The following is a 72,089-nucleotide window of genomic DNA, read 5'->3' on the forward strand; positions in this document are numbered from 1 at the left end:
AAGGGTTGAGGGTGAGATCTCCTCTTGTAAAATTTTTTTTTTATAGTGAAGTTTGCATGCCTCGTGGAGGCGAGCCCTTTTGTGGCTGATCCACGTATTTTGATTGTTTTTCTTTTGTTTTGTTTCTTCTTTCTTCCTGCTGCATCGCGTGGTACTGGAAAGATCTTGGGAGGTGGTGTCCTGGCCAGACATCCACCCAACAAGTGGTATCAGAGCAAGACGGTACAAGGACGCAGATTGCAGTGGTGGTGAGCAAGACTGAAGATGGAGAAAATAGGAACAATCAAGATGGAGATCAACAAGTTTGATGGTAAGAGTAATTTCTCTTTGTGGCAGGCAAGGGTGAAGGACGTGCTCATCCAACAGGGGTTAATCGATGCTCTCTTGTGCGATGAGAAGCCGACCACCATGGAGGTGCGGGATTGGAAACGGCTATAGATGCAGACGGTGAGTACCATCCGCATGTACCTGACGGATGAGGTGGTGATCCATGTGCTGAGCGAGACTTCCCCGACGGTACTGTGGTCGAAGCTCGAGGAGTTGTACATGGCGAAGTCTCTCACCAACACTCTTTTCCTCTGGAGGCAGTTTTACCAACTGCGGATGACTGAGGGACAGAGCGTGTTGGAGCATCTGAGCCACTTCCAGAAGATCCTCACCGACCTTCTCAGCGTTGGCGAGAACGTTGAGGAGAAGACCAGGGTGTTGATTTTGCTGGCGTCGCTTCCCCCTTCGTACGAGTCCTTGGTGACTGCTCTTCTAGTGGGGAAGAGCACTATCAAGATGGATGAGGTCACCGCAGCGATACTCCAGAATAAAGTTCTCAGGAGAGAGAACCCAGCTTCGAGCTCAGGTGGCGGTAGCTCAGCTTTGGTGGCTTCTGGAGGAGCAGGAGGCGGTAGACGGAGCGACAAGAGATCGCAACGAGGGCGGTCTAAGTCCAGGACGGACTTGAGCAAAATCAGGTGTTACCGGTGTGAGGAGTTGGGGCATCTAGCCAGAGATTGCCCTCAACTGAAAAATCGGATGGTGGCTGCTGTAGCGACGGCCGGCAGTGATTTAGATGGAGATATCTTTGAGATATCTGACGAGGTATCTACTTCTTTCCAGCAGTGGATATTAGATTCTGCATGCCCCTATCATGTGTGTTGCGGAGAGGAGCAGTTTGACTCCCTGGAGAACAGTGAGAGCACTGTATATCTGCCAAATGGATCGAGCTGTGCGATCAGAGACATTGGAACGGTCAGTTGGAGGACACATGACGGTGCAGTGAGGAGATTGGGGGAGGTCCGATACATACCCGATTTCAGGCGGAATCTTATCTCACTTAGCAGACTGGATTCGAGAGGCTACAGGATGGTAGCTGGTAGAGGAATCCTGAGGGTACTACGCGGCGATAGGATTGTGCTGGAGGGGAAGAAGGGGAGCAGAGGATATTATTACCTGGCAGGGAGCCCAGTGCGAGGTGGAGCTTCGGGAGCCAGGCGGAGCCCAGAGCAAGGTGGAGCTCCAGGAGGCGGATCGGGCACGAGACAGGAGACTCGGGAGGACGAGAGGCGACGTCGCAAGGTAAAATTCCTATTGCCGCAGGATGATGCCCCGAGCAGGTCTCAGGTCAGGAGGAGCACAGCATACGACGGAGATGGGATCGAGCAGCCTGGCTCGACTCCCATGTTTGCCCATCCATGATCAGCAGGCGATTGCCCCAGGGCATGGGGGCGCGGAGATCCAGAAGCTCTCGGAGTTATGGAGGAGGTCGAATATCGAGTCGAGATAGAGATTATTAGGATTTGACATCTCGAGATTCAGCCCACAGCGAGGTTCGCGGCGAAAAATGGAGTCCAACGAGACCAAGATCATCCGAAACGGAGCTCGGATGGAGGAGATACGAGCTTTTGAAGTCGGTACGAGAATCGAGGTGGCGGAGGACCGCCGGCGACCGGCGGCGGGCGGCAGCGGCGCGGCCGCAAGCGGCGACGCGCGGGACGCGCGACCCAGGCCCGCGCGGGACGCGCGACCTAGGCCCGCACGGGCGGGGGCCCGCGGCCCAGGAGGGCGCGCGGCCCAGTGGGGCGCGCGGCCCAGCCGGGCACGCGGCCCAGGCGCGGCCCAGGCCCGCGCGCGCGGGCCGGCCCAGGCCAGCGGCCTGCTGGCCCCCTTGCCCCGGTCCACCGTGGACCGGGTGGTCCACGGCGCGGCCTGTGGACCGCGTGGGCGTTTCCCACGCGTTTCTCGCGGTCCACGGCACTATTCTATGGACCGGAGCGCGATCTAAGGGCCCAGAGGGCTCCCGGTCTTGATCCGATGGTCCAAGGGATTTTTTGGCTTTGTTTAGGACTCCTAATCCCTCTCTAATCAAGTTTAAACCTACGTTTAAGCCTTTAAAAAGGCCTGAGACGAACAGAGAAGGTGAGGTGCTCGGGTTTCTCGCCGTACGAAGGCCGTACGAACCAGAGGAGAGAGAGAGGCGTGAGGCTGCTGTGAGAGAAGGAGCAGGAGGCTCCTGGACAGCGGTCGCCAGGCTCTTCAAGGGTTCAAGGGGGTCTCCAAGAGAGAGAGAGCTTTTGTGAGGGGAACTTTAGATGAGAGAGAATTGGGTGTACAAGGGTTGAGGGTGAGGTCTCCTCTTGTAAAATTTTCTTTTCATAGTGAAGTTTGCATGCCCCGTGGAGGCGAGCCCTTTTGTGGCTGATCCACGTATTTTGATTGTTTTTCTTTTGTTTTGTTTCTTCTTTCTTCCTGCTGCATCGCGTAGTACTGAAAAGATCTTGGGAGGTGGTGTCCTGGCCAGACATCTACCTAACAGAATTTATGGGATTGAAATGTTTACAGAACTTCCCTCATTTTGTAGCTGATCGCTAGAAAGCTTCTTTTTAAAACAATAAAAAAAAATTAAAAACTAGAAAATCTTGTTATCTAATTTTATAACCATTTTATAATTCATCTTGTGATGTAAAATCAGTTCTGCAAATTCTCAAATCCCTAATCACTAACAATTATCAGTTTAGATGGAGACTATCGAGAAACTTAAAAGTCCAATCGGTAGATTACAAACTTACGATATCAATTTCTTAACTTTACCTTATGCATACAGATACCTATCCTTCTGGGCTCCATCATATTTGGAAAGATTTTAAATCAAGAGGGATGAAAATAAGATGTGAGAAATTACATAATATTTCTAAAGTATGCATCATTTGTCGACTTCTCAATTGAAATGCATGCTTATGTTAATTAAGTTAATGTTCTTTTTTTTTTTTGCTTTTTTTATTGGAAGATCTATGAAGTTGTTAATATACTTCACAAAGATAACATTAAGATGGACATGGCGCATGAATAGGACCGGTCGGCATATCAGAGAACCAAGCAACATCCTATTAATAAAATGCCATAGATTCATATGTGGTCATCTTGGTCTTCTAACTACTACAACTTTTATGAAGTTAATGAAGACAGCTTGTTAGTTGTATTCAATGCAGCAGCTTGAAGATCATTCCATCCCCATATGTTCATTGTCCTCGGTTCATGGTGAGAGTAACAGGGTGTAAATTCGGGAAAATTTTTCAATCTTGCAAAGTTAGAGTGGATTTTGTACGGAATCAAACTGTGTTGCAGACAATAGAAATAAAATTGACTGTGGAGGTCAAAATGGTGCCTTGTCGCTAGCTCCAATATAAGAGTCCGGTCTCTTTGTCCAAATTTTGATAAAATTAGACCTCAGCCCTTGGTCATAGTACAACGTTCATGTCTTTCGTGCACGGCCGTAACCAATCCAGCTTTTCCAAAATAACTGGTTGCAGTTGTGCCGCATGTACCCCTAGAAGAAAGAGAGCTGGCATCGGAATAGTGGCGTATATAAAGTTTTCCTTGGTCCTTCGATGGTCAGTGTCCCCGGTGATTGTAGACCACCTGATAAATGACTTGGACTATTCGACTTGGAACATTAATTATAACTGTATATTATGGATTATAAGATCACCAAAGCTGCATCAAATATCTTATGCAATTTAAGCCGCAAAAAGACTCATGTCAAGTCTAAGATCACCAAACTTCAATCAAGCACTTACCCTAGGTACACCCCAACTCCCTCAATATTAAAAAAAAAAAAAAAAAAGAAACAAAGAAAGAGAAAAAAACTGTACAAAGTCTGCGATAATGAATAATATCCGAGACAAAGGAGGCCATCACATGGTATCGGTCCCCACCTCATATGGTCCACTGAATTTTCTGAGAAGATCAGGGATTAGACGTGCATTTATGTGATGAATAATATTATAACATCACAGGACTTCCTTTCCAAAGACTTTATTTAAGGTTAAAATGCAAGTGAGATTTGACGTTTACATTTGGCACCCACTGTTTGCCGTCTTTTCATATTATCTGGGAGTTGTTACGACAAAATATAAGAAGAACAGAAGAAGGAAAATATAAAGTGGACATAAATGTTATAGAAGAGCGGCGGACCACAGGATACTCCTCCTGGAAACAGGAAGAGATGGAAGGATGGGACGTGGCGGTGGAGAGCTATAAACGAGAGTATGCCATATAAAGGGAAGAGTTGGGGCAGGGTTTGCTGCCCTTCTCTTTTCACTTTTCTCATTCTTCCATTTTTATCTTGATTAATTGTCTGTATGCATGGATCTCAGCTAAGAAGGAGAGAAGCCCAGGTTTCTCCATGTTTGTTGGACCTTGAAGAGTCGCACTCTCTGTAAACTGAAAAAAGGAATAGTAAAAAAGGTATAAATTCATGTACACGTCACGGACTCGGAAGTTCCGGTTGTTGCCGCGTCCATTTCTGCGCGTCTGGTCTCCTTCTAGATGGGAAAAGATATGAATGAAGGCGTGTTAACGTGCCACATCGGATGGCTTATGTCAACGTGTAGCATGGGTGACACGTGGCAGCTGTTGGACCAAATTAATTTGATCTCCAAGTGGGGTTTCTTCATGATTTCACCAGTAGGGCCAGGAGAATATTGGGAGGAAGAAAATAAAGATGGAAGGAAGAGGTGAATGAGGAGCGTATTGGATCTCTTATGATTCGCATGTGGCCGCAAGATGTAGTGCATCCATGGATGTCGTCCATCATAGCTATCAAAATAATACATGTGATATACGTATATCGCACTGTCCGTACTCATGCACGGCTACGCTAGATAACATCCATGGGTGCACCGTACCCAGTGGTGCCGTGAGCACCATAGAGAATCTGTGGAGACCTTTACCTCCTCTATCGTTTCAAGGACAACCATTCGAAGATAAAAGTTTAGGGTTTTACACAGTCTCATATAAGTCCACAGGTATAGGTCCCATCTGAGATAGGAGACAAGGCAGTCCTGGGCTTCCAGCCTAAGTACTACTGCATGTTTGTTTACGGTAAGGTGGTGGTGATAATTCTTGAAGATTTTAATTCTTTATTTTTATGAAATTATTTCAAAGTTATCATAAAGATTAGAAAAAAAATATATATTTAAGATTGTCCAGAAAGTTGAATTTTATCTAAAAAATTAAGATAAAAAATAATAAAATAAAATATGAAAACAGATAAATAAGAAAGTTGACGACGCTTCTGCTTTACATTCGTTGCATGAATAGCTCAAAATAGTTACCCTAACCGGTTTCCAGTCCTACCACATCCATGAATGGCATAACTGTCCGTCACTCGTGCCTAACCCCAACAAATTTAAATCACAGCAATACCTTGTTGGAACCCCATACCAATATTTCTTTTGACTTTCATGCATGACATGAACTCCTGAGACGAAAGTGATCTGAATGCTAGAAAGTCAGCTCAAACCCACATACAATTAGAGGTAAAATTTAATAAACCTACAAAAACCGCCTACAATTAGTGGGAACTGAAGATGCCTCCTTCTAGGATTCAACCACGTCATCACAAATGAAGAAAGTAAGGTTGTGACTGACAACATGGGTAGATGCTCTATCATCTTTCAACAAAATGAACCCATGCAACTAAAGAATAAAAGACTTTTGCAATATAAAGAATAAAAGCGTTTCTTTCCTTTGCATGCATCGCAGTTGCTTAATTAATTCTACATCATAGACATACTAGTTAATACCTTTAGTCACCAAAACACCATGCACTTATTACACTTGCTCAATTCTACAGTAAAAATTCATGACATGAATTGTTCTTTCTTCTTTTTTTTTTTTTAAAATGTAAATAGTGGTTCACAACCATCTAGAATATTTATTAATGGCAAAAAAAAATGAAGAACGTACATACAGGAAAAAGGCTCAAGGAGCAGGTCTAGTTTTCCTGTTAAAAGTCTCCCGCAACATATAGAAAAAGACAGCAAACCACCATATAAAAGGACCAAAATCGAAGATGTTAGATAAGGATTGATACTTTTCAGCCTCAATCATGTAATCTTTATTAATTCTTTCATTTTATCTTCAACATGTTTCTTAAAACTAAATGCCACAATATTTGTCATTATCAGTTATCACCGATGGGATGGGGAGGCCCGGGGGCTAGCATCATCCTAACGTCACCTTCATTGTTTTACTGATTCAGTCCCCAGAGTTTACCACCATGCCTCTTGAATACGAAAAAAATTTCCAAACATGTGTCTGATCACCTTCTTACGTCTTAGGTCTACTTTGTCTTCGATCATGCTTTCCCATAAGATAACTCCACCGGCTTAGATTCCTTTCCCTCATATTGACGTTACTTTTGCCTTTCATAATGCCTCAGCCCATGTCATGCCAAGCTCATGAAAGCTATTGTTTGATAAGGTCACGTACAGCAACGACAAGACCACCGTCCAAATCTTGTGATGCAACAAGCTAGATGTAACAAATCACAGTTCGATTGCGACTGTTTTGTAAAGCATGGCCCAGCATCAACTGTGAGACATCTTCAAGGGCACATCGCTGGTTTTGTAAAGATATGGTTTATTTTGTCATTGAGAGCTTGGAAGATTTTGGATTGGTCGGCATTAAAAAAAAAAAAAAAAAAAAAAAGAGGGACAACCACTTATGTTATCCAATATTTTTGCTATTAAAAGATTGTACACTCATTCAAGTTTAATTCGTGTAATCTCCGCCATCAAGAGGGGAACCAAATTTCCAGTAAATGTCCTCAAATTACTAACAGAAATCGAAAAACCAACAATGAACAGAAAAATTTATCTTTATGGGGATATCATAGATCACGGTTCAAGTACATGAGATGTAGTCTTTTATGAAGACACTAAAGCCCATATAATAGGTTGGTTCAAAATATGAGGATTCAGGTTAAATACTCAACTAATTCATAGGCCAACATTCACGAATAGCAGAATCTGCGAAGCCAATATTTGCATAAAGAATGAGAACAAATAAGAGGCTTGCTGCAGCACAAAAAGCTATAATGGAAGGAGAGTGGACCTGGCAGTAAGGAACATGAGTTGGTTCAGTTGGTGCAATCCACAAGACCAATAAATTAAAAATATATTAAACAACATCTAGGGTCAATCTCTCAAAAGCATCCTATTGATTGCAAGGATCAAAAGTATGATATGTAATGGTAGGCAGTATTGCAAAACCATCAGCACACTGTTGTATCATCTCATTTACTAAAAATAAGAATAATTTGATTTAATATAAAAGCAGAGTTACAAGGTAGTGTTTCATATCCAATTCCAGCAGGCAACAATCAAAATGCATGTAGGACATACCCATATAGCATGCTTCATTAATAGATTAACTAATTCATTGTTATGCGCTTATGCTTAATCAGTGGTAAAACATATTTCATGGGCTGTATGTGATCTGTCACTACTATTTCTGTAGTATTAGTGGTAAGTCCGCTCATAACCAGCCCGGTCCAGGTCACTGTTCAGTTCCTAATATGGGCTTTGTACACCCATCTATATGGGCCTGAGACGCCGGGAGTGATCCATCTTACGCAAGCATTTAATTGCCCTGTGAGACAGCCCAGAGCCCAGGTCCGGGTCGCAAAACATGGGCCTCCGACCTTCGACAGCCACGTGAATTAAATGGTTTGCTTTAGCATGCGACGTAGGAAACTTTGCAACTATGTTTTTTTTTTTTTTTTTCCGGTAACAGAAGTTCGTAATGGCTTTAAGGGGGAAATAAAACATGTGAACCTTACATCATACAAGATGAACTCTCTACATGGCATTAATAGTTCACATCCCAACTAATCATTAAGAAAGTGCTCAAATTATTCTCCAATTATGTTGTTTGATCACATATACTGACCGGATATCTGTTGATAAAAATTGTGCCACCTTTCTCATAAGATGATAGTGGCAAATATGATTAAGGAACATGTGTAAATGATTGAATCTATGGTATTCAATCGGATCTCTAATATTTATACCACTTTGCTTAGCAATCAAAGATTTTGGATCAGGTCATTTCTCAAACAATAAAGTAAGAATTCCATCCTTTTCTCAAACATAACAGAGGATGCTAATAGCTAAAAGCATCGAGCCCGTGGCTTGCAAAACCACGCCGATGCCCTTCATCAGGTGTCACACCTCCGATCCGAGATTGTGAATCGAGGGTCATGGCAACCGCCGTATACTCATAGAAAATTCTTTCCATAAGCATGCAAGGCATCTTATCATACTATCCTAAAACAATAGCGGAATAATTAGTCAATAATTTAAATCCAAAATATAACGACCTAAATTTTTTTCTTTAATTTCTCAATAAATTCAACAATGATTCATAGTCCTTACATCAAATTCAATAAGACTTTCAACCGAAAATAAAAGTATAGAGATTCTGCTTCTGATCACTCTTCCATTCATATCTTGTATCATCTTAATTCCTCAACATCTGTAAAAATAATAAAATAGGAGGTAATGAGCTAGACAGCCCAGTAAGCAATGATCACTTCTCAATAGATTTTATCAAGTATTTAAGTAAATAATCATTTATAGAAAATAAGCATATAAAGTTCATCAATTCGAAATCAATTTCAATTATTCAATATAATTCATGCCAAATTCATTTCTTTTTCAAAAATTCAAGTTTCTTTCCAGTTTTCAATTTCTTTCGTTCTTCAATTCTTTTCGTCAACCATGAGCTATGACCATATTTTTCCTGTGGCAGGGTCATAACACCGCGTATCTTCTTGCGGTGAGCTGCGAATCATCTGGCAGCAAAGTCCTTCGAAACCGCTGGTCTCTTTGGCGGTTTGTCGCTGGTCTCTCTGGCGACGTAAACCCTCAGGACAAATCAATTGCCAACGTATATGCTCCCATTGGCAGGGTCCTTTACATAGTCAGGTTGTCAATTCATAATGTTTCTTATATCATAATTCTTCATAAATCATATTTCATATTTTAATTTCGATAATAAAACATAAAATCATGTAGTATCGAAATCAATCAATATAATGCATCATGAAATCAATATGTTCAATCATGCTTCATCATAACATTTCAAATAAGATATTTTCATAACAAAATACCATTCATCCAATTCATGCATCGTTTCACAAATCATGTCAGAAAAACACATTATAATTTATCGATAAATCTAGAAAAAGTGAAATATTACTTACCTCGAACGCATTCCAATAAATCTACAGAATTCTATAAATTTTCTTCCAAAAATTCTGTTCGTAGATCATATCGCGATATCCAATGATCAAACATCCACAATCCTATACAGAATCAATTTCAATAATTAGAAAGAATACGAATACCATATTTCAACGGTTTAGATTGGATCCGATCATCTAATTTTATCTAATCAAAATCTAATTAGGACCTAAATGATTCAAAGTTTGACTATCAGACCAAATCAGATTCGAAGTGATAGGATCGAGGTTTCTTCATCGATTTCATAAAATCAAGTAGAGAGAGAAAATCAGAGGAGAGAGAATTTATGAGGTACAATTCGAATTGATCAGATGACACAATCCAACATTACGATTGGTCCAATATCTCGATTGGTGAAAATTAACATGATCAAATCATATGATTAAATCGGGATCAAGGATAATTAAATTGATAAATATCGGATCTGATCAAGGTAAGTACCAGTACACTACCCGACAATCATGGATCAGAGTTCTTCATTAGAATCAGATCAAGACTATTAAAAAAAATTTCTTCATTCACTAACCTTTATAGAGAGAGAATCAATCAAGAGAGAGAATATTTTAGAGAGAGAAAATTTTAGAGAGAGAAAACTCATCTTGAATTCTTCAGACAATATGATTCAACAAATTCGATCGATCAGATCAAATCATGTTAAGATTATCATGTGGATAATTCAATAAAATCATGAGAAATAAAATCTAAAAATACCTGATTTAATCAAAGTGGATGTCGGTGTACCGTCCGATGATCACAGATCAAAAATCCATCACGAGGATCATTTAAATTTATCATCATTCTTCTCAAAATTTTAAAAATCTTAGGAGAGAGAAATAATCTAGAGAGAGAATTTTAGAGAGAGAAAATTTAATTCTAGAGAGAGAAAATTCAATTCTAGTTCAGACTGAAGAAAGAGAGGGAAGAGAGAGAAACTCTCTTTCTCATATTTTATTATTTATATCATTATTTATTAATTAATTTATTTTATTTTTCTTTCTTCTTTTCTTTCTTCTTTTTTTTTCTTTTTTTCTTCACGAAAGAGAGAGGAGAAAATCCTATTTATTATTATTATATTTTTTTTCTTCTTCTTTTTTCTTTTTCTTTTTTTTTTCTTTTTTTTTCCTTCTTTTTCTTTTCTTTTCCTTCTTTTTCTTTTCTTTTTCTTTTCTTTTCCTTCTTCTTCTTCTTTCTTCTTCGGGCTCTTCCTTGGCCGAAACAGGGGACCGACAAGTCCCCTGCTTGGAGTTCCGACCGACGGTGCAGCCGGCGTGGGGCAGCCATCGACAAGAGGGGGGCCGACTCGTCGCTCGAATGAGCCCAAATCGGTGGCCGGCGACGACCACCGGCACCCAAAAAAAATCAAAAGAAGACCGAACCCCTTTTTCATGAAAATCCGACGACTCTGGTCGCCGATGAACATGCATACTGACACGGGAAGGAATGGGGAGAAGAGAGGAAGGGGAGGGGGCTTACCTCCAACGCCGGCAAGGCTTTTTCGGCGAGCAATTTGACGGGCACAGGGGTGGGTCTCCGTGAGGATTTTCTGACGATCGCCGCCAACTGGACCCAGGTCTTTGGTGGAAGGGAGAGAGGAGGGATCTCCTCCTTAAATAGAGCCGGAGGAAGCTCTTTTCCGACTCCGATTGGGAGCCGACGAGAGGAGGAAGAAGACCCCCTTTAGGGGTCTTCTCCCCTATTTTTTTATATTTTGGGCTTTGGTGGGCTGGGATTTTTTATTCGGGCCGGGCCATCACATTCTTCCCCTCTAAAAGAAATTTCGTCCTCGAAATTTTTCTTGCTTGAGTCTTCATAGTTTCTTACTTGAATCTCATCCACAAATATTTCAATATTCTAATTCTTGGTATGAATTCATTCTTAAATCATTTCATAAGAAAAAAGTCGGTACATCAAATATCGATCTGAAATGGAACCATTCATTTTCTTATTTATCAGGATCAACATCTCAAAGATTTTTAATATTTCAAGATTTTGAATTTATGATCTCATTTTCTGTAAAAATTAATGTTCAATATCTCATGACTCTAATTAAAATCAAATCTATCTCCTGTGAATAGAAGAAGGTCAATGTTTCTATTCTTGCATAAGAACTTCATTCATCATCATCATTCATTTTTTTTAAAAATATTATCCACTCTTAATTTCAACCCATCATAAGATAGGAAAAACATACTTATGTGAATCATATGATGACATCCCAATCAATCAAAATTCAAAAATATTTTTTCTTATTCGTACTTTCAAAGGTTGAAGATTTATCATTTCAATCTCATTCCCGAACTTTTGATATTTTAATTCTCGATACAACTTCATCATTAAGTCATTTCATAAAGATCAATATCACCATTGTTGATTGAATCAATATCACTATTTCTAGTCATCGAAGTTTTCTTACTCAAACCTTCAAACTCTTAAATATTCTAATTCTTGAAGTAAATTTTATCATTAAGTCATAACTCAAAAATTGATCTAAATCAAAACTACATTTTTCTTATAACCAAAATCAATGTCTCTATTCTAAATAAGTATATCAATTTTCTTTATCTAAACATTAACAACTCTTAATTAATCGATTCATTATCAAATTAAATTATAAATAACTCTAATCCATCTTTTGTAGAATAATCGTCAATATCAATAGATAACCTCAATCTTTTCTATTCAGTCAGAGAAATAATAATGATCAAAAAAGTTCAAACTTCAAATTTTATTATACCCTGGAGATAAATATTTGAGTATAATAATCTAAGATCGAAATCATTATTCGATAAATAATCTCAAATTTTTTTCAATAAATAAAGAATTATAAAATTTAATTCTAGGATAGAAAAAATTTATCTCTAAATATTCTAAATCTAAAAATCAAAAATCAAGGGTCCACTTATCCTAGAATAAGATGCTAATTATTTTTTGTAGCATAGTAGGTGGAAGTACTACTTTTAAAAATTACATTAGGATATCTAAAATAATTTAAAATTTTAAAATATTATTCTTTCTAATATCAATAAATTTTTTGTATCAAACCATATCATCTATCATAATTTTTTAACTCAAAAGGTCAACATTCCTAACTTACTCAAAGTAATCCAGATTACCATGCTTCCGCTGCGCACTCTGATCTAACAATCAAAATTTCTTAGCTTCACCTAAAAAAATTTTGATCAAATTATTTTTTTATCTTATCAATAGAAAAGATCTAAAATTTTAAATTTCAATTGAAGTCAAAGATTAACTTTCGATTCTCATTCATACTTTTACTGGTGTACAATAATCTTGATTAACCCTTGAGTCCAATATCATATTTAAAACCATCATATAGATTTACTATAATCAATATGAGTCAAATCTTAATTGTCATATCAATTCAATTCGATAATTTTCAAATCAAAAATCTTTATACGTCATATTAATGAAGAAAAAAAATTCTTCGATGCTCCACCAAATTTGGACATAATCAGAATATATAAAAATTTTAAATTATTATTATTTTTTTTAAATTTCTATCATCAGGATCTTCAATATCTATCAAATATCTTTTCATAACAATCATACAAGCTTCAAAAATCAAATCTCCATTTAATAGCAGATTCAATTAGGGACCTCGTTAACAAAAGCAAAGGAACTCCTATCAATTCCTAAATCTAAAATTTCTAAATTGTAAATTCACATGGATCCTTTAATCTGAAATAAATATAAATCAGATCTTTTATCTTAATCTAAAGATATCAATTTTTCATTAACAACCTCAACAATAATATCAGAAAATCTCTTGATCAACTTAGATACGAAATCTTTAAATTGAAATTTTATACACATCATGTAGTCTCCAAGAGACATAATAAGATCCATTATCTAGATCTGAGGATGATGATTAAAGATTTCAGTATGATGAATATTCTACAACCTCATAATCGATTTCATCAATAAGAAATAGGCTTCTTTACAATATTCTTAAATATGCATTCATCCTAACATGCCACTTTATATATAATCCACATACCAAATTCAATTTCGATAAATATTCCAATCAAGTATCATAAAAAATTTTTCTTAGTCCATCTTAGAATAATATTTTATCATCAAATCTTTATCTTACCAATAATAGTCAACTTCTCAACTAGAAGTAATATCATAGTATTAGTCTCACATCAAATTTGAACTTACGATTCACTTGAATAATCAATGATCAAATTAATAACCATAATGTACAATAAAATTTTATGTCAATCCTTTTGTGATTACTTTCGATCAAGATCAAACTAATCATATCATGATCAATAGATCATCCATCATATTTCAAATTCTATATGTCATAATCTCTTGTGATCCTTTTATACATAATCCCAATATTTAATCAAAATTTATAAATATTTTTTCCACTACAATCATCAAAGATCTACACTATAATGTCCCTGGTGTCTATCCACTTACACCCATTCTATATCTGATTCTATGTTTTATAATTTATCCACTTATGCTCTGATACCACTTTAATTATCACACCCCCGATCCGAGATTGTGAATCGAGGGTCATGGCAACCGCCGCATACTCATAGAAAACTCTTCCCATAAGCATGTAAGGCATCTTATCATACTATCCTAAAACAACAGCGAAATAATTAGTCAATAATTTAAATCCAAAATATAACGACCTAAATTTTTTTCTTTAATATCTCAATAAATTCAACAATGATTCATAGTCCTTACATCAAATTCAATAAGACTTTCAACCGAAAATAAAAGTATAGAGATTCTGCTTCTGATCACTCTTCCATTCATATCTTGCATCATCTTAATTCTTCAACATCTGTAAAAACAGTAAAATAGGAGGTAATGAGCTAGACAGTCCAGTAAGCAATGATCGCTTTTCAACAGATTTCATCAAGCATTTAAGTAAATAATCATTTATAGAAAATAAGCATATAAAGTTCATCAATTCGAAATCAATTTCAATTATGCAATATAATTCATGCCAAATTCATTTCTTTTTCGAAAATTTAAATTTCTTTCCAGTTTTAAATTTCTTTCATTTTTCAATTCTTTTCGTCAACCATGAGCTATGACCATATTTTTTCTGTGGCTGAGCTATGACCATATTTTTTCTGTGGCAGGGTCATAACACCGCATATCTTCTTGCGGTGAGCTGCGAATCATCTGGCAGCAAAGTCCTTCGGAACCGCTGGTCTCTCTGACGGTTTGTCACTGGTCTCTCTGGCGACGTAAATCCTGAGGATAAATCAATTACCAACGTATATGCCTCCATTGGCAGGGTCCTTTACATAGTCAGATTGTCAATTCATAATGTTTCTTATATCATAATTCTTCATAAATCATATTTCATATTCTAATTTCGATAATAAAACATAAAATCATGTAGTATCGAAATCAATCAATATAATATATCATGGAATCAATATGTTCAATCATGCTTCATCATAACATTTCAAATAAGATATTTTCATAACAAAATATCATTCATCCAATTCATGCATCGTTTCACAAATCATGTCAGAAAAATACATTATAATTTATCGATAAATATAGAAAAAGTGAAACATTACTTACCTCGAACGTATTCCAATAAATCTATATAATTCTGTAAATTTTCTTTCAAAAATTCTGTTCATAGATCATATCGCGATATCCCATGATCAAACATCCACAATCCTATACAGAATCAATTTCAATAATTAGAAAGAATACGAATACCATATTTCAACGGTTTAGATTGGGTCCGATCATCTAATTTTATCTAATCAAAATCTAATTAGGACCTAAACGATCCAAAGTTTGACTATCAGACCAAATCAGATTCGAAGTGATAGGACCGAGGTTTCTTCATCGATTTCATAAAATCAAGTAGAGAGAGAAAATCAGAGGAGAGAGAATTCATGAGATACAATTCGAATTGATCAGATGACACAATCCAACATTACGATTGGTCTAATATCTCGATTGGTGAAATCAACATGATCAAATCATATGATTAAATTGGGATCATGGATAATTAAATTGATAAATATCGGATCTGATCAAGGTAAGTACCAGTACACTACCCGACAATCATGGATCAGGGTTCTTCATTAGAATCAGTTCAAGACTATTAAAAGAAATTTCTTCATTCACTAACCTTTTTAGAGAGAGAATCAATCAAGAGAGAGAATATTTTAGAGAGAGAAAATTCTAGAGAGAGAAAATTCATCTTGAATTCTTCAGACAATATGATTCAACAAATTCGATCGATCAGATTAAATCATGTTAAGATTATCATGTGGACAATTCAATAAAATCATGAGAAATAAAATCTAAAAATACTTAATCTGATCAAAGTGGATGTCGGTGTATCGTCCGACGATCACATATCAAAAATCCATCACGAGGATCATTTAAATTCATCATCATTCTTCTCAAAATTCTAAAAATCTTAGGAGAGAGAAATAATCTAGAGAGAGAATTTTAGAGAGAGAAAGTAGAGAGAGAAAATTTAATTCTAGAAAGACAAAATACTAGTTCAGGCTGAAGAAAGAAAGGGAAGAGAGAGAAACTCTCTTTCTCATATTTTATTATTTATATCATTATTTATTAATTAATTTATTTTATTTTTCTTTCTTCTTTTCTTTCTTTTTTTTTTTCTTCACGAAAGAGAGAGGAGAAAATCCTATTTATTATTATTATATTATTATTATATTATTTTTCTTCTTCTTTTTCTTTTTTTTTTCTTTTTTTTCTTTTCTTTTCCTTCTTTTTCTTTTCTTTTTCTTTTCTTTTCCTTCTTCTTCTTCTTTCTTCTTCGGGCTCTTCCCTGGCCGAAACAGGGGACCGGCAAGTCCCCTCCTTGGAGTTCCGACCGGCGGCGCAGCCGGCGTGGGACGGCCGTCGGCAGGAGGGGGGCGACTCGTCGCCCGAATGAGCCCAAACCGGTGGCCGGCGACGACCACCGGCATCCAAAAAAAATCAAAAGAAGACCAAACCCCTTTTTCATGAAAATCCGATGACTCTGGTCGCCGGTGAACATGCATACTGACACGGGAAGGAAGGGGGAGAAGAGAGGAAGGGGAGGGGCTTACCTCCGACGCCGGCGAGGCTTTTTCGGTAAGCAATTTGACGGGCACAGGGACGGATCTCCGTGAGGATTTTCCGACGATTGCCGCCGACTGGATCCCAGGTTTTTGGTGGAAGAGAGAGAGGAGGGATCTCCTCCTTAAATAGAGCCGGAGGAAGCTCTTTTCCGACTTCGATTGGGAGCCGGCGAGAGGAAGAAGACTCTCTTCGAGAGGTTTCTCCTCTGTTTTTTTTTTTTTTTTGCGTTTTGGGCTTTGGTGGGTTGGAATTTTTTTTTCGGGTCGGGCCATCACATCAGGTATGCTACTGGCTCGATAATGATACACATGATGGATGTCATCATGCTGTTGATTGTCATCTTACAGATGATAGCTATGTACAAGTTTGTAAAAGTTTTGGTGTGGTCCATCCCTTTCTTCGTAAGAGTTTTTTTTTTAATTTATGTATTAAACTTACCTATATAAATAGTAGAGATAAAAATATATGGTCAGATTTTCTTAATTAAACTAATTATATTTTCTGAACACAGCTAGTGCATCTTGTTGAACCCTTAAAGAGCGAGGGGCTGATGACCGTTCATCATGGTTGTCTTGCTCCCCTTGTTAGATCAGGATAGGTTGATTGATGGCCGTCCCCTTTGATGAAACGGTTCCCTGCTCGCTTTATAGACTTCTAAATGGACTGATCCCATACTAAGTTCCGCGAAACACAAACAGTAGAGAGATTAGGCTTGCTCGATTAACTGGTTCCATACCCCATAGTCTATCACCCATTCATGTATGGGTACGGTTTAGGTCCGGTGAAATCTGATATTATCGTCAAAGGTCCAAGCAACTTGTTTTCTACCTGTCTGTAACTAGGTCCATAATGGTCCTTAGTTGGGTTGGCCTTAAGCCTGCGTGAATTGAAGCTCCAGTCAAGGCCTAAACTTGAAGAGTGAGGCCCAAGTGGGCAATAAGGACTTCTTCAATTCCAAGACCAACCCAAAACTCAAACTTGGATAATTGATTGATTGATCTAATCTTCCACCATCCTTCTTGCTGTGTCTTCAGGCTGTGCCAATTATTGAAGCCCAAGCCTGTAAAATAAGGGCTGGGGCCACGACCAGAAATCACACGTACAGTACAAAGTCATGCCCTGCAATTGGCGTGACTTAACCTGAACCCAGCCATGGGCGTGTCTCCAATATTTTTCACCGTCATCAACATTAAAAAAACAGAGATCCATATATTTATACCTCAGCTGTGACATTCTACGTAATATCATGGTTTTTCTCAAAAAAAAAAAAAGAAAGAAAGAAAGAAAGAAAGAAAGAAAAAAAAAGAAGAAAGAAGTGGGATAAAATTTCTATAGTCAGATAGATCATGAAAGAAATTATGGTCGGACATGCTTCAAAAATGTCCATCAAAAGATGGATAGCCTTGCGCGCTTACGTGTACACGTTAAAATACTAAGAAAAAAAGAATAGATAAATCGTAGAGACATTTGAACAGTTTACATTACATAACCATCTCTTTTTTTATGAATGTCTCAATATATGCATGTGACAGACGATAATGGTCCGACCATAATTTTTTTTGTAGTCGGTCTGATTATAAAATTTTTTTTCGAGAACATGTATAGTCCGACCTTCCTCAGGGCATAAACCCAAGAACATGGTATATCATGCTTCATTTACGAGATGACTTCCACTATCCTGATTTTTCTTGCTTTTATTATCTTAAATCTTATGGTAGCAAGGTTAATTTCTTCCCTTCCACCATTTAAGTTACTCTCAGCAATCACCATATATAGAAATACTGCAAAATAATTTATATGGATATCCAAGCTATATACAGTGAAAGCTCAATTATTTAACTGGTATGGAACTAGGCTTCGCAATAAGGATCAAATCCTATACGTTAATAGGATGCGCTATCCAGCGCTTGCTCGGATAGCATTACCTCCTTGCTGCGCGGACAAAGAGTAGGGGTTTGATGGTTGGAGTTTGCCTTCAAAGAATAAGGTGGGGTATAAAGTAGAATGTAAGGATTAGCTTCTCCTAATCGGGGAAAAAAAGAAAAAGTTTAATGGGATGCAAGCTATACCGAAACGGGCTCGGTCTGAACACTGTAGATAAATGGCCCGGTCCAATGCAATGATTTAAACTATATGACTGAGGTCATCAAATAGTTCTCCCACAATTGAATGACTCCATATTCCACTTAGGACTCAGGCTGTATCTTTTGCGTGAAAGAATGGTTGGTCTTCGTTCTTGATGCCGACCACTAGGTCACATCCTGGGCCGCATAGCAAAGCACTCCTAATACTCTTTCATTTATTGGCACGTAAGTAACCATTATCCAATGATGGATTTGTGCGAAGCAAGGGGAATCCTTCTTTCACGGGAACGATACAACCGCTGTTCTTCCGCCCAACGCAAGCTCCACAACTTGCAGTGCGGGAAAAGTTGCATTCCAGATCTTAGCGCCGGTTCCTTTCAGTAACCTGTGGTTCTGAAAGTAAAATAATAATTCATGATGGATGGCATCACATAGACTAAGGCTTGCTTGTGAACAGGGTAGTCGACTGTTTGAGGTAAGGTTATTTTAAGGACAAGCAAAATTCTATGGGCGAGTTCGAGCCATGAAACATGACCTTTTTGGAAGATGGGACCAAAAATATGAGTTAGAAGAATATTATTTACAAAGGTAAAAATATAGTGGTTCCAATTAACAGTAATCCAAAGGGCTACAATGGACTTGGGCAGAAATTTATCCAACTCATTTGCAACAGAAATTAGCAGTGTAGTCCCACGATCCGAGCTAGCAGACAGACTCAATGTTGTCAAACTGTTTAATTAAGTGGACCAGGGGGTAGCAAACGAACCAAACCATTTCTTATTGAAAAAGCCTGACTCGTCACATTATTGTTTAAAAATTTTGCTTATGAGTAGGCCAAGCTCAAAAAATTTTGGTGCTAATTGAGTTTTTGCATGTTATGGTACGTAGGTCTGCATTCCATTGTGAAATGCAGTCTTATTAATTATTGAATATTGTAGCCACCGTACGATGCCATGAGGCCAATAAAATTTATAATAGATATATGCAAAAACTTTTCAATAATATATCTTATTTTTTGAGATTACTTAATTTGCATGGATTATTTAATTTGTAAATATATTTTAGGGTGCTATTTGGTATATCGATGTAATTACTGGAGTGATGTGATCACTGGGATGATATGAACAATGGGGTGATATGCAAATACTGAGGTGATATATGATCAATATATTTAGTATATCATAGAAATATTATTGAAAATAAAATTTTACTGTGTTTGATATATTATCAAATAGTGATAATGATAATATATAAAATACCATAAATAGCCTTATACATTAGTTCATAATAATTACTGTACAATTTGATTAAACATTCTTCATTTATAACTCCTCACAAAAATATGTAGCAGTAGTAATAATAATACTATTTATTTATTTATTATTATAGATATTTATTTTGATGAAGCTATTAAAATGATATTATGATAATATTATATATAATCATACTTGATTAGGCTCAGCCAATTTTGACCATCAATATTAGGACTGTCCATTAGGAATGATTTAATCTATCAAAATAAATTGAGAAAAAAAAAGCATGAAGGATTTAGCATGATTCATCCTTACCAATTAACCATATCTATCTATAGAAATAAAATAAATATCTAATAAATAAATAAAAAGTATCCATATCATTTAATTAAATCTGTCAATAAAAATAAAAAATACGTCTAGTAGATAGGCATGTACAGAAAAAGACGAGAAAGATTTTTATTTTTTTATCAATTTACTGACTAAGGATATTTTTATCCCAAAATAATTTCAGTACATCATTAGTACTGATGATGTGGTATCACCTGGGATATGTGTGGTGATAGCATCACTGCACAGTATCACTGTATTGTGCAGTGATGCTATCACTGAATCTTTCATCACTGGATGAAATTTTATAATATCAAACAAGATGATCACATTACTTAACTTACATCACTGGGGTGATGTGAAATATCACCCCTTACCAAACAGCACCTAGATGTTGTCAGAAATAAATGAATAATCTTGCTTCATACCTACTAGCTCAGCTGGTAGAGTACGAGGTTTTTAACCGCAAGCCTCTCTCTTTCTTCCTTGAAGAAGCTCGTTCATTCTATCTACATATAAGAGTAGGGCTGTTCATTCGGTTTTAACCAACTCGATTTGAATCTATCTGATCCAAAAATTGAATAACAAAAAAATAAAAATCGAAAACCGATCTGAATAAGCGAGGAACCGAATCGAAACTGAATCGAGAATTTCAATTCGATTTCATTCAATTATTTATTTTTTTATATTTTTTTATATTTTTAATTATTCATTTTTGATACAACATATTCAAATAATTATTATCGATTCATTATTAGTTTTTTATATTATATTTAATTAAATTTAAAATTTATTGAATTTATTATTTAATAATTTTTAATATTAAAAATTAATAATTGATAAATAATGATATATTGATAATTGATAAATCGATAATAAATAAAATATAATATATTGAAAATCACATTATCTACAATACAAACAAGCAATCAAACATCACAGTAAATTATAACTATACACCAGATTTAACATCCAATCATCCATTTATCCAATCAACAAATTTTTAAAATAGTAAACAATATAAATTTAAATTATGGTTTTGATTTTCGATTTAGTTTTCAAATCTTTTGATTTTTCATCGAACCGAATCAAAAATCAAAATTTTTAAAAATAAAAATAAAAAATCGAACCCGAATTATATTCGATTCAATTTTGATTTGATTTTTCAGTTTGATCCGGATCGTTTTTTGATTTGAAATCGAATTATGGACAAGGAGGTGCTGGGAACGCTAAACGAAGGACGTATTCATCTCGCCTCCTATTCTCCTCTGGCATCTCTTGCGTGCGCGAAGGGTCCTGCCCCGTTTGTCCCTCTCCCTTGCATTTTCTTGTCTGGGGCATCTGACTGGCAATTTATCGCCATGCCGTCGGCCACCTCCCCCCTCTTCTTTCACCATCTACTCTCCAAATCCAGACCCCAACCATATAACTCATCCCTCAAGCTTAGCGATCAAGACCTCGCTGTCCATCTAATTCGAGGGTTCCAAAAGCCACCGATGGTCGTCGTCGCCCACGTTCCGATCCTTCAAGTCTCATTTTGGACACTCGAGGTGGTAATGAGAGTAAATACGTCAGCCGTGGGCCATCCAAATTAAACAAGCCTGCATCCTGCATTACTTTTAAGGCCACCATCTCTTGTTCTCAACAAAAGTTAGAGGTGCAACCATGAGTGCGAATGCCTTTTCTAAGGACGTCACATATGGATCCCAAAGCTTAGCTGACTGAGGTCTATGTTGATTGCTTCCACAGAGTGGCCTGTTGGAATTTATTCCATTAAATTCATACAGATATGGCCCATACTAACATATAACAAGATTTATTTTATATGTTTTAGATTGACGTTGATTTTAACTAAAGATAAACCATCGATAAAATAATGGAGATATATTTGATGATTATTATAATAAAATCAAGTTTTACATAACCATCGTGGATAATATCCATATTTCAGCTTTTGTGACTGATTCAGTATTGCCTCTGATGGATAAAATATATTATAAAAGAATACATACTATGAATTTGGTCTTGAACACATCTGAGAGTTTGTGAGGTCCTTTCCATCGAAAATACGTGAAGTTAGGATTGAGAAGCTGAGGTTCTTCTTGACAATACTGAGGAGTACATTCGGATTGGTTCTCCATTGTCGAGTATGTTCAGATCGATTTTCTTATGATTTTTCTCTATTGTTGAGCACATTCAGATCAATTTTTTTGTGGTCATAACCAAACTAATTTTCTTCTGCATATAAGTTCTATTGTCCATAAAATTCTAATGTGACCAATAGTGCCTCTCAATAATGGAGGGAAAGAGCCTCATGATGGTGTGATGCAAGTCGCAACCATGATGTCCATGTCTGGGCATGGTCAAGCACGAGGTGTGGCCCGTCATTTTTTGAGAGTCGTGGTCCTTGCTTTTGTGTCTCTGGTATGTCAATCCAATTACATTCAACTACTAGATTCTATGTGAAGATTTTCAATCTTAGCCTAACCATCAATTAGATTTAGAACATGTTCGGTTGGAGAGAGTTGGACTCTGAGGTGGGAATGAGAATAAGTGGTGTCCATTTTAACCATTTGATTAGTAGAAGTTTCATTCCCTAATTGATTCTAGGAAGGATGAGAATGCCCTCAAAAGATTTTTTAAAATCCAATTGTTATTTTTTTCTACTATTTAAATCTTATTTTGATTTTGATTCCGGTCATGAACTAAACATATTGAAAGATATAGCCATTTTAATTCCTATTTCAATCAATTTCAATTTCGATTTTAATTTTAGTTATGAATAAAATGCACCATTAGTCATAATTGTTATTTTAACAAAACCACCTATATAAGCTCTGCTAAACAGATGACTTGAACTTCAATACAGTGTAAAGATATTGAGGAACAACTAAGAGGATATCTTGTGATATATAAATATACAATCGAACTTGAAAAAAGAAAAAGTTGTATAATAAGCCTACTAGTAGAATTCATTTAATTAGCTGCTACAATATAACGATACTTATATAATTCATGACCATTTTGAAATTGTTAAATTGCCCCAAAATACGTTGTTTTAAAGATACAATTAACAAGGTTACTTGTAGCCAAAAACATAATATATGAAATATTTTACTGATCTAGCACAAATCATGCTAGCTCTATGAGACCATGAAAGAGGATGATATCAAAGTTTAACCCAAAAGTAGCATAGATATGCTGAGGTCATTGCGAATCATACTTAGCCATTCTTATATTAACTCTTGTTAAAGTTGTGGCATATAGTTACAAGCATTAGACTCCTCACAGAAGAATAGTGAACACCAGTTCTCGAATGAATTGTAGGCACAATACATAGTACTGTGGAAGCCGAAAATGACATGTCCTCATGCGCCCAATTATGCAGATGTGGCGATGCATGCTTGTTGTGCACCACCAACAATGCATGGCCATAACAGCATGTAATACATTCTTGACCACAATAATGCTCTTTTTTATTATAATTTGGAACGACTCAGTCTCTCTTCACCTTGCCCTTTAGTTAACGCAAGATGATGACAAGAATAAGACTAATGCTATAGAATTATCTTTTTCATGCTGAAAGGTACTCTTTACCACATACTGAAAAGAGATTGGTGCAGCTCGCAAGAATTGGTGGATATACTGAAATTAGCTGAATATTAATTGCCAAACTAGCATTATGGACTTGTGTGGTTCGTGGGAGGGTGGAAGAACCAATTCCTAAGAAGTAGAGGAAAAGCTCTTCCCATGAACCAAAGAGTCCTTTATGGCTCCTAAGAACTTGCCATATATCCAAAAGTATACGCTAAAGCATTTTCCTAGGCATAATGAGTGGTTGGTACCTTTAGAGCCGGTTGAAATAGATCAAAATATTTGTGGCAAAGAGCAAAAGAAAAATGAACCAAAGTGGAGATTGGTCATCCCAAGGCTTGTGATGTGTCTGGAGCATCTCGAATGGATGCATCCCTAATCATAGTCCTCTGGCCTCTTAACACGTATGTATCCACGTCACTGTCATGAAATCTTGAGTTGACCTTTTCAAACGGCCCATACAATTTTGCTTGAACATTTAGAAATGGCCCTAGAATCATTGCACGTGCTTGCTTCTTCCCTGTGCTTAAGGTCACAGGCGTGCTTGAAAGCTGTACTCCTGTAAATTAGGCAAAAAAAAAAAAAGAAAACAGTGTCTACTAGCTAGTACGTTACTGTAAATTGTTTTATAGAGCTCATGGGGCTTTCACTATGTAATAACTCAGATAAATAAATAAAAAAAAGAGCGGAGGAGGACTCCCGAAAGGAGTCTTCTTCTCCGATGAATCCCGATCGGAGAAGAACTCTAGGCCTTTTAGAACTCTAGGATCCCCTATAAATAAGTCTCTCCCTCTCTCAAGACCCTCCACCGGTGATCTTCGAGCCCGATTTCTCTCCTTTTCTCCGAAGAAGTCGCGGCAGCCTCTTCTCGTGTTCGCCAGAAATTGAAGGTCAAAGAAGCCCCCGGAGTTCAGGTAAGGGTTCAATCTTTCTTCCTCTCTCTCTTCTCTTTCTTCCCATGTTTTTAAACTCCTCGCCGGCCGTCAGGATCGTCGGAAAATCCTTGAAAATAGTGAATCCTGTTTTGCTCTGTTTCGGCCGGACCTTTTCCTCTCTTTTCCGGCCACCGGCGCCGCCGGTTGCGGCGTCCCATCCCCGAGACCGGACTCCCATATATCTTTCTTCCTTCCCTGAAAGCCTTGGCCGCCGGCGACCGGCCAATGGTCGGAGTTCATGAAAAAAGGGGACGGATCCCCTGTTTTTCAAAAAAAAAAAAGAAAAAAAAAGAGAGCCGCCGGCCGAACCCCATCGCCGGTCGTTGTCGGATCTCCGGCCAGGTCGCCACCCCGTCGGAGCTCGAGTCACCGGGGGGGGGGGACCTCACGGTCCTCCCCTGTTTCAGCCAAGGGAAGGCCGCGGGAAGAAAAGAAGAAAGGAAGAAGAAGAAGAAAAGAAAAAGAAAAGAAAAAGAAAAAGGAAAAAGAAAAAGAAAAGAAAAAGGAAAAAAAAAGAAAAGAAAAAAAAAAGAAAAAGAGAAAGAGAAAAATAAAAATAAAAATAAAATAAAATAAAATAAAAAAGAAGAAGAAGGAGAGAATTTTTCTCTCTCTCCTTTCTCTCTTCTTTCTCTCTCTTTTCTCTCTCCTCTCTCTACCTTCTCTCTCTATATTTTCTCTCTCTAGATTCTCTCTCTAGACTTTTCTCTCTCTTTACGGATTTTGTCTCTCTAGGATCTTTTCTTCCTCTCTGATTGCATAATGAACCCTAGAATAAACTTGAAGATGAAAATAAGATGATTTGAGATTGCTCCGAAATTCGTGCGGTAGATCTGATTCCAGTCCGATTCTATTCAAAATTTGTAACACTTGATTCATATTGAGACACCCTGATAGGACCTCTGATGATCTCGACCATGATTGTCTCATCGAAAGGATACAAAGATTCTCTCTCCACTTTCTCTCTCTACTTTCTCTCTCTAGAATTTTCTCTCTCTTCATGGATTTTCTCTCTCTAAAAGTCTTATAGATTAGTGGAGGATCCAGATACTTAGGTAAATCCTAATTTTGATTAATCCTAAGATAGGTCCTCGATCTGTGTTATTAGGATCAATTATCGATAATTTTCTCCATATATGATCTTTATATTTGATCAGGGTTATGAAGAGATGATTGTCTGCACATGATATCGAGTGAAATATTTTGTTAAAGAAATTCATAAATCAAAGAAGAACATGGATTTCTGTGCTTGGATCAGTCACCAGTAAAGGTAAGAATCCCTGTACATGATCACTATTATGTATATGCTATTTTGCTGATGGTCTTGCATCGTTGGTTTTGTGTCGTCGGATTTGAGATCGATGAATTTATTATACCTGAGATACTGTTATTTGATTTTGAGCATGAGTATGTTATGTCAATATATATGTATCAGAGATTGATGGCATGATTATATGGATATGACATATCTGAATTGATCATAATGCAAGACAGAATTGATTGATGAAATCAACACATAATGATTAAATGAAAAGAAAGAAATATATGGTATGGACTAGTCTTGTCATGTGGAACAGCCGGCCAGGAGCTTATGCCTGGGACAGCCCGCCAGGAGCTTATGCCTGGGACAGCCCCCACTGGCTTACAGGTGGATCAGCCGGCCAGGAGCTTATGCCTGGGACAGCCCGCCAGGAGCTTATGCCTGGGACAACCTCTCACGGGCTTTGGTACGTGGGACAGCCGGCCAGGAGCTCATCTTGGGACAGTCTTGAAAGACTTTTTAAAGTGGATTCTATTCGGATGATGACTGAGGTATAGACTTGGATAGTCCAGAGCCAGAAAGAAAATGTTAAAATCATATGATTATGAAAGGAGAAATGAAAGATAAGATATGAAACAATTGTTGAACAATGTTTCACCGGTTAACATATGATGATGCATCTATTTTGACAAGACAGAAAATTTATGAATGTTTGCATTATTCTGGACATTGAACATGAGATTTTATATTTTATTGCTTATCCTTATTTTCAGACTATATTACTATATCAGTGTGATATGGGAATTCTTACTGGGCTGTAAAGCTCACACCCCTTCATCTTTCTTTTTCTTCTCAGAGTTGCAGGATGACTTAGATTGGCTATGGCTTGGATTTACGGGTGAGCAGAAGGATAAATAGAATGTCATAGTATCTGATCAGAGAATTGAAGGAATGTTAATTGTTATTATGCAAGTTTTATGAATTACTGTTGAAATTAAATATTATGGTTGATAAGATTGTAATGATTTAATTTGGCCTTGCATATTCTTTAGGGCTTGCTCTAAGGAGTGTGCGGCCATCACGTATCCGACCCGGGTGTTGGGTTCGGGGCGTGACAGAATGGTATCAGAGCTTAGGTTTAAGATCACTAAGATTATGAAGTGATATCAAAACTTTATGTAAGATCAGTAGGATGTGACAGAGTGGCATTTGAGCTTAGGACTTAGGTTACGTTTATTCGGAGACAATGATACAAGTGATTAGGATATGACAGAACAGTACTAGAGCCCAAGTTTAAGGTCACTAGGGATTGTCATATAAGTGATATCAAAACTTGAGATTATAATCAATAGAGTATGATTGATAAAATCAGAGTTTAAGATTATGATTATTAAAGGTATGATAGAATGATATTACAATTTAGGTTATGATCATTAGAGAATATGATTTAAGCGGTATTTAAGCTTAAGATTATAATTATTTAAAATTATGACTTTAGTGATATTTAAACCTAGGTTATGATCATAAGGAACATGATTGACATAAAAGAAATGAATCAATATTTAGAATTTAAATCAATAAATACTATGATGAAACTTTATGTATAAGTGGATATGATGTCTATAATAAAATTGACAAGTTATATCTTAGATTTCAATTAGTAAGGTTGACCTAAGTATGAAAGAGTTGATCTTGAAATGAAGTAGGAGGTATTGATAAGTTATGTTGAGTATACTAGATGATTTTGGAATATAAAACTTATATGATCGAAGATAATGATACTTTTTCTAATTTCGATGATAATTGACTGAGCATTATGAATTTTGGATTTATCAAAAGAAAGTTAAATAGGGTATGGTCTAAGAAGAAATTACATCATATGAGAGAGAAATATTTTTGAACATTGAATCTATAAGAGGTCATATATGAAACTCAATTTTAAATGAAAAATATACTTGAATTTTATTATGAGAATATGAGATACACATCTTGGTGAAATCTTTGGTTACTCAAAATATCATATTCTGAATATGATTCTTTGATCTTTCAAGTTGCATTGAATTTTAAGTCAAAAGCTTACCTTTCTAAGTGGTTCACAAGTATTTTGATATTATTGTTAAATTAAAAAAAAAAAAATTATTTTGTCAGAGAATGATATACAGGTTATGATGAAATTTATGCTATAATTTCAAACATAGAAAGTGGATCAAGATTTAATTTTTATATGCTATACCAGAAGGTAGTAAAGATAAAGAAACTTAAAATTTTGCCGTAAGTTTTATATGAAATTTGAAGGTTGGATCTATCCTGGATTGATCTAACATATAAGAATATTTTTATCTTTGATATAATTATATAATTTGATAAATTAAGGTCAGAGTGCGCAGCAAAAGCATGGTGGTTTAAATCGATTAGAAATATTAATTCTTTGATTCCGAAGATATTATGGAATACATTAGTTGTAAATAAAGAATGATTTTAATCTGATCATAGTCGGAAAATTTTGTTAGTAGGTTGCTTCATTGTAGATAATGCCAAGAAATTCTAGATATCTCAAGTTTATTAACAGCTTGATAGTTCTGATATTAGCTCAAACTTAGAATGTCCTGACATAGATCTCATATTTTTTTATCTAATATTGTTACTCATACTGATATAGAAGATTGAGATTTTTCTTAAGATGAGAGATTACATATAAAATTTGTTGGAAGGTCAAGAGAAGAAAGAAATCGATGATTGTGAAGAATGCCCGATGTTTGACATATATTTATTTTTCTATCAAGGATAGTCTGAGATAATTATGAATTTCGAGTGAAATGTATTAGACAAATAATGGTGGTATATTAATACAAGTCCAAAATATTACAGTTCTTCAAAAAAGTTGAGAAATCAATAAGAAGGGATGAGTTTGAGATTTCAAATAATTTTTGTTATAACAAGATCATGAGAAATAAATAATATATAAGATATTATTGTAAGCTTGAGAATGATATGAAGAATGTATACTTTGAAATATATCTCAACAACATAACTTAATTTCGAGGACGAAATTATTTTAAGGAGGGGAGAATGTAATAATCCAGATAAATAAAAAAAAAAAGGGCGGAGGAGGACTCCCGAAAGGAGTCTTCTTCTCCGATGAATCCCGATCGAAGAAGAACTCTAGGATCCCCTATAAATAAGCCTCTCCCTCTCTCAAGACCCTCCACCGGTGATCTTCGAGCCCGATTTCTCTCCTTTTCTCCGAAGAAGTCGCGGCAGCCTCTTCTCGTGTTCGCCGGAAATTGAAGGTCAAAGAAGCCCCCGGAGTTCAGGTAAGGGTTCAATCTTTCTTCCTCTCTCTCTTCTCTTTCTTCCCATGTTTTTAAACTCCTCGTCGGCCGTCAGGATCGTCGGAAAATCCTTGAAAATAGTGAATCATGTTTTGCTCTGTTTCGGCCGGACCTTTTCCTCTCTTTTCCGGCCACCGGCGCCGCCGGTTGCGGCGTCCCATCCCCGAGACCGGACTCCCATATATCTCTCTTCCTTCCCTGAAAGCCTTGGCCGCCGGCGACCGGCCAATAGTCGGAGTTCATGAAGAAAGGGGACGAATCCCCTGTTTTTCAAAAAAAAAAAAAAAAAGAGAGAGCCGCCGGCCGAACCCCATCGCCGGCCGTTGTCGGATCTCCGACCAGGCCGCCACCCCATCGGAGCCCGAGTCACCGGGGGGGGACCTCACGGTCCTCCTCTGTTTCAGCCAAGGGAAGGCCGCGGGAAGAAAAGAAGAAAGGAAGAAGAAGAAGAAGAAAAAGAAAAGAAGAAGGAAAAAGAAAAAGAGAAGAAAAAAGGAAAAAGAGAAAGAGAAAAATAAAAATAAAAATAAAACAAAATAAAATAAAAAAGAAGAAGAAGGAGAGAATTTTTCTCTCTCTCCTTTCTCTCTTCTTTCTCTCTCTTTTCTCTCTCCTCTCTCTACCTTCTCTCTCTATATTTTCTCTCTCTAGATTCTCTCTCTAGACTTTTCTCTCTCTTTACGGATTTTGTCTCTCTAGGATCTTTTCTTCCTCTCTGATTGCATCATGAACCCTAGAATAAACTTGAAGATGAAAATAAGATGATTTGAGATTGCTCCGAAATTCGTACGGTAGATCTGATTCCAGTCCGATTCTATTCAAAATTTGTAACACTTGATTCATATTGAGACACCCTGATAGGACCTCTGATGATCTCGATCATGATTGCCTCATCGAAAGGATACAAAGATTCTCTCTCCACTTTCTCTCTCTACTTTCTCTCTCTAGAATTTTCTCTCTCTTCATGGATTTTCTCTCTCTAAAAGTCTTATGGATCAGTGGAGGATCCAGATACTTAGGTAAATCCTAATTTTGATTAATCCTAAGATAGGTCCTCGATCTGTGTTATTAGGATCAATTATCGATAATTTTCTCCATATATGATCTTTATATTTGATCAGGGTTATGAAGAGATGATTGTCTGCACATGATATCGAGTGAAATATTTTGTTAAAGAAATTCATAAATCAAAGAAGAACATGGATTTCTGTGCTTGGATCGGTCACCAGTAAAGGTAAGAATCCTTGTACATGATCACTATTATGTATATGCTATTTTGCTGATGGTCTTGCATCGTTGGTTTTGTATCGTCGGATTTGAGATCGATGAATTTATTATACCTGAGATACTGTTATTTGATTTTGAGCATGAGTATGTTATGTCAATATATATGTATCAGAGATTGATGGCATGATTATATGGATATGACATATCTGAATTGATCATAATGCAAGACAGAATTGATTGATGAAATCAACACATAATGATTAAATGAAAAGAAAGAGATATATGGTATGGACTAGCCTTGTCATGTGGAACAGCCGGCCAGGAGCTTATGCTTGGGACAGCCCGCCAGGAGCTTATGCCTGGGACAGCCCCCACTGGCTTACAGGTGGATCAGTCGGCCAGGAGCTTATGCCTGGGACAGCCCGCCAGGAGCTTATGCCTGGGATAGCCTCTCACGGGCTTTGGTACGTGGGACAGCCGGCCAGGAGCTCATCCTGGGACAGTCTTGAAAGACTTTTTAAAGTGGATTCGATCCGGATGATGATTGAGGTATAGACTTGGATAGTCCAGAGCCAGAAAGAAAATGTTAAAATCATATGATTATGAAAGGAGAAATGAAAGATAAGATATGAAACAATTGTTGAACAAAAGTGTTTCACCGGTTAACATATGATGATGCATCTATTTTGACAAGACAGAAAATTTATGAATGTTTGCATTATTCTGAACATTGAACATGAGATTTTATATTTTATTGCTTATCCTTATTTTCAGACTATATTACTATATCAGTGTGATATGGGAATTCTTACTGGGCTGTAAAGCTCACACCTCTTCATCTTTCTTTTTCTTCTCAGAGTTGCAGGATGACTTAGATTGGCTATGGCTTGGATTTACGAGTGAGCAGAAGGATAAATAGAATGTCATAGTATCTGATCAGAGAATTGAAGGAATGTTAATTGTTATTATGCAAGTTTTATGAATTACTGTTGAAATTAAATATTATGGTTGATAAGATTGTAATGATTTAATTTGGCCTTGCATATTTTTTAGGGCTTGCTCTAAGGAGTGTGCGGCCATCACATATCCGACCCGAGTGTTGGGTTCGGGGCGTGACACACTAGCTTTGAAAACTTCTCATGTTTGAACCTCTGAAGGCAAAAAACCAGCATTCTTCGGAACCAAGCTTAAAAAGGAGACTTTCCACACAAATATGCCAGAGGTCGTTCTTTCCAAAGGTTCCAACAGCTTGCCAGCACCAACAGATCCAAGGCAGGTTTCAGGGCTCGTTTAATCGTTCTTTCCAAAGGTTCCAATTATCAGAGTGCTCTTTGATATGTAGCACAGGTTTCAGAGGACTAAATGCCCTTAGAAGATGGGCAATGAAGAAAGAGGGTTGAAGCAGTTTTGCTGCGCTCCGATTGCAAAACGCACAACCGTTTCTAACAGGTCATCCTTTCTTGAAGCACCTCGCTCGCCAGTGTGAAGTCTGTTCTCATGGCAAGCTACATGAAAACACGTACTTTCTCTGGCGCTATCCACTTCCAAAGAGAAGGGAATAAAGGACAATGTAGACCTCTCAAATTCGAAAAATAAAAGGTGGTAACAGCGTAGGAATTGTTGGAGCTAAGCTTCAAAGGAGGTGAATCAGGACTAGGAAAAGGTTGGATATATCAGGTGAAGTAAGCCTTCCAAATCCTGGATTTCAACATGCTCCATGGATGATAGAGGTCGATGGAGATGCAGGGCCCATGTGTTGCATGCTCTACACCACTAAGAGAGCCTCGGATACGTTCTCTCTAAGAGCCAAAGCACACAGAGCTGGAAACAAGAAGGATAAAGGTATCAATTATCCTCCCAAAAACGGATGGTATTGCCAGCACTCAAAGAGTGAGAAATATTTACCACATCAAGAAGGATCCAAAACAGAGCAAAATATCCTTCCAAACAGAGACATGGTTTCCATTGCATTCTTGGTCCAAACCTATTAACTTATTCCTTGTGTAATAGTGATTATTGATCGGGCGCCACTTGACTACAAGAGATTTCTTAACATCCTTTTGATCTTAACACGAATCCCTCCCTCTTCCTTTGTTCCGCACACCTCTTCACAATTTACTAGTTAGCAAATGATTCTAACCTTTAACACACGCCTCCGACAGCTTCTGACCTTTCATTCTCATGATAGGTTGCGGTCTGGTCATTGGGTGTTTATGCAAGTCGACGAATGCAACATAATTCTTGACAACATTGAGTCTTTCTCTGTCGTTAGATAGTAAAAGATAATAGTTTTGTTTCAGTACATTACAGTATATTATAACTCATGCTAAAAAAATGCAAAGAGAATTGCAAAATCCAATGGCTGCCAGAGCTCAACAAGTTATTCGATGAGAGGTATTCTTGGACCACCGTGTGACCGTAGCATTGCTCTAAGATGCATTTATTGCAAATAATTTGGGGCCGTTTTTGATAATCGGTGGAATAATAACAAGGGATTGAGAAAGTAATTAAGCACAAAGCATATTTCGGAGATCCCGAAAAAGATTCCTTGTCGGTCTTTCTAAGATTCTGTTGTTCATGACTTCTTTAATGTACCAAAAAAAAAAAAAAAAGAAAAAAAGACTCCAACCTTCCGGCCCCAACGGACCACGCGTGCTCACCCGGCTCCGTCTACAGAACAGTGGGAATTTATAGAAAGCACACGCTTGGACTATTACGCCGTTACGGAGCCACCCGCACTCGACTCGCCGCGTCTCCCAGGCCAACCCGCCAGGCTACCCTCCCATATGCCCTTTCCATCCATCCGTCTTAATCAAAACATGCCACGTATTCCAACTACCGCCTCGGCCAGCCCACCACCCTGTAAGTGCGACCCAAAGCCCAAAACCCAGGAGAACAGGAAATATTCCCATCTCTCCAAAAAGCTGCACCTCCTCCACCACTCTCCTCTTTCAGTTTTCTTACCCAATATTCTGAAGTAATGTTTATTGTAAAATAAATTCAGGAGAGAGGAAATTTGAATAAATTCACAGTTTTTTATGCGACAAACTCCCTTCCATTCAACTCTTCAAAAAAAAATTTACACTTCCCGCAAAAAAAGTTCATCAGAAAAAGGAAAAAGAGCCAAAAAAAAGGGGAGGGGGAGGGGGAGGGGGAGATGGAGGGAGAGAGAGAGAGGGAGAGATCACTGCTCTGGTTCTGCGTTCTGGTCGTCGCTCTGGCTTTGGTTCTGGATCTCGTTGAGGGTCTTGTTTTGGGTCTCCACAGAATCCCCACTCCTCTTCTCCTCCTCATCCTTGGTCTTCTCGCTGCCATTATTATCCCCGAAAGAAGAAGCCCGACTCGACATGGGCGTCGCGAGGAACGTCGGCTTATCTTCGCCGGCCATGATGACTACGATCTTCTCCTCGTAGAAGGTGGCGGCAGGAGCGGCGGTGGTGGCCGCGGCCTTGCCGTCGGGCCCGCCGTCGCCGCCATCCCCTCCGCCGGCGCTCCCGCTGTCAAGGTAGCCGGACAGCTTCCAATAGGAGCAGGCGAGGATGAGAAGGGCGAAGGCGATGAGGCCCAACATCGCCGCCAGCCCCCCGAAGAGGTACGGCACCGGCGAGTGCCACCCCGAGTGCCCCCCTCCGCCGCTCGCCGGCGCCGTCTCGTTGAACCCAGCTCCAGGCCTCATTCTTTTTCCCGTAAACTAGGAAATATAATAAAGAAGAAGAAGTAGAAGAGAGATACAAGGTGGTTCAGTGTCTAGGAGATGCTGCAAAGTGGAGGAGGGGGAGGGAGTATTTATAAACGGAGGAAACTCAGGAAAGGAGCGGGTTGGATATAGTTGTAATAAATTAACAAATCACTTGGGAGGTTTCTTTTTTAGTTTTTTCGCTTTTACATTTGTTCAATTATTTACCCTTGGGATGCTTTTATTATTTTTTGCTTCGTAAATTACATATATACTGGTGTGGTGAGTTGTCGTTGGATGATTGGACAATGGGGTGTGCACTTATCCACATAATTTGTTCATAGGGCTACATATATTACGTTTGCAAAGAAAAGCGAGGTCTGGTGAGAGGCGCACTAGGCGGTCCTACGCTGGCTGTGGAGAGGGAGGTGGGGAGGTGAAGGTGACAGCGCGCAAAATTTCTCAGGGAATAGGAATAGGAATAGGTGAAGGTGGTGGGCCTCTCCCTTCTTCTCTTTTCTTCCAATATATCTGTGGCTTGGTGCGAGGTGAATGAAGGGAAGTGGGTAAGATTTGCACAAGATGACAACATTATTACCTGATTGCTATTTGGTGATATGAAAGGGCACTGGTGATTATATTAATTTCATGGTATATGATCTAATTCCATGTGAAGATCCCGTTTGGATGATGATGCTATTGCCACCCGCAGTTATTAACTCAATGTTGTCATGCATATGAATGGGTTTTGAATTTAATTAGTCCCACTTTACTAACCTAGCAATGCTATTGCAGCTGCTATATTATCACATAAGGGGGTGCGTGTAGATGAACGTTAGTGGGAGCTGATCATGAATACACATTTCTCTTGTCATTATAACCATTCAGATGATAAGCATATTTATATGCTTAGACAAAACAAACCTTAATTAATTGACGATTATCATCATCTGAGAATTGTGATCATGTATCTAAACTTCACAACTCATACACAAAAGAAAATCATCATCCACATTTGCAGCCCCTTTTCTTATGGAAACAGAGAGGAAGCGGAAAGCTTCCCCCTGGATTTATTGCTGGTTATGAAAATTAATTACAAGAGTTAAGTAATACATAAAATAAGCATTTTGAGAAGATGAACAAAAACTTCAAAACAACAAAATAGGGGTAATTAGACTTGTTTACTTGCACTCGGGAATGAATGTGCTGTGACATATTCACAGGTTTGTCAAGACAGCACTCATTTTGGCAGTGTTATTACAAGAAAATTAATTTTGAAGTTAAATTTGCTTCTCTCTTTTATTTCTTCCTCGTTGTGGAAGAACAACCTTTTATACGATACAAACAAGATGACCGACTCCTTTCCTAGTACTTGTTTTGCAAGGGGCTCCTTGGAGTAGTTAAGGGCATTACTAGCAGATAGTTGTACATCCAGCAGAGCATGTATTGAAGAAGCCAGAAGCGGAAATTCTAATTAATCGTTTAACTTAGCATGAGTCATCGCTTGCCCTTGGGAAAATAAACAAGGAATTGCATGCAATTTTAACTACCAGAGATTCGCTGTCTTCAACTTGCTGGCTTTTACGATGTATGTAGGTTTAAAAAACATCAGGAGCTCAAAATTTTGACTAGAGGATCATCCAAAACATCTGGTAGAAAGGAGACAACAGAAGAAGCAAGCCAACAAATTGCTATTGATTCTCAAATGTGGTCCTTGGAGATCCATGAACATTATTTTCTATTTCGAAAAATACAGACCTCATCTTTCTCGGGCGAATAATTTTGTCACCCTGCCACATCGTTCACTTCTGTCGCATGATACAAGTGAACATGACGTGGAAATGGACTACAAACTTAATTAGTTATCTTAGTCTCAACGGGAAGACAAAGGATAGCATTGATGCCTTGTGAATTCTGGGAGCACCAGATGACTTTGGGTTGGTAAACATCTTATGTCGCCATCGCTGGTGTAGTTGGCTCCATCTGCACCACATACGATAATCCTCTTCTTTGATAGAGCGGCAATGAGCTCATGTACATGTGACACTGATGGCAATTGTCAATTATTAGATATGCCAAGATTTGTTTCTGAGTCAGAAGGATTCTCCAGGGATCCAATGCTGGCCATATATATCCGGCATGCTGGCGAGGATTGAAGGGGATAGGTTGTATATTTCGCAAAAAGAATGATTTATTTTCTCTCACAACATCAACCATCGGATCAGGCAATAGCCTGTATGATATTTATACAGATAGATGAGAGAAAGCATTTGAATTGCTTTGATTTCTGTATATGATGTGATCAAATGGTTAATATTGTGAAAAAAGATCGATCATTCTTTTGCACAAAAAATGCAACCCGCACCTATATAAACCAGAAAGTAAAGAGTTAAAGTGTTGTGATAGTATGGTGAACAAAACATCTGCCACCTTTATCATAGCACAATGGAGGTTTCTTGAGACCATTATAATATTTTTCTTCAAATCTGTGCCTTCAATATCTGTACGATGATGTAGTCTAAAATTAGAAGAGACTGTAGCAAGAGGTTACCATGTCATAAGGTAAACCTAGTAGTAATTATTTGCACTAAAATTGCTTTTAATGAACAGATAATTTCCACCCAACCTAAGCTAAGAACCTACAAATTACTAGACAGGTTTAGCAATAAATGAGTTGTTACATTGAAACAATGGACCCGGCTAATTGACATTTCTGATTTTAACTATACCTCAACATCATGAGATTCAAGTGAGTTAGGCTTCCTTTCAACGATCATCATTTAAGCTAGAAGCTACGATAAAGGCCGTGTGTTTGGCCTGCATGAAGATCTCCCCACAAATGCATTGGTGATGCTATGCAAACTATACCAAGGAAGCAACGAAGAGAAATTATTGTCTGGACCACGCCCAGATAGATCAGAGCAAATCTCGGAGCACGCGCACAGTGGGTAACACGTAATCAGGAATTCGTGAAATACAAGGGTTAATGTGGCATGTTATCCACCATAGGATTTGGGTGGTTTGCTTGAGCGTGGTCCAGACAATATTTCTCAGCAATAAATCTATATAACTTGGCTTAACTAGTGTTGGTGTCAGTGGCGAAATTTATAATGACTCTTTTTTGTTAGGGTAATATGGTGGTTACCATCAAGATCTCAAGTTGAACCTTTTTCAAGGATGAGCTTTCAGACGAGGAATGGCAACCAGCTGACCTAATAATTATTCATAAAATTAAATTTACCACAAGTCATGCATGCCAAATATCATATCATATGGAGGCGATCAAGTTGCAGCTTTCTTTACGAGAGTTGCCCCTTGCCATAGACTAAACTTTACAATGTGGACTCACAATGTTTCATGGAGAAAAGGGATTTTGTAGCAAGAACCCAAAGTATTTACGTGTCCGTCATGCGGCTTTTTTCATTTTAAATAAGATTCCTGTGTTGCCTAGAACTATATTGTTGCGCGCGTATGTTCTATCATTATCCTGTGAGTTAATTTGAATCCTTCATGGTGAGCTTGTTGCATCAAAAAGTACCATACCATCCTGGATAACAATTATATCATCCATCTCAGCGATAAGTGACCGCTGCTCAATACCAGACTTGATACATGTCTTAACCAAGTATTAGTCATTATAGAATGATGTAGTGGCTATCAAGGGCGATATAGTCCTGCGGTGCAAGAGACATATCTATAAGGATCTTGATTTGCTAATGTTGTTATGGGCATATGAAAAAAATAAGTTCTGCATCATATAAATGCACCATACCGATCATATATCTCTTATTTTATGGGCTCTATACATCATGCGTGCTTCCACGATTCTGCGCACCTCATTGCGGTTTGCTCTGATGGTGCACGGCTAATGCGGTGCGGCAGCGGGCCCAATCTTGACGCGCTGCCTGCCGTTGCATCTCCATCCGCGGGAAAGGCTTCGCACCCGGTGTAGGTGCTGGGCCCCACAGCCTCAGATCTGTCACTTTGCTTGGAGGTGGGCCCGAGACATGTCAGTATCCACCGTACGCTCTTGTCACAATTCAATTCATAGAAATGGACAAAATACAATCATTTCAACCCAGGTTTATTTAAATATATTTTTTTTTGATTAGCTAAGGAGCAGGAAGAGCGTGGATGGACGACCGCAGCGCAAACCCTATTGGAGGCGCAGAAGTGATTCCCTTTTGCCACTGTATCTCCAATGCATCTTTAGAATGTTCTCTTGCTCGGAGCGGTTCGTTAAGTAAGATTACTCGGATACTTTTACCTACTAAGCTTACCTGTCCAAATTCAGAACCAGCTCGTCTGACAATCTAATCTACCCGAAAAATGCATCATATTTAGCACGATGGCTTCATCAAATTGTACGCAGCTTTATTTATAGGACATCGTCAAAAATTTATGACCTATCAAACTACATTGAACTCAGACGTTGATTATTCATGCCTCGATATAATTTTCTCAGACCACTTTCAATCTTGGAGTTTTTCAATACAATCTGTTACAGCAAGCATAAAAATAAGACACACACAGATTCATACAATCACACAAAACAGAGAAGAGAAGAAAAATAAACATAGGATTTACATGATTCGGCTGAAAAACCTACGTCCACGGACAAAATACGAGATAAAAATTTCATTATAATGAAAAGAGAGATACAATCATTCAAAACTCTCCAAACCCTAACCGCAATTTGATTTCCCAAATCTCTCTCACAAAACTACCGAAATTAGCAGAAAGTACAATATTTATATTGGTCCGTATCAGCCCATGCCCTCCGCTACCACCACAGACCTCTCCAAAAATTTCATTCAGATCGCAACGCGGGCTTTTCGGATCGGATCATAGTTCTGTCACGCCCCGAACCCAACACCCGGGTCGGATACGTGATGGCCGCACACTCCTTAGAGCAAACCCTAAAGAATATGCAAGGCCAAATTAAATCATTACAATCTTATCAACCATAATATTTAATTTCAACAATAATTCATAAAACTTGCATAATTACAATTAACATTCCTTCAATCCTCTGATCAAGTATCAACGGTACTCTATCTATGCATCCGCTCACTCACAAATCCATACCATAGCCAACCATGGACATCTTGTAACTCTGAGAAGAAAAGAAAGATGAAGGGGTGTGAGCTTTACAGCCCAGTAAGAATTCCCATATCACACTGATATAGTAATATAGTCTGAAAATAAGGATAAGCAATAAAATATAAAATCTCATGTTCAATGTCCAGAATAATGCAAACATTCATAAATTTTCTGTCTTGTCAAAATAGATGCATCATCATATGGCTCTGGACTATCCAAGTCTATACCTCAATCATCATCCGGATCGAATTCACTTTAAAAAGTCTTTCAAGACTGTCCCAGGATGAGCTCCTGGCCGGCTGTCCCACGTACCAAAGCCCGTGAGAGGCTGTCCCAGGCATAAGCTCCTGGCGGGCTGTCCCAGGCATGAGCTCCTGGCCGGCTGATCCACCTGTAAGCCAGTGGGGGCTGTCCCACGCATAAGCTCCTGGCGGGCTGTCCCAGGCATAAGCTCCTGGCCGGCTGTTCCACATGACAAGGCTAGTCCATACCATATATCTTTTTCTTTTCATTTAATCATTATGTGTTGATTTCATCAATCAATTCTGTCTTGCATTATGATCAATTCAGATATGTCATATCCATATAATCATGCCATCAATCTCTGATACATATATATTGACATAACATACTCATGCTCAAAATCAAATAACAGTATCTCAGATATAATAAATTCATCGATCTCAAATCCGATAATGCAAAACCAACGATGCAAGACCAATAGTAAAATAGCATATATAATAGTGATCATGTACAGGGATTCTTACCTTTACCGGTGACTGATCCAAACACAGAAATCAATGTTCTTCTTTGATTTATGAATTTCTCTAACAAGATATTCCACTCGATATCATATGCAGACAATCATCTCTTCATAACCCTGATCAATATAAAAATCACATATATGGAGAAAATTACCGATAATCGATCTGATAACACAAATCTAGGATCTCTCTTAGGATTAACCAAAATTAGGATTTACCTAAGTATCTGGATCCTCCACTGATCCATAAGACTTCTAGAGAGAGAAAATCCATGAAGAGAGAGAAAATTCTAGAGAGAGAAAGTAGAGAGAGAAAATTCTAGAGAGAGAAAGTAGAGAGAGAAAGTGGAGAGAGAAATCTTCATATCCTTCCGATGAGGCACTCATGATCGAGATCATCAGAGGTCCTATCAGGGTGACTCAATATGAATTAAGTGTTACAAATTTCGAATAGGATCAGACTGGAATCAGACCTACTGCACGAATTTCGAAGCAACCTCGGATCATCTTATTTTCATCTTCAAGTTTATTCTAGGGTTCATGATGAAATCAGAGAGGAAGACAAGATCCTAGAGAGACAATCCGTAAAGAGAGAGAAAAGTCTAGAGAGAGAATCTAGAGAGAGAAAATATAGAGAGAGAAGGTAGAGAGAGGAGAGAGAAAAGAGAGAGAAAGAAGAGAGAAAGGAGAGAGAGAAAAATTCTCTCCTTCTTCTTCTTTTTTATTTTATTTTATTTTTATTTTTTTTCTCTTTCTCTTTTTCTTTTTTTTTCTTTTTCCTTTTTCTTTTCTTTTTCTTTTTCCTTTTTCTTTTCTTTTTCTTTTCTTCTTCTTCTTCCTTTCTTCTTTTCTTCCCGCGGCCTCCCTTGGCTGAAACAGGGGAGGACCGTGAGGTCCCCCCCTCGATGGCTCGGGCTCCGACGGCTTGGCCGGAGATCCGACAACAGGTGGAGGCGGCGGTGAGCAATGGACGGCCGGCGGCAAGGTTCGGCCGGCAAAAATCAAAAAGAGATCGGAAAAACAGGGGATTTCTTGTTCATGGATTTTCTGGCGAAAACGGTGGCCGACGGCGAGGCTTTGGGCCAGGGGAGAAAGGGAAGAGGGAGAGGAAGAAGGGGAGGGGCTTACCTCGAGCTCCGGCAGCCGAGAAGAACTCCGGCAATCTTTTTCTTTTCCATCTAAGAACCCGCGGATCCTTTTGAAAAAAAATTCCTCAATCTCTCAAAATCCCGTGATAAAAACCTAAAGGAAGGGGAAAGGGAATTTTATAGAGGAAGAATCCGGTTTTTACTCGGATTCCCCACTCCTTTTCACGGTGGGAAGAAGACTCTCAACGGGAGTCTTCTTCCTCCCGATTCCTCTGTTTTTTTTTTTTTTCTGGGTCGTTACATTCTCCCCTCCTTAAAATAATTTCGTCCTCGAAATTAGGTTATGTCGTTTGAGATATCTATTTCAAAGTATACATTCTTCATGTCATTCTCAAGCTTACAATAATGTCTTTTATTTCTCATGATCTTGTTATAACAAAAATTATTTGAAATCTCAAACTCATCCCTTCTTATTGATTTCTCAACTTTTTGAAGAACTGTAACATTTTGGACTTGTATTAATATACCACCATTACATTTCACTCGAAATTCATAATTATCTCAGACTACCCTTGATAGAAAATAAATAAAGAAAGGTCGAACATTGGACAATCTTCACGATTATCGATTTCTTTCTTCTCTTGACCTTCCAATAAATTTTATATGTAGACTCTCATCTTAAGAAAAATCTTAATCTTCTATATCAGTTCGAATAACAATATTAGATTTTAAAAAAAATATGAGATCTATGTCAGAACATTCTAAGTTTGAACTAATATCAGAACTATCAAGCTGTTAATAAACTTGAGATATCTAAGATTTCTTGGCATTATCTACAATGAAGCAACCTACTAACAAAAATTATCTGATTATGATCAGATTAAAAATTATTCTTTATTAACAACTAATGTATTCCATAATATCTTCAGAATCAAAGAATTAATATTTCTAATCAATTTAACCCACCATGCTTTTGCTGCGCACTTTGATCTTAATTTATCAATTTATATAATTATATCAAAGATAAAAATATCTTTATATGTTAGATCAATCCAAGATAGATCTAACCTTCAAATTTCATATAAGACTTAGGGCAAAATTTTAAGTTTTTTTTTTTTTTTCTTTACTACCCTTGGGTATAGCATATAAAAAATTAAATCTTGATCCACTTCCTATGTTTGAAATCATTGCATAAGTTTCGTCACTTTTCAAGAATCCAACATGTCTAGAATTAATTGAAGTTAATCTTAGATTTACCTTACAATCATTTAGATAATTTCTAAATCAATCTTTCTTTTTAAAAGAATTAATTCTAACTTGACAAATTAGAAGAACTCAAGCCAACATCTTTATAAATAGAATTAACTTGATTATTTCTTATAGAACTCTCTTCATCACAACCCTTAATATTAATCGATAAATCCATACAAAATCTTGTCCCTTGTATAAGTAATTCAAAATTTAACACTAGCAAAATGTCTTAGTTCAATTTAAAAAATATCTAAACTTTGACTTGAATAATTAATACACTTCACCATCCTCAACAAAAAAATTAATCCACAGATAATAATTCGAATTATTAAAGATTTCATCATAACCTGTATATCATACTCTAACAAAATAATAAATTTTTTTTTTCTAAATTAACAACAATATCAAAATACTTTTGATCCACTTAGAAAAATAAACTTTTGACTTGAGATTCAATGCAACTTGAAAGATCAAGGAATCATATTCAGAATATGATATTTTGAGTAACCAAAAATTTTACCAAGATGTGTATCTCATATTCTCATAATAAAATTCAAGTATATTTTTCATTTAAAATTGAGTTTCATATATGATCCTCTTATAGGTTCAGTGTTCAAAAAAAATATTTCTCTCTCATATGATGAAATTTCTTCTTAGACCATACCCTAATTAACTTTCTTTTGATAAATCCAAAATTCATAACGCATCAGACAATTATCATCGAAATTAGAAAAGTATCATGATCTTCAATCATAAAATCATCTAGTATACTCAACATAACTTATCAATACCTCCCACTTCATTCCAAGGTCAACTCTTTTCATACTTAGGTCAACCTTACTAATTGAAATCTAAGATATAACTCGTCAATTCTATTATAAATATCATATGCCACTTATGCATAAATTTCATCTTAATATCTATTGATTTGAAATCTAAATATTGAATCTTCTCTTTTATATCTATCATGTTCCTCGTGATCATAACCTAAGTTCAGATATCACTAAAATTATAATTCTGAATAATTATAACTTTAAACTCAAATACCACTTAAATCATATTTTCTAGTGATCATAATCTAAACTCTAATATCATTCTATCATACCTTTAATGATCAAAATCTTAAACTCTGATATTATCAATCATACTCTAGTGATTATAATCCCAAAGTTTGATATCACTTATCCTACTGATCTTATATAAAGTTTTAATATCTCTTCATAATCTCTAGTAATCTTAAACTTAAGCTTTGATATTATTCTATCACATCCAAATCATTTATATTGTAATCTCCAATGATCATAATTTAAGCTCTGATATCACTCTATAATATTCTAATCACTTATATCATAATCCCTAATGATCATAACCTATGCTCTGATACCATTCTGTCACGCCCCGAACCCAACACCCGGGTCGGATACGTGATGGCCGCACACTCCTTAGAGCAAACCCTAAAGAATATGCAAGGCCAAATTAAATCATTACAATCTTATCAACCATAATATTTAATTTCAACAATAATTCATAAAACTTGCATAATTACAATTAACATTCCTTCAATCCTCTGATCAAGTATCAACGGTACTCTATCTATGCATCCGCTCACTCACAAATCCATACCATAGCCAACCATGGACATCTTGTAACTCTGAGAAGAAAAGAAAGATGAAGGGGTGTGAGCTTTACAGCCCAGTAAGAATTTCCTTATCACACTGATATAGTAATATAGTCTGAAAATAAGGATAAGCAATAAAATATAAAATCTTATGTTCAATGTCCAGAATAATGCAAACATTCATAAATTTTCTGTCTTGTCAAAATAGATGCATCATCATATGTTAACAGGTAAAATACTTTTGTTCAACAATTATTTCATGTCTTATCTTTCATTTCTCCTTTCATAATCACATGATTTTTAACAGTTTCCTTCTGGCTCTGGACTATCCAAGTCTATACCTCAATCATCATCCGGATCGAATTCACTTTAAAAAGTCTTTCAAGACTGTCCCAGGATGAGCTCCTGGCCGGCTGTCCCACGTACCAAAGCCCGTGAGAGGCTGTCCCAGGCATAAGCTCCTGGCGGGCTGTCCCAGGCATGAGCTCCTGGCCGGCTGATCCACCTGTAAGCCAGTGGGGGCTGTCCCACGCATAAGCTCCTGGCGGGCTGTCCCAGGCATAAGCTTCTGGCCGGCTGTTCCACATGACAAGGCTAGTCCATACCATATATCTTTCTCTTTTCATTTAATCATTATGTGTTGATTTCATCAATCAATTCTGTCTTGCATTATGATCAATTCAGATATGTCATATCCATATAATCATGCCATCAATCTCTGATACATATATATTGACATAACATACTCATGCTCAAAATCAAATAACAGTATCTCAGATATAATAAATTCATCGATCTCAAATCCGATAATGCAAAACCAACGATGCAAGATCAATAGTAAAATAGCATATATAATAGTGATCATGTACAGGGATTCTTACCTTTACCGGTGACTGATCCAAACACAGAAATCAATGTTCTTCTTTGATTTATGAATTTCTCTAACAAGATATTCCACTCGATATCATATGCAGACAATCATCTCTTCATAACCCTGATCAATATAAAAATCACATATATGGAGAAAATTACCGATAATCGATCTGATAACACAAATCTAGGATCTCTCTTAGGATTAACCAAAATTAGGATTTACCTAAGTATCTGGATCCTCCACTGATCCATAAGACTTCTAGAGAGAGAAAATCCATGAAGAGAGAGAAAATTCTAGAGAGAGAAAGTAGAGAGAGAAAATTCTAGAGAGAGAAAGTAGAGAGAGAAAGTGGAGAGAGAAATCTTCATATCCTTCCGATGAGGCACTCATGATCGAGATCATCAGAGATCCTATCAGGGTGACTCAATATGAATTAAGTGTTACAAATTTCGAATAGGATCAGACTGGAATCAGACCTACTGCACGAATTTCGGAGCAACCTCGGATCATCTTATTTTCATCTTCAAGTTTATTCTAGGGTTCATGATGAAATCAGAGAGGAAGACAAGATCCTAGAGAGACAATCCGTAAAGAGAGAGAAAAGTCTAGAGAGAGAATCTAGAGAGAGAAAATATAGAGAGAGAAGGTAGAGAGAGGAGAGAGAAAAGAGAGAGAAAGAAGAGAGAAAGGAGAGAGAGAAAAATTCTCTCCTTCTTCTTCTTTTTTATTTTATTTTATTTTATTTTATTTTTTTTTCTCTTTCTCTTTTTCCTTTTTTTTTTCTTTTTCCTTTTTCTTTTCTTTTTCTTTTTCCTTTTTCTTTTCTTTTCTTTTCTTCTTCTTCTTCCTTTCTTCTTTTCTTCCCGCGGCCTCCCTTGGCTGAAACAGGGGAGGACCGTGAGGTCCCCCCCTCGATGGCTCGGGCTCCGACGGCTTGGCCGGAGATCCGACAACAGGTGGAGGCGGCGGTGAGCAATGGACGGCCGGCGGCAAGGTTCGGCCGGCAAAAATCAAAAAGAGATCGGAAAAACAGGGGATTTCTTGTTCATGGATTTTCTGGCGAAGACGGTGGCCGACGGCGAGGCTTTGGGCCAGGGGAGAAAGGGAAGAGGGAGAGGAAGAAGGGGAGGGGCTTACCTCGAGCTCCGGCAGCCGAGAAGAACTCCGGCAATCTTTTTCTTTTCCATCTAAGAACCCGCGGATCCTTTTGAAAAAAAATCCCTCAATCTCTCAAAATCCCGTGATAAAAACCTAAAGGAAGGGGAAAGGGAATTTTATAGAGGAAGAATCCGGTTTTTACTCGGATTCCCCACTCCTTTTCACGGTGGGAAGAAGACTCTCAACGGGAGTCTTCTTCCTCCCGATTCCTCTGTTTTTTTTTTTTTTTTTCTGGGTCGTTACAAGTTCGAACCCATAAAAAATATCTAAAATTCAAGCCACATTAACACAATCGATAACCAAATTTGCATAAAAAAATTGAAAATGTTATGATCGTAATATTATGAGTGCATTTGGCTGGCGATTGGAATGGAAATCAGAAATAGAATTAAAATGACTATATCCCATGGTATGTTTGGTTCATGTTGGAACCAAAATCAGAATCGAAATGGAGTATGAATACAAGATGGGAGTAAGGATTGGATTTGGAGAGATTAGAGTATTCATTGTTTTCTCTTAGAATTAGAATAGAATGAGACAACCTCCAATTAAAAAGTGAAAATAAGAATCACTCATTTTCATTTCTCACCAAAAATTGACTTCTTTCAACCAAACATGACCTATAGGTCTCTATAGGTACTGTAAACATGTTGATCTAAATTAAATAGAAAGTTGGCGCTCTAAACTTATCCATATCATCATTGGAGATTCCCCTAAGCAATTTGCATATCATGCTATACGATTTGTTTATCATGTCAAATTGAGTAATATCATTAGTGGGATTTGCACCACGTCCATCATGGCCTCTCCAGTACTTGATTACGTAACAGAATAAAATCAGTTACAAAATCTGTCCAAAATTCTTTGATCTCTGGAGGTCCCATGGTTCAGAATCCTGCCAACTTCTTGTCTATTAGTTTAATACACGGCCACGCCGTTTTAATGCATTGTTAGCCACTAAGCCAATGAAAGATGGATGCTGGAATCTGGCATCGCATCGTTGGGGCGGCAGGACGCATTACGCCAGGGGTGGGGACTCTTGTTCCCTTGGTGGGTGGGCGTATGCCCGTCGCGCCAATCAGGGCCAGGCGTGCCCTCCCGGCCATCGCCATCCTCGCCTGCAACTTGGCAACGTAACCCGGGGGAGGGTATCTGGTTGATGTCATTTGTGCCCAGAGGCCAAGACTTGGACAAGGGCTTGTATGTACATGACTAAACGAGAGAATGCTCTTGGAGTGGTGGCCACAAGCGCAAGAGGGCTGGGTGTTGGCCTGATGAGCTCTGTCCACCAACTTGAGGATGTTGTGCGGCATAAAGCCATGCTGTTCTCCACTGAAGCCACTAGTGGGTGAAAGCCTGCTCTTTTTCGAGCAATGCTTGTTTTGGAGGTTTGCATGGTTCGCTTGGTTTAGATGGGATAGGTTTGTGAATCAGTATTCCAAATGGGCTACCTTCTTTAAGTTTGTTTTCCTTTGAATGGCAAGTACTAAACCAAGTAAATATAGGGTAATGATTTGGATACAAAAAGGGATGGCATCATGAAATGAAATTTTGCAAGAAAAATATATGTAGTCCCCTTTAAAATTTGTAAATTCAATATTACTTTTCTATCTTCAGGGATTTAATACGAAATTTCAATACTACGACAAAATTGTCTTTGATCCTTCCAAACAAGCTCGCCAACACATGACAATTAACGGTCCAGGTGGCACAAGTTTCAAATGAAATTTACACGAGGTTGTGAGTAGCTAATTTTATAATATATACAACAAAAATCTTACATTGATCATCCATAATTGAGTCCAGCCAGAACTTCGAATTTATCATCCTGAGTCGCATAAAGTATTGAAATACAATTGTGGAAGCATCTTCGGTTGCGAGTCCTTTCACTTCTGGATTCTGAAGGAGAGCTAATTAATATTCTCTTTAGCTTTTGTAATAAAAAGCAGATCGTGTTTTGGTTTTTCCATTGCTTTTTACTAAATGAAGTCGTGGGCTTAGCACTTACCGCCATGTTCTTTGGGTACTCAGGAGGATAAGTTCATATTCGGCAGAACAAATCTGGCGACGTCAACTCAAGACAGGGAATCTGACGGAAAAACATGCCATTATTTTAATGAAGGTGCTTGTGACTTGTGAGCGCAGGTGAAGGGCCATAAGCAAGTGATATTTGTTAGATTCTTTCCTCATATGTGGGGTGTCACAAACACGGACTGATTTTACTTTGAAACCACTTCATATTTGATTGCTTTCTTTTCACTTCTCCATCGGTCTGGATCCTCTGCGGTGCACATGCTATACCATACAGTGCTGTTCTTGGTGGCGGCCATACGGCCATCAAACAACATGTGCTGTATACGAATACGGTATATGGTCATGAATTATTTTATTTAATCACATCGAGGCTTACACAGCATTTTACGGTGAACCACAGACAATTGAAGTGGCTGATGTAACAATGCCCACCCTTGGTCCAAATCAAGCCAAGGAAATAAAGTGTCGGGGTTATGCCAGCTACGTTAACTTTTCGGAGACCTAAATGGGCTCGTCCCATCCTACTAAGCTGAATCATGAGAAAAGCACTGATCAGCGGACCAAACACGAATATATAACCCAACGAACAAACCGAGCCATCCATGGACAAAATAATTCACCCACCAGCATGTAGCCATTTCCTGAAACACCTGAATCCAACTGCACCAGAATTCTGGTGTCCTGTGCGATGCTTAGATGCTCTCTACTTCATTATGCTTCCATACAGCGCTCATATCAGGAAAGTTGTTCTCTCCCACAATGAGGGAAAATGTTACCTTGATCCGAAAGTGTTTTGGAACTTGGAGCATCAGAGGTGGTGCAACTGCATTCTGCAAAATGTAGGCCCCAAGGCCACTCTAGACTACACATGTAGCAGACTTTAAATGAGCTCAAAAAAACAAATGTATTGGCTTGAAAAGCATATGGATAAACATGAACCTTTCTGAAGTCAAAACTAAAGTTGCCAAATGCTGTGTACCAGCCAAATGCTTTGAACCCAAACGTGGTTCAAAGCATTTCCACACCCAACGAGAAATATCTATTTGAAGCCATGAGCAAATTCTGGTACCAGACAAGTTGGTGCAATATATTCCCGCAGTGAACATGGCATCAGATTTTCGGTTCGCCATGATCTATAGTCAGGGACAATGGCGAGGAATCTGCATCATTCTCTCATCACTAGCTAGTTGTAGCCTCCAGATGGTCACTTGATATTACAAGATCATGGAGATCCCGCAGTTGAAACTTGCTATTGAAGTCCTGAGGCATAAAAGGGGCAGTAGATTAATATTTCTGACATGTCCGATATTACTCCTGGACTAAAACATGATCAATATGTAATAGGAACAGGATTATCATGTATTCAGTATTTGGAACCGGCATCGAGAATTTTTCTCTCAAAAAAAATCATCTAGAAACTTTTTGCCACCAGAAACCAAGACCAAGGACTTCACCAAGCCGATACAGTGCAACTACAAATATTTCTGTACATAGAGAAGCCAGTTTGCTTATGTGTTAGAGCTAATACCACAAGCTCAACCACGTGTGCCAAATTGTCATATTACCCTAGAGAAGAAAAGGGAGAGACAAAAGCTTGCAAAGAGGTGAATGACAAAAAGAAAAGGAAAAAAGATAACTGCACCAGTTGGAAATGATGTATGTGCATCATCAAGGTTATGCTGTCTCCTTTGAAGAGAATCCTCCCTCAACTAGTGCCAAGAAATGAGTCAGGATAAAGCAAGCACAAAAGGAAAAAAGGTAAAGGGGCATTAATCGTGAACATACTCAACCAATGGCTTTGTATATATAGTGTTCTTTCCCCATGATTTTACTGGCACCAACCAGAAACAAATTCACGAACTCATTAAAACCCTAATGAAAGTGCCTCAAAAAAGTTGCATTTGAACAACATTTGTACCAAATCCAAAGCGGATCTTTCATACTAATGCATGCCTGATATTTGTCCCACTTGTGCATCAGTGTTCTTTGGACCGGTGCAGCAAGCTGAGAGCATGTACCGGCACTCCTCCAGCAAAACAGCACTCAAGTCCTATCTTCATTTTCCATTACTCCAACTGGCACGGTTGACTCAAGTTCAAAAGCGAATGAATTCAATCAAATCCAATAGGATTCGAATCTATACCAAAGGCTTCATCGCCTCCGTCCTTTCCAGTAGGCGTTCCAGATTTCTTCTCCCATTTGTCCTACGAAACCAGATTACGAATAATACATTCCAGGACATAGGAATGAAGGACAATTCGTTTTCGAAGTTATTACAGCTTAACGATCCTCGAGAAATAGAAAAACATAATGAAGCTTTTAAAACAGGAGAATCAAACTTAGAATGTAATCAGAATGATAGGTGCAATCAAGATCTACTACTGTTCGTATCTATGGAGACAAGAATCATATAAATCTCAAATCAATTTTGTTGGGTGGATGTCTGATCAGAACATCATCTCCCAAGATCTTTTCAGTACCACGCGATGCAGCAGGACACTACAGTAAAAATGATAAAAGACGACGCTATAAAAGGCATTTTACGACGTTAATAAGCGTCGTCAATAAGATTTATGATGCTTCAAAAAGCATCGCAAAAGCGTCGTCTATGTAAGAGTGGAGACGAAAATCGCCGACGCTTTTTAAAAACATCGCAATATTTTTTAACGATGCTTTAAAGCGTCGTAAAATTATCTTTTAACGGTACTTTTAAGCATCGTTAATGACAACGCGTTTTCCACTCTACCAAGATGCTTTTCGAAGCGTCGGCAGTTAAGTCATTAGCGACGCTTATAAGCGTCGTTAAATATGTATTAACGATGCTTATAAGCGTCGTTAAATTTTTTAACAGAAAAAAAAAATATACAGGTTTTATATACAAAAAAAAGAATACATAATATTTCTGTACAAAATTATATCAATTATTCAAACATAAACCTGTACAATCACCACCATTCACATCAAAAGCAAACTTCAATAGCAAATTTAACCAAACCAAAAGACATTGTTTTATATAAATAAAAATAAAGTACTAATCGTCCATTACAATCAAGAGTAATATAAATAAATATAAAAATATAATAAAAATAAAATAATGTCAATCTGCAGGCAGATGGTCGTCGCTGTCTCCACGTGACGTGCCGCTGTCTCGACGAGTGCCTGATGTGCCAGGAGCCTACAAAAAATATATCAAAAGCATGATTTGCATACCTATAAATAAAAATATATAGATCATTAAATTAATACAAAAATATATATTTAATAATATATGTTTATCTGAGATGGGCCATACATCTCTAATAAAGATGTAAGGCGATCAATCTGTCCCCTCATGGCCTGCATTTCGGCACGGCTCTGTCGCATCTCTTCCATCTCAACGGTACGACTCTGTCTAATCTCCTGTATCTCCATCTCGAGTCTGCGGACGTGTGAATCCTAAGCATATGCTGCAGCATGCTGCGTATATCTACTAACCTCAGATAACTGAGTGGGGGTGACTCCTACTCCATAACCCCTCACTCGGCCGTAGCACTCTGGTCCCATCAACTCTGTGAATACCTCGGTCTCAATACGGCTCTGCTGCGTAGATGCTGCGGACTCGTCGTCATGCTCCGCAATGAGAGATGTAGCCCTCTCCTGTATTTATTTTGAAAACAAGAGTTATACATTAATAGCAAACAAAATTAAATTAAAATCATTGTAAAAAATAGAATATTAATAATGCCATACATATAAATCTCTCGACTCATCTCGAACAAAAGTACCATCCTGATGAGTATGAGTCATCCGGTAAAACTCCACTTTATCGGGTTCCCTCCCATGCTCATCCACCTACACAAATAATTTCAATTTTAAGTAAATAGTTATAATAATTTAAAAAAATATATGAGTATCATGATACAGACATGGTCCACGATACATAATGATATTAGTTATATAAATATTTCAACATAAAAATTAGAAGTTAATTATGAAAGTTTAAGGAACATACAAACTCCTGTCGGAGTCGTGCATAACTCTTCGACCCCGATGTATGAGGAACAGACTGAGCTGCTCGTGCAGCTCTACCAATAGCAGAATAAGTCTGTAAAATAAAGTAAAAAACTTGTTATATGTATAATATATAATATATAATATAAATCAATATTTTTATAAAATATTTAAAAAAAAAGATAATGAGCAGATAATATACCTGTGCCCTCTCAGAGAACTAATAATGAACCAACTCCATCCACTGATGAGGGGGTACATCAGGAGGACAATTCCTAGCAACCTCCTCCTCTGTCATACCCTGTCTCATATAGTCCCTCTTCAATTGTGCTCTATATTCTTTTCATTTACGGTTGAGAGACTTCATTACAAAATCATGAGTGGATGGAGGGAGAACAAACTTGCTCTATAAAAAAAAAATTAAATGAAATAAATTATATAAGTGATTAACAATTAATATACAGTATGAACATCAATTCATTACCTCTATAACTCGGAGGAGCTCAACTTTGTACGTTGGAAGCATGTCATTCCATTTTGCATAGCCCAACGGACATAGCTGAAGCCTTCGAGCAACAGTCCCCAAAAATGAAGTCAATAAGCAGACAGCTTTCTTAATTGGCTGACCTAGCTGATTGCACTCCACAATAATTCTCTCATCCTCACGCATCTGCCACACATCTCGTACTACTGTGGGTCCGCGTTTGGGATGTACTCTTTCAGATCCGTCTGCAAAAAATACATAAAAGTAACTATATCATAAATATACATAAAATGAAATAATCAAAAAGAATGACTAATCAAGAGAAAGAAGGGCCGTGGGGATTGGGTTAACTAAATCCCTTCTCATACCTTGCCATTGTTTTCACTTCATTAGACATGCAACAAGGGAAAATCTACTTATAAATATCCACCCATGAAATTCACAACCATCATAAAAACACCCATGAAAATCTACTTAGCATGGATTTTAAAATTTAAATCCATGCTAAGTAGTTTTTTTTTTTTTTTTTCAAAATGAAGAAACCATGCTAAGTAGTTTCTCTTGCTCTAGATTTCAACTATCCATTACAATCTTCAAAAAACTTGCTAAAATCAAACTCTCTTACCCATCTAAACTGAAACTTCTGAACGAGGATGGAGAATAGTAAATGGGTTCAAACAAAGAATGTTTAAGAAGAAAGATCATATTCAAGTGCACACATTCTTGTATGTCTGTGATGCATGAGTCTATGAATGTGAACACACACACACACACCCAGAGATCCTTTAAAAAAAAATGATTTGCAATTTTATCTCAAAATTTAACCAGTACAAGTGATAATATAGGAACTTGATTACCAGATAAATGCTGGAACAATCAAACTCCTCTGGCCGGTTAGCAATCAAAAACAAGCTAAAAATTATCGAAAATTTGAGAAAAATGCTGGAACAATCAAACTCCTCTAGCCGGTTAGCAATCAAAAACAAGTTAAAAATTGTCGAAAATTTGAGGAAAAAGGAACTGGAAATCACCTGCTGTGTGTATACTGTGCAGAAACAGAGAGCAATCAGCAAACCATATCTTACATTTGGGCCTGCGAAGATGGCCGTCGGGAGGGGAAAGGGGAGGAGGGCCGATGGGGTGGCTGCTTCCAGGAGGGCGGACGGCGTACGGCTTGGACTGCGCGGGTGCGGCATCGACGAACGCAGCAGCAGAGGGGAGCGGCGGACGGCGGTGCGGTGTGGACGGTGGGGGCGGCGGGGACGGCGGGTGCGGTGCCGGCGGCGGAGATGGGGGTCGGCGGAGGAATGGGTGGAAAGGGGCGGCGGTAGATAGATTAGGGCATGGGAGAATGGGGGTATTAAACGAACCTAACGACGCTTTTTAGCGTCGTTAAATAATGACGTAAAAAAATATCGGTATTTTCTTTATTTAACGACGTTTTTGCTAAAAGCGTCGGCGTTGACAATGCTGAAATTTTACTATGCTTTTAAGCGTCGTTAAAATAATGACGTTTTTTAAAAGCGTCGGCAGGTCGGCGCAACCTGCTGATGCTTTCCACAAGCATCGGCAAAAAATGGTTACTAAAACTCCTTACTGTAGTGGGAAGAAAGAAAAAATAAAACAAAACAATCAAAATACGTGGATCAGCCACAAAAGGGCTCGCATCCACGGGACATATAAACTTCACTGTGAAAAAAAAAATTTATAAGAGGAGATTTCACCCTCAACCCTCGTACACCCAATTTCTCTCTCATCTGAAGTTTCCTCACAAAAGCTCTCACTCTTGAAAGACCCCCTGAACCTCTGAAGTGCATGACGTCCACTGTCTAGGAGCCTCCTGCTCCTTCTCTTTCAGCACTTCCGCCTCTCTCCTCTCAGATTCCTCCGTATGCTGTTTGCGGCAAAATCAGAAGACCACACCACTCTCGACCACTGTTCCTGTTCTCAAGCCTTTATGGACCTTAAACAAGAGTTAGAATAGGATTAGAAATCCTAATCTGGCTCAAACAAACTTTAAATAACCTCCTCCAGCAGTCGGATCGAAAGCAGGATCAACCCATGCTGTTTCATCGCGATCGGTCTATGAAATAGTGCCGTGAACCGCATGAAATGCATGGAAACGCCCACGCGGTCCATAGGCCCAGTCGTGGACCGCCCGATCCACGGTGGACCGAGATACAGGCCCAGGCAGAGCGCCTGAGCCTGGGCCGACCAGCACGCGCGGGCTTGAACTGCGCCCGCACACGGGCCCGCGCATGGGCTGGGCCGTGCGCCCGCCTGGGCCGTGCGTCCGGCTGGGCCGCGCATCCTGCACGTTGGCCCCACCTGGGCCGTGCCCCACCGTCGCTTTGCCGACCACTGGCGGTCCTTCACCACCTCAAATCTCGTGCAGACTTTAAAAGCTCGTATCTTCTCCGTCCGAGCTCCGTTTTAGATGATCTTGATCTGTTGGACTCTATTTTTCATCGCGAACCTCACTGTGGGCTCAATGTGGACTGAATCTTGAGACATTAAATCCTAACAATCTCTATCTCGACTCGATATTCGACCTCCTCCAAACTCCGAGAGCTTCTGGATCTCCTCACCCCTATGTCCTGGGGCAATCGCCTGCTGATCATGGATGACAAACATGAGAGTCGAGTCAGGCTGCTCGATCTCATCTCCATCGTATGCTGTACTCCTCCTGACCTGAGATCTGCTCGGAACATCATCCTACGACAATAGGAATCTTACCTTGCGACGTCGCCTCTCGTCCTCCCAAGTCTCCTGTCTCCTACCCGATCCGCCTCCACCTGGAGCTCCACCTCGCTCTGGGCTCCGCCTGGCTCCCAAAGCTCCACCTCGCACTGGGCTCCCTGCGAGGTAATAATGTCCTTTGCTCCCTTTCTTCCCCTCCAGCATAATCCTATCGCCGCATAGCACCCTCAGGATTCTTCCATCGGCTACCGTCTTGTAGCCTCTCGAATCCAGTCTGCTAAGTAAGATAAGATTCCGTCTGAAATCGGGTATGTATCGGACCTCCCTCAATCTCCTCACTGCACTGTCATGTGTTCTCCAGCTGACCGTCCCAATGCCTCTGATCGCACAGCTCGATCTATCCGACAGATATACAGTGCCCTCACTGTTCTCCAGAGAGTCAAACTGCTCCTCTCTGCAACATACATGATAGGGACATGCAGAATCTAATATCCACTGCTGGAAAGAAGTAGATACCTCGTCAGATATCTCCAGGACATCTCCATCTGAATCACTGCCGGCCATCGCTATAGCAGCTACCGTCCGATTTTTGACTTGAGGGCAATCTCTGGCTAGATTCCCCAACTCCTCACACTGGTAACACCTGGTTTTGCTCAAATCTCTCCTGGACTTGGATCGCCCTCGTTGCGATCTCCTGTCGCTCCATTTACCGCCTTCTACTCCTCCAGAAGCCTCCAAAGCTGAGCTACCACCATTTGAGCTCGAAGCTGGGTTCTCCCTCCTGAGAACCTCATTCTGGAGTATCACTGCGGTGACCTCGTCCATCTTGATGGTGCTCTTCCCCACTAGAAGAGCAGTCAGGGACTCGTACGAAGGGGGAAGCGACGCCAGCAAAACCAGCGCCCTGATCTTCTCCTCAACATTCTCGCCAACGCTGAGGAGGTCGGTGAGGATCTTCTAGAAGTGGCTTAGATGCTTCTGCACGCTCTGTCCCTCAGTCATCCGCAGTTGGTAGAACTGCCTCCAGAGAAAAAGAGTGTTGGTGAGAGACTTCGCCATGTACAACTCCTCGAGCTTCGACCACAGCACCGTCGGGAAAGTCTTGCTCAGCACATGGATCACCACCTCATCCACCAGGTATATATGGATAGTACTCATCACCTGCATCTGTAGCCGTTTTCAATCCCGCATCTTCATGGTGGTCGGCTTCTCATTGCACAAGAGAGCATCGATCGACCCCTGTTGGATGAGCACATCCTTCACCCTTGCCTACCACAAGGAGAAATTGCTCTTACCATCGAACTTGTTGATCTCCATCTTGATTGTTCCTGTCTTCTCCATCTTCAGTCTTGCTCACCACCGCTGCAATCTGCATCCTTGTACCATCTTGCTCTGATACCACTTGTTGGGTGGATGTCTGGCCAGGACACCACCTCCCAAGACCTTTTCAGTACCACGCGATGCAGCAGAAAGAAAGAAAAAATAAAATAAAATAATCAAAATACATGGATTAGCCACAAAAGGGCTCGCCTCTACGGGACATGCAAACTTCACTATGAAAAAAAAAATTTACAAGAGGAGATCTCACCCTCAACCTTCGTACACCCAATTTCTCTCTCACTTGAAGTTTTCTTCACAAAAGCTCTCTCTCTCTTGGAAGACCCTCTGAACCCCTGAAGTACCTGGCGTCCGCTGTCCAGGAGCCTCCTGCTCCTTCTCTTTCAGCGCTTCCGCCTCTCTCTCTCCTTTCGGGTTCCTCCGTACGCTGTTTGCGGCAAAACCAGAAGACCACACTACTCTTGGCCACTATTCCCATTCCCAAGCCTTTATAGGCCTTAAACAAGAGTTAGAATAGGATTAGAAATCCTAATCTGGCTCAAACAAACTTTAAATAATCTCTTCCAACCGTCAGATCGAAAGCAGGATCAACCCACACCGTTTGATCACGATCGATCCATAAAATAGTATCATGGACCACGAGAAACATGTGGGAAACACCCACGCGGTCCACAGGTCCAGCCGTGGACCGTCCGATCCATGGTGGACCGGGGTACAGGCCCAGGCAGGGCGCCTGGGCCTGGGCCAGCCAGCGCGCGCGGGCCTGGGCCGCAACCGCGCGCGGGCCCGCACACAGGTTGGGCCGCATGCCCACCTGGGCGTGCGCCCGGCTGGGCCGCTCGCCTGTCTGGGCCGTGCGCCTGGGTCGTGCATCCCGCCCGTTGGCCCCGCCTGGGCCGTGCGCCGCCGGCCGCCGGCGATCCTCCGTTACCTCGAATCTCGTGCCGACTTCAAAAGCTCATATCTTCTCCGTCCGAGCTCCGTTTTGGGTGATCTTAGTCTCGTTCGATTTCATTTTTCGTCGCGAACCTCGCTGTGGGCTCAATGTGGACTAAATCTCGAGGCATCAAATCATAACAAGTTCAATAAAAAGTCTCAGAAACTTGGAAAGGAGAACTGGGTTCTGAGCAGGCTAGTGTTTATAAGACGAAGGAGGCCGTGAGATCGTGCGGTTACCCGATCTCCTTTAGAGGCTAAGATATGGCCATTAGAGACGGCTCTAAATCTAAGGAGATAGGTGATTGCCATGGAATCGAAGACAACGAAGGAGAAGACGAGAAGACTGGCAAGGGATAGGACGGAAGAGAGGAACCCTGCGCTCTTGATAGTTTTCACGGCCCTGATTAGTGCTTGTTCGAGGGGGCTATATTTGAGATTAGATTGAAAATTATTTATAGGCCCCTAATTGAATTATTAATTATTTAAATATTTTCCATTATCAATGCCATATAATGATTGGAGAAAGGTTATGAGATCATCTTATGGAATGTGCGGAGGTAAATTTATTTATTTAAATCATTAATGTTAATGTTTTAGTTACAAATTTCATACGATGTCATTGGCATATTGAGATAGAATTACTCATAAATTTGCTAATCAAATTCGTGATGTTTATATATTCATACTTCATATAACAATCATAGGATGATTCTACAATCACATATAAAATACGTTAACGTGAAATTGTTTATGAATCCCTGGCTAAACTATTGATTCCAAGTATTTTTAGCACCTAGCAATAGCCATTCAAATATTGGCATCAGCTATTTCATAAATAAAGCTATTTTGAATCACTAAAAAAGAAATCTTGTGACAATGAAAAACCCATATGCCTATGAAGGTCATCGTGTATAACATCTTAAAATCATAAAGTATGTATTTCGAAGCTGATACTAATATCTTTCCTTTTCCTTCAAGAAAGAGATAGAGATCCTTCGTGCTCTAATTATCAACGCCCAAATATCTATAGATATGTTATCTAAAAGTTGAATCAAAACCTTTGGTTCTTAAGCCCCAATACACAACACATTTCGTTTCTTAGAATTGTCCATTTCTTTATTGGTTCACTAATAAAAATTCTTGCTTTTCACACTAACCTCCTTCCATAGTTGCGTATGTGACGTCAATCTTGTAAGTGACACATTCGAGTAGTCAAACAAGCCCATGATCATGGTAAAACTATTATGGAATCACTGTATGACTTGTTTTTTTTTTTAAATGTTCAAAGTTTTAAGATATATATATATATATATATATATATATATATATATATATATATATATATATATATATATATATATATATATAAATATTATAATATGTATATTGTTTTTAAATGTTAAAAGTTTTAAGATATATATATATATATATATATATGGAGGCTTTTCCATTGGAAAACCTCTGTTTGACATGTGGCAAAAAATATGAAGCCTCCATTGGCCACTTGGACGTCGTGGTGCTTGCTTGCAGAAGCTCCCCCGAATGCACACGGACCTTCTATTTGTTAGAAAGAGGGGAGGAAATCACATGGCCTATTCGGCTGCTCCAAGTCTCCCACCCGATTGAGACTCCCAAGGATGGAAAAATAGTGAAAAAACTCAAGAAAATATAAGAAAAATTAGAGAAAAAGGGAAGCTCTGATGGAGACTCCCAAGGATGGAAAAACAGCGGAAAAACTCAAGAAAATATAAAAAAATCAGGAAAAAAAGGAGGATCCACACTCCATCAGAACCTCCATGCTTTTATCGTCACGCTCTCGCTCTTGGCCACGTCGCAACGCTCTCGCTCCCGAAAAAATTGATCGCGATCGGTGCAATTGTTCCGAGGCTTCCCTTCTTTAGCTCCACCGCGGTGGCGTACACAGTGTACACACAGGGTGCTTAACGTTACTTGAGTGGCACCGTCACCGACTTCTGTTCGATCGCTCCAAGCCTCCTATGCAATTGAGACTCCAAGGACTCTGTTCGGCCACTCCAAGCCCCCTACACAATTGAGACATCGAGAATGGAAAAAACAAAGGAAATACCCAACATAAAAGCCTAGCTATTGTTAAAGATTCTTTGTTTGGCCTCTCCAAGCCTCCCATATGATTGACCCCCGAGGATGAGAAAAAAAAAACCCAACCTAGCCATCATCTAAGATTCCCTTTCGGCCGCTCCAAACCTCCCACCCTGAGATTCTTACATTGCTCTCCAAGCCTCTTATCCCGTGCATCATGTTGTAGTCCAAAATATCAAACTTGGAGAAGACAGTCGTGACATCGTTATCGATGGTGTCCGCAGGGATGTTCCCAATCCAGAGATCGCTCGACAATGCCGCATAGTTGTCTCCTTTCTTGGACGATGGCCGTCAATGGTGATCTGATGACCCGACCATCAATTTGTTGGATGGAGATGAAGTCGGAACCCAGAGACCAAGAAATCCAGCATTGGAGGATGAAGTCGGGGTCAGAGAGCAGTGAAAATGATAGGATTTTCTTATGATTTCAAAAAGAAAACGTGAATTCAAGGATCGAAGGAGAAGGAGGAGCAAGGAAGAAACCCTAAAGCGGTGAGGAGAAGAATAAAGAGAGATGTGGCAAAAGGATAGCAGAGGAGGACAAAGGGCGGGGTCTGCGAACAGGGCAAGGAGACGCCCGTATGTTATATCTCTTCTCAGAGCTGAGATCAGGAGGAGCAGGGTGAGATGGGAAGGGAAGGGGCGGGCGCGGCCAATGGCAGTGGCGGCAACGCTCGAGCGAGTATCAGGAAAAAAAAAAAAGAAGAGATGATGAAGAAGGAAGAAAGAAAAAGAAAAAAAAATTAAAGTTTAGATTTTTAATTAATTATTATATATTATAATAATATACATTATATTATTAATATCTTATATTAACATAATATATTATATAATATTATATTATTATATATAATAATATAATATAATATAATAATTAATAAATATTATCATATAATATTATATATTATATTAATATATTGTAAAATATATTATATAAATATTATTCTATATAACAATATATCAATTATATTGTTATATTATTATATTATAATATATTGTCATACATTAATATATGAATATTATAATATATTATAATAATATCTTTTATTAATATAACATAATATATAATATAATGTTATTATATATAATGATATAATATATTATATTAGTATATTATATTAAAATAATATATTATATTATATTATATTAATTATATAAAATCTACGTACGATCAACTGGCCAGCACAAGGTTTGTTGAATCTATGGGCTACAGATCCACTACCAGATTGCTTGAACCATCAAGTCCCATCTATGCAGAGATATCCTGATATGAATTAATCCAAAAATACGAGAACGTGCACATGGTTTGTATAAGATGGTTGATAGCCTCCAAATTGGGGTTTGTACAAACGATTTCAAAGACCTGAAACGGGTCCCTTTAATATGGGCTTTAGAATTTTTATTTCTTTTTTCTAAGTTAAAACAAGCACATGTTTGATGCACAGTATAATGTAACGAGGGGCTACAAATTTGGTCACATGTAACTAATTTGATCAGTCGTGCTCATCCTCCGAAGTATGTTCAAGGTACACAAGTCCATGATGATCACCGCACACTTAGGTATTCTTCTTGGCTTCGCCATCTTCGACGATAATATTCAAATGATGGTTGGCGGCAAAATCAGAGAGCGGTAGACGATTCAGAGTCGGCGGACGTGAACGTGACCACGTCGGCGATGGGCATCACGCTCGAAGAGGACAGTCCTCAAGAGAGCAGAATAGACATCGGATCCACCCTCACAGCTACCGTCGTCGAAGGAGGGGGTACTGGAGTGGGACAGTGGCCGTCACTTATCGACACGGAGATGCCACCATAGTCCGCAATCCACATAGGTGAATAAAATCTTTCTCCCCTTATCTAGTGCTCTAAGAAAGAGAATAAAACTAAAAGTTGTTGGGGGAGGGGGGAGAGAGAGAGAGATGGGAGGGGGAAGGAAGAAGAGAGGGGAGAGAGATGGGAAGGAGAATAAATCTGCGAGAATGGTAAAGATTTTTGGAACATGTAGTTGGCTTTCTAAAAAAAATTCTCAACTTTTTTTTTAATTTTTTTTAATTTAATTTTTTTAAAAAAATACTGTCTTCTTCTGATTTATTTATATCTAAAATATTCGATATATTATATTAATCTCTTTCGTTTTTAACGTATTATTTTTTCTCTCTTTCCTCCACCCTATTCCCTGTGTCCTCTTTCCTTCCATCCTTTTCATCTCTCAATCTTATCAATAATTGTGTCGATGACGATTGATTATATATTTTTTTTAGACTAAATCTTTAATGATGATTAAAAATTTAATAAAATAAAAAATTATATAATAATAAAATATATATTATTTTTATTGATATGATTATGAAGAAAAAAAATATACGTGAGATGCAAATAGGTCACCATGCTCTACTTAATGATGAGGATTTTGAAACAATTGATACCGAAAATGTTGAGTTAAAAAATAATTTCTCAATTAGTAAAAGATAGAAATGATTATGTTATTTTTTATTATTATATTATTTAAATATTTTGAGTTTATATTTTTATTTAGAATATTTGTTATCATCTATGATGTTTTTTATATTATGTTAGATTTTTAATTTATAAAAATATTATTTGAAGAATTAAATATATGTCGTATATCGCATGAGGTTCTAAGATAGTTATATATTTATGATGAGTAATTTTTTGAGATTTTTTTTTATAGTAATTTTACCTTCAAGTCAAAAGTTTTATATAAAATCGACGAGAGGGAGAAAAGTGGAGAGGGGATTATATATGGATGTCTGAGTGAATATTTAATCATCTACTACCTCCTGCATTGCTAGCTTTCTAAAGATTAGATAAGAATACGGGGCATTCAAGTCGGATAAATCATGCATCGATTGGGTCAGATTCAAGTTGGATAAAAAGATGCTCAACCTATACTTTGCCCACATTTGGCCAACTCAGAAAAATGCACCAATCTAAACCCTATATCATCTTGAGTTCATATAATCACATCATCAAGTATGCGTTTGAACCAAAAATTCCTTTACCTCATAATCAAATTACCATAGAAACATTGATCATTGATGAGCCTGGGTCAGGTATTGCCTGCAGCTACCAGGCTGGCCCATCTTTGGATATCGGATGTCGTTCGTGGATTCGAACCAAACCGGTTCATGACTTATAGGCCAAGACCATCGAGTTCATGGACCTGTTCAAGAAATAGGCCCAAACAGCAGGAGCAGAACATCATTTGCCAGAAAGTTCTCCGGTGTAGCAGATGCATGTCGATGGACGGTCGTTGCGAAGGCCGCCACCTTATTTTCATGTCAAAACCAACCCAATAATTTCATCCATTCATTTCCCTCTGGCGTGTCCTTATTGACGGTCCATATTACGTCATGACCCCATATTTTTGAACCATTGGATTTTGTCCGTGAATGGACCATCTCTACAACCGTTCGGCCTGATGAGGATCATAGAAACGGACCCGTTTTGGATAATCCAGACCCAACCTGATGACAGCCTATCCAAACCTGAGATTATATGAACATAGCCCTTCCAGAGGTTTGCTTAATGGGTCGGTCTGACTTACGATATGTTCAGATGTCTCGATCCAAAATTTAAGAGGATCCATGGATCGAGCCAACTTAACTAAGAAAAAAATCAATCTAGATTAGATTTATGTTCACAAATATCTAGAAAATTTTAAAATAGATTGATTTATTTAGATATTTCAATCCAAAATCTCATAAGATTCATAAATTGGATCTACAAAATCAGTTAAACCAGGCTAAGCTAAGGCTATCTTAATGAATATTCAAAGAATAGATGTTTTTCCTCTCTATGGAAATCAAACTCATCCACTCCAATAATTTTTTTAAATTTTTATAAAAATAGATCTAATTCGATATGATTAGTAGGTTGCTTTCGTTTAACTCATGAATTTTTTAAGATTCTTGATCTAAATATCCGAACAAACTTTTGATCGGCCCATTAAACTGAAGGATTAAGCACTTTCTATCCGAAAAAAAAAAAAAAAAAAAACAAAAACAAAAAAGCACTTCACGTCGATATGTCCTTTTTGACCGGTTCAAGATTCAAATCCGAACCGGAATTGTAGCTCCGTCGTTGGATGGGATAGGCCGGCTCTAGTAACACGAACCTGTCCACGGCACGGACATATCGTTGCTTGTATTGCTCCGCGGAGTGGCAGACCATGCTCCTTGGCTATTACCCTGGCCGTTATTTAGCCGGGAACTAATAAAGACGTTTTTTCCAAAGCGAGGGCGATCGAAGCCCGCGCTGCAAAATTCGGAAGAAAGGCAAGGAACAAGAAATAAGGGTTCAGGTTCCCATCGCCATGGCCGGTGCCGGAGCCAAACCACTACTACCAGCAGCGGACACCGCCGTTGCGTGCTCCATTCCTGGCCTCGAAGCCCACCGACGTGGCCACCGAAGCGGTATCGTCTCTCTCTTTCCCTCATCAAACCCCCGCGATGGACTGCAGTTCGCCTTGGATTTTCCTCTCTCCCTCTTCCTGAAGGTCGGCACGATCCACGTGAGTGGGTTCCCGAGTGACTTGAAGGGGAGAGAGCTTCATCTCTTCCCGAGGTGAATGCCGGGCTACATGGCCTTTCTTTTTCCAGCCGCAAGCATACGCGGGATTCGCACTCTTCTTGATCCGCCAGCACGCCATGGCCGCCCAATTCTTTCTCAATGTAATTTTCTTCTCTCTTCGTTCTTTCTCCCCTATGACAATCTTTTGATTGCTTATGGTCTGATTCTTGGTCTTTGTGTCGAGTCGAATGTGATATCTCTTCGTGGATTTCAGGGCTTGGAGTTTGATGAGCCACAGGGTCATATATTGCACATGGCGATGGCAAAGAACAATCCTTGCATCACGGTAGGGTTTCGTCATTTGATACCCCATTTAATTCGCTTTTGGTGCAAAGAATTTTTTAATGTTTTTTTTTAGTAAATATTGTCAAGATTCTTTTCTTTCTTCCTGATTGCAAGAATAGTTGGCGATTGATGGAGATCTTTATATTTTTTCCCTCTCCTTTCTTGCGAAATATCAGATTATGTCTACCACTGTTGGTCAAGAGATGGCCTGATTAATTTGCATGTAAAAATGTTTGATATTCATGTGATCCCTTTTTCAATGACATTATAGAATTGATCGTGTTACCCATTAATGCATGGGTGGTGGTTGGAGACCAACCATAACTTAATAGCTACATGACTGTTTTGCGTCTCCTGTTCACGTATGGGGCATCCAGAAATATTGTAACTTGCATTCAAGCACTCCCTTGATTTTGTTCATGCTATTAGAGACTGCAAGTTCTCATCCTCCTTGTCAAACTTTAGTTTAGCAGCACATTTTCCCTAATAACACTATCCAGTCCCACCTCAAAGTTCTTGGTAATATTATTAGAATACAAGGATCTCAAATTTTTCCCAGTTTCAAATGTTTCCAAGCATCTTTTAGCTTCCTTCGGGCAGACTATTGGGTTTTTTATTTTTTTTCTAATGGAATGGAGATAAGAGATTGTGTATGCATTATAAAGCATGGAGCCAAAAATTTTTGGCCCATGCTAATGGGCACTGACTGGTTTGTTTTAAAACTGGCCATGGATTGTCTGTTACCTCCTCATGAACTGATATTTTTCTGGTTCATGAGGAAAACAAGCTTGCAACAACACTAGTATTAGTTGAACTTGTTAATGAAATAGTGTCCAGAGCGATTTGACACAGTATAAGCTACTATAGAATACTTCAAATTTATTTTGGATTGTTAAAATGTGATAGAACTTCTTCCAGTGCCCGTATTAGTTTAGAAGAGGATCAAGTGGGCCTTGAGAATAGCTTGATGCACTATCTCTCTTCCTTTAAGTGAAATGTCACAAAAGTAAGGAAAATCCATGGACAGACTCCTCTAAAATCCACAGGTATTTGAACCCAAGCATCCAGGTAAAAGTAGAATATTAAATGAAGAACAGGGCTCCTTTTGAAGAACATGTTCTAATAGGAAGGGCCTATATCCTAAAATTAATTCATCAAGTTGATGATAAAATTCATATTCTGTTTGTTCTTCTAATTAATTGCAACTAAACTTGGTTCAGTCTTTTCCTCAAAAAGGATTGAGCTGAACCGAATAAAATAAAGAATCAGCACCATACTATTTATCTGCATGTCTCTCATATGTGCAGACCTTACTTATTTACTTATATATCCTTTAGATATTTAAAATGACATCTTTTGGGCACCATTCAGACATATCAGGCTATTTGTTTTGACATAGGTTTGTCAACAATTTCTGCTTTTGCAGCCATGACTAATCTGATTATACTTCAAATACTAAATTGATTACTTTCACCGTGTCTCACTTTCTGTATGTTTTCGCATGATGAGTTAACTGCTGTATACAGTTCTTTAACTTATAAGTGCCATGACCAATTCCAGCTCCTTTAACCACACTTGATGAGCTATGCGACATGATTGGATCACATATCTCTGACCAGGTACTGATCTGCTTTGTGGTTTTCTGCATTCAATTTATTGTGTTTTACTTGATTATACTCTAAATCCAAGCATTACGAACGGTTTTGATTTCATCTTGTTCTCTTTGAATTACATTTTGATGTGGATTTGTCTTTAGGTACATGCCTTCATCTACTTCTTATTTCCTGTCTTGAGGGTTTATAGCAACACAGGCCCTGGCCTACTGTTCTTGACGTACCAGAATCTAGCACTTCCATGCCTGGTCAGGTATCAGCCATGTTTTGCTTATTTGACTATTTTTTCTTTTTCCTCACTCTAAAGTGGGAAACAAAAGTACTTTTGCTAATATGCTCTCACACACAATTTTTATCTTAGTATAGGTGCTTTTCTCTAAATACTTATAATTTCTTGCAGCCTCTCTTGTATTCTGAGTCTTCATTCTCTTCTAGTGCATTCTGTTTATATAGTACGGACCTTCTTATGTAAAGGAACTTGCTCATGCATAAGAGTTTATTGATAATAACTAGTTGAAATTATACAGATTGATGCTTATTGTTGCTTAATTATTTTGTGCTGTTAGTTCTGTTTCATGTCAATATCTTCAACCGCATATTTTCAGCACAATTAACTTCAAATTCTAAATAACTTGAGCGTCATAAGATCCTGGACCCCTTCCAATTTTGATGAGCTAGGGAACATGTTTTCCTCCCCTGGTAATAGATTTTTTTAGTGCTTCTATTAGGCTAATACCGCTGACACATTATAGGGTTATTTTTGAATGAAGGCAGCAAGGAATGATGTTATTAGAACCTCTTTCTGTGAATATTATAGGTCTGTCATTGACCAAATAAGTTAACAATTATGATGTGTTGTCAACAATTATGATGTGTTCCCCTCAGACAAAAAAGGGTGTCTAAAATGTTTATTTTTTGTTATTATGAAGCTTATGAAGTGTGAATTGTTAAAGCTTGTCAAACTCAAGGCATTGCATAGAAGTATAGAACCATAAATTGGAATATCAGTGAGTCAGTGAATAATATAGGTCTGTCATTGACAAAATAAGTTAACAAAATGTGTTCCCCTCAGACAAAAAAAAGGTGTCTAAAATGTTTACTTTTTTGTTATTATGAAGCTAATGAAGTGTGAATAGTTAAAGCTTGTCAAACTCAAGGCGTTGCATGGAAGTATAGAACAATAAATTGGAATATCAGTGAGTCAGTGAATGGAAGTTCATTTAGTGCATCCAATTTCTCATGTCATAAAAGTGCAAGGGCATGAGCTATTTACCTCATGAAAAGCATGTTTTTACCGGATAAACCACTCATATCACCATCTAAACCAGATACATCTTTCCATCTTTAGCATCCCTCTGCAAATAACCTCATTACCTAACATCCACTGAAGCTTACCCTGGTATAACAGAGCTCACTGCGGACCTTATTCTGTCCGATTGTTATTTGTATTTATTTTGTGGTTTTAATGCATGTTGCATCCATGTGAATTCAGATATTGCAGTTGTCTTTGTGATGAAATATTATGTTGGTAGAGGTTTGCATTGATTGATTTCAATTTAGGGCTCTTGAATATGAAAAGTTTGTTTAATTGAAAGCAAGGTTTGCTGAACCGGTACTGCTGGCCGTTTCGGCCGACCGACGGTACGGTTTGGTATGGTTTCATACCGTACCGAACCGACGATCCGAACTGGAAGAAAAAAGAGAGAAATAGAGAGAAATAGAGAGAGAGAAAGAGGAAGAAAAAAAAAAGAGGGGAAGGAGCCGGCGGGGCCGCCGGACGGCCTCCGACTGGCCGCCGTGGCCGTCGAAGGGCACCGTCCACGCGCGCGGTGCCGCAGGCGTGAAACAGAGGCATCGCCCCTGTTTCGCAAATTTTTTAAAAAATATGGTTTTAAGTAAAATCGGCAAACGATTTGCCGACTTCACGATTTTTATTTTTTTAAAAAAAAAAATCTTAAGTCGACAACCCAGTTGCCGACTTCATAAGTTTAAAACAAAAAAAAAAAGAAAAAATCAAAACAGACGTCGTCTGTTTCGAAAAAGAAGAAGGGGGCGGAGCCGCAGAGGGGCTCCGCCCGCTCGACCGCCCTCAGGCCGTCGGCGTCGGCTCGCCGGCCATCGGGAGCCTCGCAACGGAGGCACCGTCTGTCTGGTTGGTTCCCCGCCCCCCCTCCGAGTGCTCTCTCTCTCTTTTTTGCTCTCTTGAAAGCCCTATCGGGCAATACGGGGCTCGGAAGCCCTCCGACAGCCGCAGCCGCCAGCCGGCCTCCGGCGGCTCCCACCTCCCTCCCTTCCCTCCCCTCTCTCTCTCTTTCTCACTTTCCATTCTTTATTCTTCGGCATCACCGGTGTACCGATTTTACCAGCCGAATCATGCCGGTTCCCCACCGGTCCAGTACGAGATTGGGTGTACCGGCCGGTTCGGCATGGTATGGTAAACCTTGATTGAAAGGGTCTAGCATGGCTTGTAAAATATTCTTATAGAGATAAGATTCCATTCAGCTTGTTTAGAATGCTTCCTTTATTTTAAAAAAAAATCTTTTGGCACTGCCCTCCGGTCTCTCTGACATTATTTAAACATTAAGTTGAAGCAAGTTTCCATCCTTGCTTTCATCCAGAATCTGTTGATAAAGATCAACTACTTGGTTTGCTTGTCCTATTTTGTTGCATTGCTTCTAGAGAGTGCAATCCATTTTTGAAAGATCCATCCTAACTGATCTGCCATTTGTGTTCTCCCTTAGTGCTAGGCCATGATGCAGACTTCCGTTTTCCTGGTCAAGTTGTAGCTAGCTCATGCTTGAATTGTAGTTCTTTTGTATGTTCTATTGACCTGTGAAACATCACATCTTGGAGGAGCTAGCTTCTCTTGTTTTTCAACTTTTCATGGTTTTGCCGTTGAACAGAAATTAATATGGTTATGGATAGATAATCCAAATCACTTTTTAATTATCAGATATTAGGTTTGAATAGCTTTATATTTTGCCCCCTAGTTGGTGGACTCGGATGTGGTGGTAGTGGTAGTTGGAGGTTTTGTGTGTGAAATCTTTCTGGAATATTCAAGATGGGCTTATTTCATGCTTATGTCGATATTTTATATATTTTATGCTTTGATTTTTGAAGGTTTCAATATTCTTGGTGATGGTGACCTCTATAGGAATTGAACTTCCAATCTATTGATGGTAAATGGACATTTGAGCACTGAGGATACCTAGTTTTTTCTCTTTTTTTCTGGGTGAAGTTGTTATACTTCGATGTGGAATTGGATATTTATGGTTACTTTCATGATTAGCTTTTTCCTTTTTGAAGTTTTGTTTCTTATTGTTTTCTTATCTATACATATTTTTTTTAAAAAAATAAAGAACTTTGAGTTGCAGTTAGGGCAGTTTTTCCTTTGACCCTTGTAACTTTAAGCCGTAGAAAACTCATCTTTGCTGTTGAGGAGTTCACACAGCAGAAAAGGAAAAAAGGGTGATTTGATCGTTGGAATAATACTTGGAAGATTAACATACAAATAGAACTCAACTAGATTGAAGAACCCTTCGTTTGGTGAAGAAAATTTTCTCGAAAAAATCTTATTAACATGTTAAAAGAATACTCCATGCAATGTATTAGACATGAATGTATAGGACATGATCCCAACCCTAATTTGGGTATTAAGTTCAATATAGGATCATACTCAAAATAAGACTCCATAATAAGAAAATATGCTAGAATTTTCTAATATAAATATATAAATTTAAATAAATTTGATATTTGTCTCTAATGAAAAATTTATAGAAAATTCAGTGCAAAGTTTTGAATCTTCTAATTTTTGCAAGGCTTGATATAATCCAACTGGTCATTATATCTATCAGCTACACTCTCTGCTGCATTAGGACTATTAAAGATGTATGATTAGGGTATATAATGCCTTTAGAAAATATCATTGTTAAAATTGTTGCTACAAGGGGGCACACTTTGTACTCCCCCTCTCCCTCATTAAGAGAAATTATTGTATGGATAAGGTATAATAATTAAACCCTCATCGGGGAAAAAAATAAAAAAAAAAGATTCAAATTACAATAATTAAGAGTCTGTTTGGTTGGAATTAATCTAGTATGGAAAAATAAATCCCATATCGGATGACTATGTTTGGTATGAAATATGGAAAAGAGAAATGAAAAAAAAATTGATAGATCCTGTATCTACTTTTCGAAGAAAGAAAGTAAAATAAATACCACGGAGGTTAGTATTTGATAAATTTCTCAGTAATGGTAATACATACTTAACAAAAATACCTCCAACGTAGTCATTGAATTTTTTTTGATATCTTTCTAAATTTATTTAATAAGAATTTTTATAAAAAAATTAAGATGCATGGCGTTATGTAAAAAGTTATGTGATTATAATCATTATATAAAAATTGATTAGAGATGACAATATTATCGTAACATTAAAAAGTTCCTATATGTTGATGTGCATATTTATAAATTTGATCATATTTTTATATAGGATTATCTTCAATCAAATGTGATAATCTTTTTTTAGTATCGTTTTCGAGAATAATTTTTTCACCAATCAAATATAATAAAAATTATTTTTTCATAATTATTTTTTTAGATAAATAATTTTTAAAAATTATCAAATTATCCAACATACTTCTACCCAAGGGACCTCGAGAAATAAGAGGTCTAATCAAATCTTTCTTTGGGACGGTCGATAGGGATGTGAGACTCCTTGGTTGATTCCATGAGTGCTGACTTTTGTTGACAATGGAGAGCCTGTTGTCTTTATCATTTGCTTCCTAATGTTATGGTGCATCAGCATCTTCATTTATTATTTTTTCCTTCTGCTTCAAACTGGTCCCCGCGCGCAGCCTGTTTTGCCTTGATTGGCGGTAATTCAGTGGGTCGGGGTCGAATGCATTGCGGAATTTATCAATTTAAACTCTCATCAAATCAAACTCTCATATATCTAACTTGAATGGTGGATGACCTTTTTACTCATTGGGGTATAAGCTGCGGAACACATTATTCTGACAAATATTTTGGTGGCAACGTTGCATGAATTGTGATGTATCAACGGTTGAATGGTAATCAAGAAAATTATTAATTTGGATCCTGTTTGGTATGATTTTTCTTAAAAACAGAAACATGGATGTTGAAGCAGAAAACATGTTGGGAAGTATATTTCTATTTTTCTATAAAGGTATTTATTATTTTTGAAAAAATTGGAAGTGAGAAATTTTTACTTTAGACTTTTTTAGGGTTTTTTTTTTTTTTTTTTTTTTGTAGAGGAAAATACTCTATTTGTGCCTTCTGACTCCCCTTTCGGTCTCCTTCGCACCCTAATCCATGCTCCGTCACTTGGTCTTCCGATACTCCGCCCCAACAACGCTCCGATGCTCTGACCTGCGGTAAAAATCCGGTTTTTTACCCGTCTCCCTCTCTCTCTGTCTCTCTCCCTCCCTCCTTCTTATCTCTGCTTTTCTCCAACAAATAATCTCTCCCTTTCCACTCATTGTCAATTGAATGTGAATTGAATAATTAATCGCGACTTCCAAACACCGGGCTGCCATCCTTCTGTCTTGCATTTTTCAAAATGCAGAAGAAGAAACGTGGCGACTTTAAATTGGGCTGGTCCACTGGACCAGGCCCATCGAATAATTTCTGCTCTCCCGAGCACCAGGCATTGCCCGGAAGTACCCGTGACCTGTCTGTCTGTACATCGTGTTTTGAGAAGATAGATCGACAGGTGACGCAACATCCAGCGCATGTTGGCTTGGTCTGA

General features: G+C 38.4%; 3 protein-coding genes across 4 annotated transcripts in view; 1 reads left to right on the plus strand and 2 right to left on the minus strand.

Annotated features, from left to right (window-relative positions):
- Positions 1-33,125: 33,125 nt before the first annotated feature.
- LOC105050780 (protein GLUTAMINE DUMPER 3-like) lies at positions 33,126-34,458 on the minus strand. Its single transcript, XM_010930932.4, has one exon. It carries the CDS (start codon positions 34,369-34,371, stop codon positions 33,880-33,882), a length of 492 nt encoding a protein of 163 aa, XP_010929234.1. The 5' UTR covers positions 34,372-34,458; the 3' UTR covers positions 33,126-33,879.
- Positions 34,459-51,664: 17,206 nt separating this feature from the next.
- LOC140859694 (uncharacterized) lies at positions 51,665-53,930 on the minus strand. Its single transcript, XM_073261960.1, has 5 exons — positions 53,810-53,930; positions 52,735-52,979; positions 52,252-52,344; positions 51,990-52,091; positions 51,665-51,896 (listed from the first exon to the last, which is right to left on the minus strand). Exons 1-5 carry the CDS (start codon positions 53,928-53,930, stop codon positions 51,696-51,698), a joined length of 762 nt encoding a protein of 253 aa, XP_073118061.1. The 3' UTR covers positions 51,665-51,695.
- Positions 53,931-71,970: 18,040 nt separating this feature from the next.
- The window catches only part of LOC105050779 (uncharacterized), a 4,782-nt gene continuing 4,663 nt past the window's right edge, over positions 71,971-72,089 (plus strand). For both annotated transcript variants that reach the window (XM_010930931.3, XM_073261582.1), the window contains exon 1: positions 71,971-72,089. This exon is cut by the window's right edge. The gene's annotated coding sequence lies outside the window, so the exon portion shown is untranslated.

This window comes from Elaeis guineensis, chromosome 8, assembly GCF_000442705.2.
Source record: "Elaeis guineensis isolate ETL-2024a chromosome 8, EG11, whole genome shotgun sequence".
Lineage (NCBI taxonomy): Eukaryota > Viridiplantae > Streptophyta > Magnoliopsida > Arecales > Arecaceae > Elaeis > Elaeis guineensis.

What these genes read in the sequence shown, in the direction of transcription:
- LOC105050780 (XM_010930932.4), bottom strand. Translation starts at nt 34,371, where the DNA reads ATGAGGCCTGGAGCTGGGTTCAACGAGACGGCGCCGGCGAGCGGCGGA.
- LOC140859694 (XM_073261960.1), bottom strand. Translation starts at nt 53,930, where the DNA reads ATGCCGCACCCGCGCAGTCCAAGCCGTACGCCGTCCGCCCTCCTGGAA. An exon ending in CACGACTCCGACAGGAGTTT is followed by an intron (nt 52,092 to 52,251) that starts GTATGTTCCTTA and finishes TTATTTGTGTAG; the next exon opens with GTGGATGAGCATGGGAGGGA. An exon ending in ATGAGTCGAGAGATTTATAT is followed by an intron (nt 51,897 to 51,989) that starts GTATGGCATTAT and finishes AAATAAATACAG; the next exon opens with GAGAGGGCTACATCTCTCAT.